A 72,089-nucleotide genomic window follows, 5' to 3' on the forward strand; every position below is an offset into this window, starting at 1 on the left:
GTTCTCTCTCCTTCCTCATCCTTAATGGTTTTCTCACCCTTTCTTTTCTGTTGGTTTTCTATGTTTCTTCTAGGCTGCACACTGGCTATGACAGGCCATCTTAAGTATTGCTTAGGTCCTTTAAGATTAAAGAGGTTGCTGGCCCACTGTTTAAAATAGATTTATACCAATTAAAGCTGTTAATAATTTTGAGAGCACCAATCTTTCTTGTGTGGTCACATGAACTCTGAGGCTATATGTTGTTTGAGGGTGTGATCAATTTTGCCTCAAAACTGAAGTAATCCACCTTCAGTCTCCTCACCCTGTTACTCCCTCAGTGTCTGCTTAGATCTCTCCTCATAGAATGTCCTCAAAAGGCTTCTGATGAGTTTATTTTAGCTTCACCTATAGAGCTGAAAAATAAAGCACCACTATTAGAGTTAAGTGGATGGTGTAATTCCGATACTTCTCTCTCTCAAACACACACACACACACACACACACACATGCACACACACATATATGTGCACCCAACAACAGCAATAATAACAAAAGACGTGGCTATGTAGAAGTCAGCCAATTGCTCCCAAATTTTTTTTTGTTTTAAAGAAAACCATGTTCATAATTCTGTCTCCTGGGACACAAAAAGTAAGATGAAAGAGAGATCTTGCAGGAACTTTATATTTCAGATGTATGAAAGAGTCCCAAAGTAATAAGTAGACACCCATAACTAAGATTAGTATTTTAAATATTGGAGGAATTTTGGAGACTGGCTGTATACACAAAATTTAGAGTTTATGTTGGGTTTCCAGCAGTCAATATTGTCTTACACATAAGAAGCAGTATCCCAAAGTGATTCTGTTATTGTTTGCTTTAATGTGTAAGTGTACAACAAAAAATAACACCCTTCATTTCTTTTCCAAAACACTTGTTTTTGTTAAGTCAGTAATGTACTCAACATGCTTAATGGTTTGCAATAAACATGAAGCTTCCTATCCAATAATCTTCCCCTGTCAATTTATGGGAGGTGTTTTTTTAATTATTATTATACTTTAAGTTCTGGGGCACATGTGCAGAACGTGCATGTTTGTTGCATAGGTATACATGTGCCATGGTGGCACCCATCAACCTGTCAGCTACATTAGGTATTTCTCCTAATGTTATCCCTCGCCTAGTCCCCCACCCCTCATAGGCCCTAGGGTGTGGTGTTCCCCTCCCTGTATCCATGTGTTCTCATTGTTCAACTCCCACTTATGAGTGAGAACATGTGGTGTTTGGTTTTCTGACCTTGTGATACTTTGCTGAGAATGATGGTTTCTAGCTTCATCCATGTCCCTGCAAAGGGCATGAACTCATCCTTTTTTATGGCTGCATAGTATTCCAGGCTTTATATGTGCCACATTTTCTTAATCCAGTCTATCGTTGATGGACATTTGGGTTGGTTCCACGTCTTTGCTACTGTGAACAGTGCTGCACTAAACATACATGTGCATGTATCTTTATCATAGAATGATTTATAATCCTTTGGGTATATGCCCAGTAATGGGATTGCTGGGTCAAATAGTATTTCTAGTTCTAGATCCTTGAGGAATCGCCACACAGTCTTCCACAATGGTTGAACTAATTTACACTCCCACCAACAGTATAAAAGCATTCCTATTTTTCCACTACCTCTCCACCATCTGTTGTTTCCTGACTTTCTAATGATCACCATTCTAACTGGCATGAGATGGTATCTCATTGTGGTTTTGATTTGCATTTCTCTAATGACCAGTGATGATGAGCATTTTTTCATATGTCTGTTGGCTGCATAAATGTCTCCTTTTGAGAAGTGTCTGTTCCTATCCTTTGCCCATTTTTTGATGGGGTCGTTTGCTTTTTTCTTGTAAATTTGTTTAAATTCTTTGTAGATTCTTGATATTAGCCCTTTGTCAGATGGATAGATTGCAAAAATTTTCTCCCATTCTATAGGTTGCCTGTTCAGTCTGATGATAGTTTCTTTTGCTGTGCAGAAGCTCTTTAGTTTAATTAGATCAATAGGAGGTGTTTTGTAGAAACAGGAACGGTTGCCTCTTATCCGTGCCACTTTTGTGTGTGGCTGACAAGCAAATATCAAGACCACTGCATATATCAAGGCCATTGTCCTTGGCCAAGGACAAAGTGTTTGTTCTTGATAAGGTCCCTAACTGGGTGACCTTAAATAATTTCCTTAAATTCTGTGAGTCTCAGTTTTCTTATATCTAAAGTAGGACTAATAATTTCCCCAGAGCATAAATCAGGAGTTTTGGGGAGAACTAAGGGAGATTATATTTAGAGGTACTTTGAAGCTAGAAGTTGCTAAATAAATATTAGGCATGATTATGAAGGATTACTGTTTATTTAATGCAAGAACAATAGAAATAATACTGTTTGCACTGGTTACATTTATTGTGTTGAAAACATCTTTGCCAGGACTTCATGGCAAGTTGTCAACACACATATACATAACACCAAAGTTATTGCAATCTTTCATATTTTCTCCTGCAATTGTGTTTCATGGAATATTATCTTTTCTAGCAGGTATTTCTTCCTCAGTCGTCACTACTGAAATACCTGAACCATAATACAGGAATAATCACTGATGTTTTTACTGACATGCTTTGCACAAGCTTATCAGAATATATACTTATTTAACAGGAAGTAAATATAACAAATCTTACTATTCAGAAAGAACTTGAAATACCTGCCCCGTGACCCTAATATTTCAGGTATTGGCAGGCAATACTCAGTCAATATTCTTTTTAATAATCTAGCTCAGTCAGTGCCTTGAGTCGTTTACCCAAGTTCCTCAGCTGTCAAATTTACTCATCATCCTTCCAGGATTTACAAGAAAGTATATGCCTCTGAGGGTCTTTCTTCAACTTTGTGCTGTGCAGTCTGGCGCATTATGATATAAGCTGTTCACATCTCATAACCTTCTGTGCGAGAGAAAAAGAGAATCACTGCTTCCCTTATGTTCTCTGCATGTTACTGTCTTCCTCTTCACTTTTGTGACTTTTCTTTTGATGATATGGTAGTTGCTTCTGGCCTTCCTTGAGGGTGTATGATCCCAAGAAACATTCCAACCCAACATGGTCCCTATTTACTGTAATCTCAACTTGTATAAACATGCATCATGGTTTTGCTTGATTGTGATCTCGTATCCTGTTGGTATATGTAATTCTACTTGTGGTTACATGCTTATATAAGCTGTAAGGTTGGATCTTAATCCATATAGATTCCTATCAGTTATCAAGGCCATCTTTAGAGCATGAAGCTATCTCCAATCCAGCACAGAACAGATATTTGCCTATGGGTCCTGTTAAAATTAACCTTCCTCTGCCATTCAAATGAAGGCAACACAGTTATCCTTTAATTGGACCAGATGTTCTGAAGTGGCAATAAAAGTTCTAACTAAACAGAGTGATTTAGATGACAAAATAAATTTGAGGCCCTCCACTGTGAACTCAATTAAAAGATGCTATGTTTTTGTTTGAGAAGAGTTTGTCAGCTGCACAAAAAAATGATTGCAATGCTATGACAAATCAAAAGACGCTTTTGCCCAGAATTATATGTGTCCTGCATGGAGGCATATACCTATCTGTGTTATACTGTGGAAAATCTCAAATTGTAAGTCACAAAAATGAAACGATGGACTTAAAAGCTTTATCTGCACTCTGGACTGCTGAAAACAGAGAGAATCTTCCCAATTCTCTGGCAAGATTTGATTACTCACCTCAGTCAACATGTCACATGATGAATACTGTGCATTTTCAAAAGCAAGTAGTTGAGTTTGAAATAAGGGCACTTAAGCCAGGCACTTTGGTCTGAGTCTCACCAAAATAGATGTTGCTGGCTTAGGCTTGGTGAAAGGTTGACAACTGTATTAGTCCATTCTCACACTGCTATGAAGAAATACCTGAGACTGGGTAATTTACAAAGGAAAGTGGTTTAATTTACTCGCAGTTCCACGGAGCTGGGGAGGCCCCAGGAAACTTACAATCAGGGTGAAAGGGAAGCAAACACTTCCTTCTTTACATGGTGGCAGCTAGAAGAAGAATGAGAACTGAGCAAAGGGGAAAGCCCCTTATAAAACCATCAGATCTCATGATAAATTACTCACTATCACGAGAATAGCATGGGGGAACTGCCCCCACTATTCAATTACCCCCCACTGGGTCCCTGTCTCCACACGGGGGGGATTATGGGAACTACAATTCAATATGAGAATTGAGTAGGGACACAGACAAACCATATGATTCCACCCTGGCCTCTCCCACATCTCATGTCCTAACGTTTCAAAACACAATCATGCCTTTCCAACGATTTCCCAAAGTCTCAACTCGTTCTAGCATTAACCCAAAAGTCCAAGTCCAAGGTCTTATCTGAGAGAAGGCAAGCCCCTTCCACCTATGAGCCTGCAAAATCAAAAGCAAGTTAGTTACTTCCTACATACAATGGACCCCCATTGTATGGCATTGGGTAAATACACCAGCTCCAAATGGAAGAATTTGGCCAAAACAAAGGGGCCACAGGCCCCATGCAAGTCCCTCCTAGGACTCTGGGTCTGTGATGGGAGGGGCTGCTGTGAAGGTCTCTGACAAGTCCTTGAAACATTTTCCCCATTTTTGGTGATTAACATTTGGCTCTTTGTTACTTATGCAAATTTCTGAAGCTGGCTTGAATTTTTCCCCAGAAAATGAGGTTTTCTTTTCTATCGCATTGTCAGGCTGCAAATTTTCCAAATTTTGGGGCTCTGCTTTCTCTTGAATGCTTTGCCACTTAGAATTTTTTTTTCTTTTCTTTTTTTTTTTTTTTTTTGCCAAATACCCTAAATCATCTCTCTCAAGTTCAAAGGTCCACAGATCTCTGGGGCAGAGGCAAAATGTCACTAGTTCCCAATAAGTTCCCCATCTCCATCTGAGACCACCTCAACCTGGACTTTATTTTCCATATCACTATTATCATTTTGGTAAAAGCCATTCAATAAGTCTGTAGGAAGTTCCAAACTTTCCCACATTTTCCTGTCTTCTTCTGAGTGCTCCAAATTGTTTCAATCTCTGCCTGTTAATCTAGTTCCAAAGTCACTTCCACATTTCCGATTAACTTTTCATTAGAACCACACTCTTTGCAGTACCAATTTACTGTATTAATCCGTTCTCATGCTGCTATGAAGAAATACCCAAGACTGGGTAATTTATGGAGGAAAGAAGCTTGATTTACTCACAGTTCTGCAGGGCTAGGGAGGCCTCAGGAAATTTGCCATCGTTTTGGAAGGGGAAGCAAACTCATCCTTCTTCACATGGCAGCAGCAAGGAGAAGAAGAATGAGAACGTAGCAAAGGGGGAAGCCCCTTATAAAACCATCAGACTTCATGAGAACGTATTCTCAAAAGAATAGCATGGAGGAAATCGTCCCCATGATTCAATTACCTCCCACCAGGCCCCCCGCTATGCAATGTGGAGATGATGAGAACTATAATTGAGGATGAGATTTGGGTGGGGACACAGCCACACCGTATCATTCTTTTTTAACTTTTTGCCTGAAAGATATAGGCATTGAGGAGGCTGAAAATACCCTGTCATCAGTTCCCCTTGACAATTGACATTATTTCAAATGGTGGCTGATTTAGGCAATTTAAGATTTAGTTTCTGCCATGTTCACCTGGATCTAGGGTCCCTGAGGCATCCATGCCTATTGTATTTGAGTGTTGTCTTTATTTTGCTAATGCAACCAAGAAGACATTACACTTGTTCTTATCATATAGATATTTTAAAAGCAAGTTAGTAAGACAGTCATTATATATGAGAAAATGTAGCTGAATTTTCTATGTATTAGATACAGTTTGAACAGTCATTAGCAACATGCTACAAAGTTACTCTGTCATAATATGTACTTCTACTAATAATATGGCAGGCATGCCATTTCCTTAGTCTATTAAAATATTTTTTGATTCCACTGTGGATACCTGAACATCATCTCCTTATGATTCGTAATATAAGCACTCACAATGTAAGCAACTAACAACACACAAATGGATTTTGTTTGCAAAATTCATTTGCATTCATCACAACTAACATTTGCACAGCATTTTAGAAAGCTATGGTACACATGCTGCATTCTTGTACTCTTACAATTCTTCTCTGAGGGATGGATAGTGGATATTGTATTATCAGAGTCATTGGGTTGGCTAAGGGGTATGCGACGGCCTGCATTATTTCCACTCTGTTCTGCTTCTATGAATTAATTATAGCAGAATCAGTTATAAGTTGTGGTTGAAAACCTCACATTATAAATATTTAAAATATTAAAAATTTCAACAAATTGCATATGTATTGACGTAAAAAACAATTAGTTAAAGCTGTATACCACTTTAGCTACAGTATTATTGACCCTTTCATGGCATTGATTAGTGAAACATGTAATCATATCCCTAAAATAACCACTGAAAATAGTTTGAATCAAAATGTTGACCACTGGCAATGTGGGGAATATCCTGCTGTGAATTGAGATCTCAGCATAAAAAATTCCACCTGCCATCCTGAATAATTTTGTCAGCTCCATTTAGTTTATTTCAGTAACTATTTTCTCTGCTATTCAAGATTTTAGTGGTTAGGTGGGGCTAGGAAAGTAGAAGTTGCAACTTAAACATTTTCCACATATAGGTTATTCTCTGCCCTGTATATTTTTCAATTTTACTTACATCTGTCTTCAATAATCCATTTTTTTTTTTTGAGACAGAGTCTCACTCTGTCGCCAGGCTGGAGTGCAGTGGCACGATCTCGGCTGTCTGCAACCTCTGCCTCCCAGGATCAAGCGATTCTCCTGCCTCAGCCTCCCGAATAGCTAGGACTATAGGTGTGTGCTGCCACGTCTGGCTAATTTTTGTAGTTTCAGTAAAGACAGGGTTTCACCATGTTGGCCAGGGTGGTGTCAAACTCCTGACCTCGTGATCCTGCCGCCTCAGCCTCCCAAAGCTCTGGGATTACAGACGTGAGCCACCATGCCTGGCCCAATTATCAATTTTTTAAACAATGGATATTATTATTTTAAAATCACACAAAACCCAAGTATTAAAACCTACCTTTAAGAATGTTGGAGCTATTTTTTTTTCTTGGGATTTTATTTTATATTACATGTGTTTACAAAGTTTGTAATTCTTTTTTATTCTGGCTTTGTATTGTATTTGAACATTTCTCATGAAAATTACATCTATTCATGACTACATATTAAATACAACCAGTTAGAAAATACAAAAGTATTCCACTAATGAAAACAAAAATAAAAAATACATAAAATTTAATTTAAGATAAACTATGCCATCTTTCATTTAAACAGCATAGAACTTTACAAAGCCTAAATAAATGGGCTGGATTACTGTTAGTCAGAGGGCCAGTAAGAAATCAAAGAAGGACTCAGCTGGGACTTCAAACATATTTTAATCAGAGGACTACTGAGAGTTGTGCACAGGGTTAAGGGAAGCAGTAATGAATGTTGGGATACATAGAGACTAACAGAATGTTGAGATAACATAGAGACTAACAAAAGTGTGGAGCCATTACCACATCAAGATCTGAAAGGGAAAGGGACAAGAGCAGCTTTATGAGAGCCTGGTTAGAGAGATGGAGTTGAGGAGAAGAGATGTGGTCAGGAAGCAGGGGAAACTTAGCCACTTCCAGAAACATGGCACTGTAGCAAGAGGAGCCGTGAGAAAAAAATCTTTTACCATCCCACATGTTTTTTCAGTTCTTTACCTTGGCTGAACCTAACCAGAAGTCAGATGGAAAGGAAGCCTGAACTATAGAGTCTCCTGACAGAAAGCAGTGTAGAAATGGGTAGACCATAAGGGGTGGGGGTAGCACAAACATGGACTAACCAAGACAGGTGTAAAGATCAATTTTTCTAAAGATGTCAACTCTCTACCAATTTAATTTAGAAATTTAACACACTCTCAAAGTACCAATTGGAAAAATGTTTTCAGAGGGAAGAAAAGAACTTGATGAAATTTCTTCTGAAGTTTATTGCTAAAGAATGAAATCATTCAAGAAAATATTGCGGGCAAATAAAACAATAATGAGAGGAAAATTTTTCCTACTAGATAATAAAATACATTATAGAGCGGGCTCGTTAAACAGACTAGAACATCTGTATGCATTTCTTCATTTATTTAATTAATAATAATGAATATTTATTATTTGTCAGGCACAGAGATGAGTGCTGGGTATGAATTTGTGAATTCAATGAACAGGGACCCTGGATTTTTGGTATATTCAGGCTTAGAAACCAGGAAAAGATTAACACAGGAAGAAAAAGGGGAGCAAGCATTTCATAAAGAATAACTATATATGACGGATAAACATATGGGGAAAAAGACAATCAAACAAATGCAAAATAAAGAAAGATGTACCTTTGAAACTGACAGAGATTACAAGAGAAAGGTGAATCCCAGAAATGCAGGGTCCAGGAAAACATCTTGTCTCATAAAATTTTACATGCTGGCTCCAGAACTGTTCTGTATTGTGCAATATAAACTTTATTTTAAAATGAGCATCTCTTTTGTCCTAGCAAATATTCCTCTAATAATGTGTTTATATCAGCCAGGAAAAAATTCAAGTAAGCAGAGCCAGGAAATTAGTTATAAAAGTATTAGAATAGCTGAAAAGACAAACAGGACAGTGAGACAATGGGCCACAGGGCAGAGATGTTGTTGGCACAGCCTAGACCATTGATGGGAACTGGGGTCACAAAGGTAGAGGTTATGCAGGAGCTGGAAACAACACAGGAGCAGCGTTAACTGCCAGAGACCCTCTGAAATGGACAGAGAGAGGGAAAAATGTTCTGCCTACTCTCCTTTTTCTACTCTCCACCTTCCTCTAGTATCCCCCACTAACTGTAACTACCTGGAAGCCCATTGACAAGGGAGCTGGAAAATGCAGTTTTCAGGGATTAGACTTCTCTCCATTCCCCTGATTCCCCTTCCCTGTGCCACGTGTCATGCAGAGCTGAGCAGGGAAAGGGAGAGAAACATACAGGAGGGCAAATACATAAGTGGACTTGCAGTACCCTTATGGAAGGAATTGAAGAGCTTTGCTAAAATGTAGGTAATGTAAGTTTTTCAACTTTCTTCTTAATGATGAGGAAAATATAAAAACGATGCCATAAAGTAACATTTTAGTTTATTTTAAATGGCTATAAAACTATATATAGAATCTGTGATGCTATGGAATAATATTATTTATTTTTAAAAACTATATATGTGTGTGTATGTGTATATGCATTATATATGTATACACACATATACCTATGTATGTTTGGGTGCGTGTATGATAATAGTAATAATAATAACAAGGAACAGTGGAGGACGTGAAAGGGAGATTGGGAATGGAAAGTCACCAGATCATTTACACAGACTGTTGCTAGGTGTTATTTTAGATTATTTCCTTTTCTTTCTCTTTTTAATTTTCTTTTTTATTTTAATTTTCAGTTCCGGGGTACATGTGCAGGATGTGCAGATTTGTTACATAGGTAAATGTGTGTCATGGTGGTTTGCTGCACCTATCAACCCATCACCGAAGTATGAAGCCCAGCATGCCTTAGCTATTTTTCCTGATACCCTCCCTCCCCCTACACCCCCCTGACAGGCCCCAGTGTGTGTTGTTCCCCTCCCTGTGTCCATGTGTTGTCATTGTTCGGCTCCCACTTACGAGTGAGAACATGCGATGTTTGGTTTTCTGTTCCCGAGTTAGTTTGCTGAGGATGACAGCATTTAATTTTCCATGCTTTCCTATAATGTCCAAAAATTATTTTTTATATATATATAATATATACCTATACTATATATATACCTACATATTCTTTGTATTAAAAAATAATATAACTTTTTTCTTCTAAACGTTTTAATTGCTTTACATTTATAGGTATATAAAATTATTTATTTGCTCACTTTCTGTTGGACACTTAAGCTGATTCCAACACTCCCCTACAAAAAGCAATATCTTGTCACAAAGAGAGGTTACGTTTTTATGAAGGCTTGTAGATATATTTCTTTTCTCAGCCCCTTCCCAATTAAAGGAATTCTTGTGAAATTCATGAGATGAGTTTTCTTTCTATATGAGAACACATTCTCTACAGTAATACTTAACTATGACAATACATTTGAATCACCTGGGCAGCTTTTTCAAAGTACCATCACTTAGGATACACAGAAAACCAATTGAATCAGAATCTCTAGGGGTTGCATCTTGGAATTCAGTAAATTTTTTTTTTTTGTGATGGAGTCTCGCTCTGTTGCCCAGGCTGGAGTGCAGTGGTGCAATCTTGGCTCACTGCAAGCTCCGCCTCCCGGGTTCACGCCATTCTCCTGCCTCAGCCTCCAGAGTAGCTGGGACTACAGGCGCCCGACACCACGTCCAGCTAATTTTTTGTATTTTTAGTAGAGACTGGGTTTCACCGTGTTAGCCAGGATGGTCTCGCTCTCCTGACCTCATGATCCGCCCGCCTCGGCCTCCCAAAGTGTTGGGATTACAGGCGTGAGCCACCGCGCGTGGCCGGAATTCAGTAAATTTTAAGTTACCTAGATGACTTCCGCATGCAGTTGAGGTAAAAACTCCTGCTTCAGGTTTGCAAGTAGAACAGAACTGAATGTATTCTAGAATGCGGGGCAATACTCACACTTAAACAGAAATTCACTTTCCCCAAAATAGATGTCACTAGCCAAATTAAATAGAATACACCCACTGATACAATGACAATTAGAAGCGGAACGGGGAGTTGCGTAACTATGTAAATTTATTAGAGTAGGTTTAAGATAAATGTTTTTAAATAATTATGGCAGGCCCAAGATGACCCAATATGTCAGTAAAAGCCTGAACAGTACGAGTTAATTAAATAGTGATTTAATAAGATCCTCCTGCCTTTTATTAAAAAAACTGATATTCCACGGTTTCTGGTCCAAAGAGTTTATTGGAGTAAAAGCTAAGGTGTGTAAAAGCTTATGAAGTAAGGCTTCAGGACCTTACTTCATAAGTAATCAACTTATTTGAAGAACCAGTTGCTGATTAGGTTAGGCAGCAGCCAAATAAAGCCTTGACTCTTTCAGAAGCAAAAGGTATACATTCCTTTTAGAATGTAAAAAATCTTAATTCCTTTGAGGACCACTTTATAATTTCCAAGTCATTTTAAATTCGTTTAACCTGATGCATGTATTTTCCAGGAGCTTTTGATCCAAGTGGGCTCTATTTAATAGTTCTTTGCTTTGCAGAACATCTCAACGCTATAGAAGCGTTAATGCTTAATCTCAACTTTTATAAAATGGAGTGTTTTTTGTGTGGAAATAAGATCATAAATACAAAATGAAAATATTTCTTTCTCCCATCGTCTTAGATTCACATGAAAGAATTCCTCTAGCTGCCACTCAGTTTTCATATGAAAAAGATGTCAATAATCATCCATTCTGAATGTGAGTTCTGTTAGAATTCTGAGGACTTCACTGACATTATTTTTATTCCTACTGTATGGCTCTCACATGCAATAATGGCTTGTTTGTCTATACGCAGCCTCTACTCATGGAACAACTGGCTTTGTCTTATCTATCTAAATCTTATGTATTAGTCCATTCTCACATGGCTATAAGGACATACCTGAGACTGGGTAATTTGTAGAGGAAAGTTGTTTAATTGACTCACAGTTCTGCATGGCTGGGGAAGCCTCAGGAAACTTACAATCATGGTGGAAGTCACCTATTCACAGATTGACAGGAGAGAGAATAAGTGCCAGCAGGGGAAATGCCACGTGCTATTAAACCATTAGATCTCGTGAGAACTCACTCACTATCACAAGAACGGCATAGGGGAGATCACCCCAATGATTCAATTACCTCCCACTGGGTCCCTCCCATGACACGTGGGAGTTATGAGAAATACAATTCAAGATGCAGTTTGGGTGGAGAGTCAGCCAAACCATATCACCTTATCTCTCTAGAGAGTCACTTGTATATAGTAGAAAAAACGGACTTTCAAAGTCCACAACTTTCACTGAACCTCAGCTTCATGTCTTGAATGTGTTAATTTCGGTAAGCTATTTAAAATCTCTGAGCCTCAGCTTCCTCATTTGTGAAATAGACAGGATATTACTAGTTGACTTTTGGGTATTTATGAGCTTTTAAAATAAAAATATGCATGAAAAGCATTATGTGCGATACCTGGAATATACAAGCAACTCCCAAGCTGTTAAATTTCTACCTAATTCTGTTACCCAAATATGGCTGGAGAAATTGATCTGGAGACAGTGACATAGCTCAGGGGGAGGAAGGTATTCTAGTCAGACTGATCTTCGGGACGTCTCTCAAATCATCCCTATTGAAAGGGCAGGCATTCTAAATTCTGAGTTGACCTTGCCACCGTCAGGCTCACATTTTTATGTCACTCTCTAATCTTTTGCCTTGATATATAAGTGACATGTTTTCCTAGTTGGATTTTGAACTTCTTCAAATTAGATGTTATCTTTTGTTGTTTACCATCCTTCAGACTTATTGGAATTTTGCTAGGCATTCAGTAAATTCATACTAAATACTTGCCTATAAAGAAATACAGAATTATGGGGCTGGTAGGGACCTTTAAATCAATTCGTACAATGACTTTATTTTACAAATGAGAAAGGTATGGCTCAGAGATGTTACAAAGTGTGCTCAATGTTGCACAGCTAGAAAATGGCAGAGCCAGTATTTAAACTCGTGACTGCCTTATTCCCTTGACAATGCTGCTTTCATTACCCAATATTTTTTCTTAGCATGATGAATTTAATGTATTTGAAATTGTAGCTTAGCAACGTCTCAGTATTTTGGAGAAAAAAAAATCTTCTCTTGGTCACATCATTTGTCTAGACTAATGGTTTTCACACATTAGCTTGCTTTTAGAATCATCTAGAAGGCTTTTAAAGCACAGAATGTGGAGTCCTACTGCCAGAATTTTTGATGCTGTATGTCTAGGTGTGGTCCCAAGATTGTGCATTTCTAACAAATTCCCAGGTGATGTTGATGCCTCTGATCCAGAGATTTCAGAAACAGCCTTATCCTGAGATCATCTTTCTTTTACTCAAAATAAGATTACTGAACACCTTTTATGTAAGTACATGGTGCTACAGATGATCCAAAAATGTACGAGACCCATTATTTGCCTTTAAAGTGGCCCTGTGACCTCAAACAAAAGGAAGAGGTCACTTCCAGGAAGGGCTGGGAATGAGTGGTGATTTTAGAAATGGTGGGCTTGAAGAGGCCACAGTATAATTTTAGATGTGTTTTAGAAATAACTATATGGACCAGCTTTTGTTCATTCCCAACATGAATCTAATAACTTTGGAAACAGATAAGTAACTTCTGACATGCTAATTATTTTTAATATAAACCTGTGGTTTAATATGATGTGGTATATATTTTTTCAAATTCATTTTTCATCTGAGATATTATTAATTACATTGGTGTTTGAGGTCTGAGGAAATAATAAACAATCTCTGTAAGTGGGAAAAGACATTCTGTATGCTGGAATTTCTGCCAATTCATTTGGCAGAAGTGGAGGTAATTCCAAACATGGTGGACCCATCGACTAATTCATAAAGCAAGTTAATGATTTTAGCGAGGATTTTCTTTTGGCTGTCTTTTGGACATCTATAACAAGGTTCTGTGGATGCCAAGAGGTGGTATATATGATCCTTAGGGGATCCTGATTCCCATAAAACTGTATGAAAAATGTCTGGGTACAAATTTGCATTTTTTTTTTCTGGAATAGGGGCTCTAATAGCTTTCTTTAGATTCTCAAAGGAGTTACCCACTTTCTTAATCTTGTTATGGGAAACCAGAACAAAAAAGCAGAAGAATTATAACCCAAGAACTTCGACTTTACTTTTGTCCTTTTGTCCCACCTATCTTCACCATATGTATGACAGATCTGCTTTCATATTGATTTCATGGAGGGCAGGTAGAGAAACAGAAACATTAGGAGAGAGAAAGTCACGCCCAGAGGCAGCGTAAGTCTTCACTAACTGCATCCTCATCCGGATTAGTTGCTTGCTGATCTCATATGCTCACTTAATCTCTTTTCATCTGACATTAAGGTTTTAGCTTATGTAGATAATTGATAACCAGAGCACCAAGAAACTTCCCTGGCCAAGGCAGATGCAGATCTGTGATTCTGAATGAATCTCCCTGGAGCATATATCCATGTAGTTGTCTCTTCCTCATCCCTTTTGCTTGTTTAAACCTTACAGTCCATCAAGACCCACCTCAAACACTTCTTCCTTCATAAAGTCATCCTCAGTAGCTAAATGCAGAACTCTTCTGTCCTCTTCCTGCTAATATAGTCGTTTTTTTCCAGTTCTATCAATCATTTGTCACTCACATTCAATTTAGCAGTAGTTCATGCAAAGAGAATGTCTTCATATGTGTGTACTGCGATCCAGACACTGTGAAATGAGCAGAGTGGGTACTTAAACATAATTGTTGAACAAATGCAGAACATGGTCTCAGGTTGTCAGCAATATGCTCCCTATTTGGGAAGGAAAAACTCTGCCATCTTTAATCTCTCACCCTCACAGCACCTACCAATACTTCTGAGCACACTGATACCCCATAAATTCATGAGAGTAACACAATTGCAAAAGACCTGGGATGTGAGAGAGAACATCCATACCTTCCAGGAAGGATGACTGAATGAGCAGCTCTCATTTTCTCACTGAGCCAGCAGCTCTCATTTTCCTTATCCTCCGTATCCATTACAAGCTAATAGCTTCTATATAATGAATTCCACCAACAGTTTCAGTGGATTAGAAATATTTGGCTTTTCAGCTTTTGTATTGCGAGGGGTATGGACCATTTTAATCCCCAATGAATGTGTTTCTGACATGATATGTGTTCATATGTCAAAGATGAGATGTTTGCTTACTGAATTCTCATTAATTTAGAAGTATATAGTCACCAGTCACCACTGAGAATGTAGACTTATGCTAAATGACTTAATACTTCAATGTAGAAAATACTTTCACCTGCTTTATCTCAGTTGGTTTTATAAGAGTCCAGTCAGAAATATGTGACTTGCTCAAGGTCACTCAAGGGCTCCATTCCATTTGCCCTTTCTCCAAATACTGACTTTTCCACTAAACAAGACTGCCATTTGAATCTAAATATACCTGCCTATTATGCACCAGACTCAAAAGGAAAATTATTTTCTTCTGGAAATCACCTTTCTTTGGCAGCTATATGATATAACTCTACTACTTTAAAACAGCAGAGTGAAGATAAAGCTCAGACAAAATTAGATTTGACAACCTAATGAAGAACCCTTCTTTGCTATTTGAAAATAGTATCATTCAAGCATTCATCATTCAGCCGCCTTCAGTTTAAACAAATAAGGGATATGTTTACTTGGCATCTAAAGAAGAAAGTTGAGACCACCAAATCACACAGTAGAAGGCAACAAGTAATTCCAGTTTGCTAGTTTTTTTTTTTTTTTTTCTATCTCCCCTTGTTTGGGAAGGTTTCTCTAAGATTCTAGTAGACAGTACCTTGTTTATTCCCTTCAATTGTTGAGAAACAAAAACTTTCCATAAGTCCAATTTCATTACACATTTACTTATTTTAGTAGTTTTCCTTTTACATGGGCTAACAAAAGAGATGATTAATGTAAATTTCTTGCCCTTGATAGTTTAGAGTTCCTCGTCTGAAGCTTGCTTATTGATCCTAAGAATCCCCAGTGCTAATGCCTTTGTCTGAGGTGTACTATTTCTGCAAAGCTTGTCTATGGGAGGCAAACAAACCTTCTGTGAGTCTGTGATTTTTGCACCTGCTCTTCTTTCTTCCAGGAATGTCTTTCCTTTCCATCTGGTAATGTCTAAATATCTCCCATGATTTGTCTTTGAATTCACTTCCTCAGTGAAATTCTCTTTGATTCCTACAAATAGAATGAATCTTTCACTCCATCTCATTCCCACGAGGTTTTATTCAGTCCTTTAATTTAGTACTTGCTGCAGTTCATTCCAGTTCGTTGCTAACTTCTGTGTTCTCCCATCTTGACCACAAGCAACTTAAGATCAGGATCCATTTCTGACCTCTCTTTCTCCAACAGTGTCCAGCATCTCATCGGCCTCTTCCTCATTCCCAACACGCATTTAGTGAGTGCCAAACACTATGTCAAGGACTCTAAAGAGGTTAATCTATGAGGCGGACAATGTTATCCCAATTTATACTCTGAGAAAGCTGATGGTACAGAGAGGTTATGAAATTTGCCTAAGATCTTGCACCTACATAATTGAAAAGTCTGGGTTTTCAATTAAATCACATGTTTTGAGGTAGAATTGACATAACAAAGATTAACCATTTTAAAATGAACACTTTAATAGCATTCAGCATATTTTCAATGTTGTGTCACCATAACCTCTGCCTATTTTCAAAACATTTTCATTACTGCAAAAAGAAACCCTGTACCCATTCAGAAGTCATTCTCTTCCCCTTCCTTCCAGCCCCTGTCAACCACTCATCTACTTTCTGTCTCTATGGATTTGCCTGTTTTGGAAGTTTTATATCAGTGGAATCATAAAAGACATGATCTTTTGTGTCTGAGAAGCTTGTATTTTATTTTAATTCTCTCTACATCTAGGGTCTACTCCCCTTACCTACATTTTCCTCCTTTACATTATAGGTGCCCACTGTATATTTGATGAATGAATGAATGGTTATAGAGAGGACACCAATCAGATTTCTACTTAACCTAGTTATTTATTGTTTGATTTATCTTCATAAGAGATCGCTTTGCAGCTTTTTATTAAGTGTCAGTGTGAGAGACTGCAGCTTTGTCGTAGCTGAACAGAATGAAAAAATGATGAAGAAACACAGGTTTGCGGTTAGCTCTCCAGGGTCCTATGTTATTTTAAATTGGCACCTACAAATGATTTAGTCATTATCACATTTTTAGGACAAATGCAGAGGGGATTAGGTGACCTGACTGAAGCTGACCTGAGATACTGTATGTAAATGAATTGTTATCAATTTGGTTGCCACGACTAGCGGAGCCAGTTCCTGGAGGGGAAATGAACTTAGTTATTCCTCAGTAACTAATATTCTTTAGTATGTGAGCTATTGATTGGACAGAAACTGGTTTGAACGGGTTGGCTTCTAAGAGCTGCCAAGAAGATTTGAGCAGTTCCTCCTTCCTTGAAGGCAATCTGATTTGTTGTTAGCAGTGTTAGAGTGTTTTTTTTTTTTTTTTAACTCACAATGTGGGAGTTGGCTTTTGACACTACTTGAAAAGCAGTCAAACACATGACATTTAGTCTATAATGACTTACCTGTCTGGTTATGACAAAAATATCCAGATAGATAATTCTTACTTTTTTATGTTTTTATAGAAATGTACATTAATTTTTATTGCCTATATATAGCATGTCTCAGAAAGCTTTCTTAATTATATCTCTATTTTTATTGGAAATTAAATCATATCTTTACTGATATGAAAACAGAACATTAATACGTTTAGCTCTTGGACCATCTGCTCTTTGCAGCATTGTTTTAAATCTGGTAATTCGCATTTCGTTTCTTGGTACTAAGAAGGGGAATTTCACATTTACTTACGTTTATTCTTAGGAAAAAGATAAATGAAAATTCTAGGCCACAGTTGTAAATAATTTTCTCCATTTATGTATGGGTTTGAAGAAAGTGAAAATTTTCATTACAGTTTTAGGTATGGTTAGTTGTTTATTTTTGCCAGTATGTACCTCTGTACATATATAGGAAAGCCTTAACTTTTATTTTAAGATAATAGAGAAAATAAAATCACATGTAATTTTAAGAAAATACAGAGACATTCAGTGTACTCATCACAGTTCCCTCCCCCAATGTTTTGAAAACTACATCTTGCAAAACTATAGTGCAATATCTTTCAATATCTTTTAATCGCTATAGTGCAATATCACAACTAGGATGTTGATGTTGATACAGTCAAGATACAGAAGAATTCTATTATCATAAGGACCTCTTGTGTTGTTTTCATAGCCACACCTACCTTGCCCAAAACCTTCATCCCTAGCCCTGGGCGTACAGTTATCTGTTCTCTAATTTCTACAATTTTGACATCTCAAGATTGCTATATAAATGCAATGACACAGTACATAACCTTTTGGAATTGGCTTTTTTTTTTCACTCATCATAATTATCTGGGGATTTATTCAAGTTCTTGTGTGCAGCATTATCTTTTTTTAATTGTATGTATTTAAGATGTGCAACATGATGATTTAATACACATATGCATTGTGAAAACAGTACTATAGTCAAGTAAATTAACGTGTCTCCTCACATAATTACTATTTTTTGAAGTGAGAGCTCCCAAAGCCTATTCTTTTAGCAAAAATCCCAACTCTAATGCTATATTATTAACTATAGCCATCATGCTCTCCATTAGATCTCTAGTCCTCTGTATCCTACATAACTGCAACATTGTGCCTTTTGACCAATATCTCCCCATTTCCCCTACCTCCCTTCCCCTGATAAACACGCTTCTACTCTCTGTTTCTATGTATTTGGCTTTTTAAATTGGAAGCCAAGTTATACTCATTTTTCAGGTAAAATGAAGCAAATAGAAATATTAAGGCCTCACTACCATTGTTTTTCAAAATTTCTTCATTATAAATCAATTCTTGAAAGGGAAAGTTAGGGCATTCATTATGCATGGGTCTAAGCCATGCTTCCAGTCTATTTCTGTGTGGCATTTATTCCAGGAACATAAACTCTTCAAGGACTTAGACCATGCTGTGTTTACCCATCAGTATTGATTTTCTGTTGTGGACTGCACTTACCACATAATCAAGAAACTACAAAAATAATCCAGGGGTTTGGAAAGTGGCAAGTTGTGTTTGCTATCATGGTTGGAACTCAGAAAAAGAATCTGTTAAGGGTCATTTATCATGTGTAGTTTTCCACTAAGAATATACAAATAGATCCAAAGGTCCTAGTATGATGTATGAATTAAATACAAGAGGCAAAAATGTAGACTCCAGTCTTCTAGATCTTTCACATCAACCAAAAGGTTTTTCTGGAATGTTATTAACAGAATGCAATGCAGATCTTTCAAATTCAACAAATTCACTAGTTACTTCTTCTGTGTTTAATAGATATGCCATGCTTTTTTAAAATATTTAAAAACTTTTTATTTTTAATTGTGGTAAAATAACAATTTACTATCTTAACATTTTTAAGCATAGGATTCAGTAGTATTAAGTACAGTAGTATTAAGTACATTCGCATTATTGTGCAACCATCACCACCATCCATCATCAGAAATTTTTCACCTTCCCAAACTGAAGCTCTGTGCCCGTTAAACACTAATTCCTCATTCCCCTGCTCCGAAGTGAAAGCACAAACTCAAACAGATATACCATGCTTTGAGTAGCAATGAGGTCAATTGAAAATTTGGGTTAATTTCTGGAATACTGTGTAAGAGGAAATAGCCATGTAGAGTTAAAATAGGTTTGGTGTGTTTAAAGTCAATATTTCAGGGTGAATTTTTCAGATACATATTGCATCATGGTATAGTGGAACTAATAGGAGATTTGAGATCCAGAAATACTTGGATTTGAATCCCGCATTATAAGATATGCTTACTAACTGTCTTAAATTGGCAGGACACCCCCAAGCCTGAGTTCTACATATATAAGATATTATTAATATTTATCCTGCTTTAGCATTAACTCCGTTTTCTGCTCCTCTTTGAAGCAAAGCTTCTTAAAGAGTTGACTAGAGTTTCTGTCTTCTCTTCCTCACCTTTTAGTGTCTCTCAGCACACTCTAATAAATTTTTATCTAAATAATTTTAATGGGATGTATCTTGTCAAGTTTATCAATGACTTCAAGGTTTCAGCTTGTTAGCTTTAGCCTGTCTAGAGCAGCAATAGGGCCAGGCCAACCAAGGCTCTTCTATTTACTTGAGAAACTGAATAACCTCTTGAGAAAGAACTTTTCCGCTAGACGGAGAACTGAGGTTTTCAAACTTTGTCCAGTGTCAGTTTGGGAGAGGAAAGCAAGAGAAGAGGGAATGATTCTAAGAACATCATAATGTCTGTCACTCAGATTGTCTTCAAGCTTAGCTCCCAAAGACCTGAGCCCTGGAAGGTAAGGCTCATTGTAATATGTGAGAAAAATAAAACTAATTAAAGAATAACAACCTATTCCACTGAAGTCTATGTAGGATGTGAAGAGCAAAAATCTGTGCTGTTTTGGAGTGTAACATCCAAGTACTAGAGTAAAGCACCTATGAAGTGACTTTGAAATATAGCATATTGCAGATACGGGAGCACAAAGCACATGTAACAGTGTGAGTCAGAACCAGGCCAGTCTGCATCTGGAATGCAAATAAGACATCACTTCTAAGTACTCTGTCATTAGTGCTGTAACTTTAAGGTAGTCTTCAGTTACAGGTGAAACTGCAGTCGTGGGAGCAGGAAAGGACAGAGAAAATGGCAGATGCTACATGGACACCAAGAGAATTAATTGACAAGCACACATCGCATACATCCCTTGAAATTTCCTAGACCTCTTTATAAGGAATTTGAGAAGGAGCAAAAATCACATTGGCTTTGCAATTAATTTAAAATGAAATCTACACTCATTCACTGACTTCCAAGTCTTTGCATGATCTAGCCAGTACTTACCTGTCCAACTTCATCTCATACCACTTGCCTTTCTTTATGTTCCTTGACCACATTAAGCTTGTTGAAACCACGTGCTCTTGAACTCTCAGTTTATATGCCTGGAAATGCTCTTCTGGCCATCTCCTTCTCATTCAAGTCTCATCTTTAATGCCACCTCTACGGAGAGGCCTAAACTAAACACTCTATCTAAAGCCTCATCTTTCTTGGTCCCTCATCCTACAGTTAATCTCTATTATATTTCTAGGCATAATTTTCTCCACAAAGCTTTTATTATTTTAAAGAAATTTTTGGCCTGCCTATTGTTTGCTCCCTTCTTCATACATGTAAACTTCAGAAAGACAAGGGCCTTTCTTGGCCTGTTCAAGAAGGCCACCCGGCACCTAGAACAGTGTTTGGCAAAGAGGAGGAGTTCAGTAAATGCTTAAAGAATAATTACTAATAATTAACACTTAATTGTTTTACGATTAGTTGGTATATGTTATAACATAAAATATAGGCCAGGTGCGGTGGCTCAAACCTGTAATCCCAACACTTTGGGAAGCTGAGGAGGGGGGGGATCACCTGAGGTCAGGAGTTCGAGACCAGCCTGGCCAACATGGTGAAACCCCGTCTCTACTAAAAATACAAAAATTAGCTGGGTGTGGTGGTGCATGCCTGTATTCCCAGCTACTTGGGAGGCTGAGGCAGGAAAATCACTTGAACCTGGGAGGTGGAGGTTGCAGTGAGCTGAGATCATGCCACTGTACTACAGCCTGGGTGACATAGTGAGACTCCATTTCAAAAAAAAAAAAAATATATATATATATATGAAATGTTACTTTATATATTTTACACATGTAATTATACATTTGATATGTTATGGGTTACATTTATAATGAGTATCATTGACTAAGAATTAATGCTAAGTGAATGGGCATGAGAGTTTATCTTATATCCGTGATTTCCACTGTGGTGTGGGTGCCTTTGGTCTCACAGTTTATAAAGAACAGTGCTAACTAGCTTCTGCCTAGCTTTCCAGCCAGACTGAACAACAGGCTCCTCTAGTACACATCCTCAAGTCTTTCTCATATACTGTCCCTCTTCATGGAACACTCTCACTTCTCTGTCTCCATGCCCCCTCCGACTGACAAATTTTTAGTCATATTTCACCTTGCTGCTAGATGTCACATTTTGGGAAAATTTGGGTTATACATACAGCGAAAGAGTTCTTGAATGTGCGTCATGCAGATAAAACATTTTGCTCAGATACACAGTCTTTCTCAGTAGGAACTGCATATAGCTCTCCTGCCCGGGTTAACCTCATTTTTTTTTTTTCTTACTATACCTGTGTCCACTTTTCTTGTGAAGGGCATTGTTCTCTTTCTTTCTGACCTGGGTTATCTTACAAAGTCTCATGTGGGTCCCTGTTCTTGAGGTGTCTTTGATTCATTGTCCAGATGTGAGAAAAGAAGGACTTTCCCCAAATACAAAAATGACTGATTTTGATGCTGTTAATAGCATTATTTTATCTCTGATTTCTGTGTTTATCACTTGTGTTTACATCTGCAAACTCTACATATTGCCAATAGGACTGTAAGTGATCGACAGAGGTGGTCCTCTCTCCATTTAATGGAAAGAGAAGAGATTATCTGCCCTCTGGAGGGACCTCTGTCTTCTCTGAAAGTTATGCTTCCAGAGGATCCATGTCGAAATTTGAAACGAATCTTTTCGTGTTTTATTTCCTAGTTTTCTTCCTGCAGTGAAAGATGGGATCAAAGGGACACTCTGCCCCAGGAATTGCAGCTGTGACTTAGGGTTCTGTAGATCTGCCACCTTTTGACTATTTTCTTTCCCAGCGTTATCACTGCACATGAATTGATCCATTATATAATCCTTGGAGCTAAACAAATTGGCATAATACCCTTTGATGGAGCAAGAGCCTGATGTGTAATAAAGAGTTGATTGGCCACAACCTGAATTTTTCCACTAAGCCTAGTGACCCACCAACAGTACTTCCTTGAGGAATATCATTATTTTCGGAGACTCTAAGATCTCTAGATAGTTTTTGGACATTCATTGATAATATTCATGATGATGGTGATAACAATGATGGCAACAATAATAATGCTGATAATTAACATTTATTCCTCACTAAAATGTAAGTGCCAGTAAAGCAAGGATTTTTGAATGCTTGGTTCAGTTATACACCCCAAACGACTAATATAGTGTCTAGTACATATTAAATAATAAGTATATTTTATATTTTATATATTTAATGAGCATAACATGAAGACTTCATGTATTAATAATGAAATGGTTACTATAGTTAAGCAAATTAACGTACAAATGATCTCACATAGTTATTCTGATTTTGTGTGTATGACAAAAGCACTTAAAATCTACTCTTTTAGCAAAAGTAGAGTCCAAAGCAATATTATTATAGTTCTCATGTTGTATATTAGATCTCTAAACTTATTCATCCTATATATCGGCCACATTGTATCCTTCAATCTACATCTCCCCTTTCTCCCCATCTGCCAGCCCTATCCCTGGTAATCACCTTTTTGTCTTTTCCTATCTGGCTTATTTCATTAATCATAATGCCTTCAGGTTCATCTATGTTGTTGCACATGGCAGGGTTTTCTTCTTTTCGAAGCTGAACAATATTGTCCTAAAAAGATAAAGAAAGTGTAAAAGAAACTATCTTAAAAAGAGAAACTGTGGTACTGTACATAGCACAGTGTCTTTACCCATTCATCCTTAGACAGACACTTCAATTGACTTCATAGCTTAGCTATTGTGAAAAATGCTCAGTGAGCAGAGGAGTGCATATATCTTTATGAGGTGGTAATTTCAATTCCTTTGGGTATATGCTCAGAAAAGAGCTTGCTTAGTCATGTGGTAGTCATATTTTTAATTTCTTTCAGACACTCCAAAAAGTTTTGCACAATGGCTGCAACAATCTCTACATTCCTAGAAACAGTGGGCAATGATTTCCTTTTGTTCACATCTTGGTCAACACTTATTATCTCTTGTCTTTTGATAATAGCAATCCTAACAGGTGTCAAGTGATGTCTCATTGTGAGGTTGATAGCAATCCTTCATTTCCCTGATGTTTAGTGATGTTCAGCATCTTTACATATGTCTGTTGGCCATTTTTACATCTTTTTTTTAAGAAATGTCTATTGAGGTCCTTTTACACGTTTTTAATTGGATTTTTTTTTTTTGCTATTGAGTTTGTAAAATATATTTTGGCATTAATCCCTTACCAAATATAGAGTTTGCACATTTTTCTCCAATCTGTAGGCTGCCTTTGCATATTGTTAATTGTTTCCTTTCTTGTGCAGATGCTAATAAGTTTGACATAATCCTATTTTTTTTAACTTTTGCTTCCTTAGCTTGAGTTTTTAGTGTGGTATCCAATCATTGCCAATGCCACTGTCAAGGAGATTTTCCCCTATGTTTTTCCCCTAGGAATTTTATGGTTTCATATTTTCCATTAGGTGTTTTAAAATCCATTTTAAGTTTACTTTTGTTTGTTTTATAAGTGTCCAAATTCATTCTTTTGCATGTGGAAATTTAGCTGTTTCGGCATCATTTATTGAAGATACGATTCTCTATCGTGTCTTCATAGTGCACTTGTCAAAAATTAGTTGACCATATATATTCCAGTTTATTTCTAAGCACTCATGGTCTGTGTGTCTGTTTTTATGCCAATACTGCACTTTTTTGATTGCTATAGCTATGAAATATTATTTAAAATCAGGAAATATAATGACCGTAGCTTTTTAAAAAAATATGCTTTGATTATTTTGGGTCTTTTATGGTTCTCTAACAATTTTAGAAGTATTTTTTTCAATTTTTGTGAAGAATGACATTGGAATTTTGATAGAGATTGCTGAATCTGTATATTGCTTTGGGTAGTATGAATCTTTTAACAATGTTAATTCTTCCAATTCATGAACACAAAATATCTATTCATTTATTTGTGTCATTTTTCAATTTCTTTACTTAATATTTTGTAGTTTTCAGTGTACACATTTTTCACCTTCTTGTTTAAATTTATTCCTAAGTGTTCTTTTAGGTGCTATCATGAATAGAATTGTTTTCTTGATTCAGTTTTTAGATAGATCATTATTGTCAGCACATATTTTTGAATAAATCAATGGGCATGCCCTGTGCTAAATGTCTTAAAAAATTTTCTCTTTTAATCTACAAAAGAACTTCATGAAGTGCTATTTATATCCTCTTTTTACGTATAGGAAAACTAAAGCTTAAAGACGTTAAGTAGCTTTTCCAAGATCTTAGAGCTAATAAGTGACAAAATTAGAATTCAGACTTAGGCAATAGAACGTCACACCTTATACCCTTAACTATTATATTGTACTGTAGTTATTTGGAGATTGTTTGATATATTTTGTATCAATAAAATGCAAATGATATGGGTAATTCATTTAAAAGAACATTATGGATATAGCTTAAAATGCATATGCGTGAATATGTGTTCTGCAAAATATGGAATTCACGTTCACTAGGAAGGGTGAGTAACCTTGAGGAAAAGTGCCAGAGAAGCTGTATAATCTTGTTTCAGGTTAAATTGGCTGCCTCTCAAGAGTATAAAATATCTTTCTCAGGAAATGCAAATTCTTCCAGATGTTTTGTGTGCACATTCCCTATAAACAGTTTGAATTGTGTTTCTAGTGACCAGCTAAAAGGAATATACTGCGTTAGTAATTAGTTTAGAGCACAAAAGTGTAGTAGTGTTTCTTGTTAAATGCCCCTATATTTTATGGTTTCATAATTATTTTTCAATGTGTATGTTCTCCCATACCTCAGACTTTTAGTCATTATTTTTAATCTGTGAATTGTTTAGATGACTGCTTTATATGAAATTTTCACCCTTGGAGGAGGCTCTTTATGGTAGTGATTAAAAGTATAGGTTTAAAGACCAGAATATGAATCTTGTTTCTTCCTGTTACTACTTGACCTTGACAAGTCATTTCACCTACGTGACTTTCAATTTTCTTATGTACAAAATAGAAAGAAAAAACACAATAATACCTATTGTTCAGAGTTGTGACACTAAAATGACACCAATAGTATGAACTACTTGAAATACGGTTTGATATATAGTAAGAGGTCAGTAAACAGTCCCTGTAAACTTTTCTCACCAAATGCCCAAGAAAAATGAGCATTTAAGCTTTAACATGGTGTTTTTTAGGTTCATTTTCTTGGAATTTTGTCTTAAAGGCCAATCAGTAGTATCATAATAAAATGTGTATTAGCTCTTGAGCCAGAAGAACAGGATTCAACTCTTGGCTCTACATTTTAACAACTCTGATTTTGAAGACTTTCAAGCTGGAGCTGATTATCTTAACATTTACATTTTCCTTGCTAAGGCACAAGTAGCATGTTTAAACATATGGTTTAATTTTTTAAGATTTTGAATGTTTATTTATTCCACATGCCTCATGAAAGGGATAAATGTTTTGGGGAACTTGAACCCCACATTTGGTGGTGTGTCTGATGGTGCTCATCCTGGAATCGCTGAGAGTGTTTTCATGTAGGGTACAATTTTCAAGAGAACTATATGAACAGATACTATCATAGGTATCTCTCTTTTTTCTCCTGCAGATATTTAGTTGAGTCTGGAGGAAAATCTATGTAGGCATGGGTGTTTATTAAGAAAGCTATAAACTTAAAAGGATGTCAATTCGATTCTGTGCTCAACTGTTGGTTGCAGTAACTCTGGTAATTAACTGGCATTATCAAAGAGCTACATTCAAAACACAATATAATCTTAAAATTATCGCTGCTCAATATTCACCAGAAAAATCAGCTGAGATAAACAGTCCTCGAGTAGACTTGTTTTGAGGATATATATCCCATCTATTACTCAAAACCTTCTAAAAAGGTGCCATGACTAACTTCAACAATCAAATAATTAATTACCTGGCTCATTTTGTCTGAGAACTGCACAGAACTGTTTTTACTAAGCTTTCCTTGGGGATTTCATTTTATAGGTGGGGAATTAAAAAAAGCAGCTCTTTTAAAATCCTTGTTTCATCTATTGTAAGGATGCTCATTACATTACAAGGTATGATCTGTGGAAAGACCCTTCAGATGAATTCTTATCTGATATCAGTGCCAAGTGCAGTTGTAACACTGAACAAAATTGATCTGGGCACTCTGAACTTTAACACTAGCCAGATTTTCTTTTTTACATTGACTTAGAGCTTAGTTTATCTCTCTCTCTCTCTCTCTCTCTCTCTCTCTCTCTCTCTCTCCATCCATCCATCCATTTAGCTAGGTAGCTGCAAATGCAAGCTTCATGAGGGCAGGGACCTCGCCTAACTCCTTTAAGACAGTACTCTCAGCACTCAGCACCTACAACAGTGTTTGACATGAAATAGGCTCTCAATACATTCTTAATGAATAATTAATAATTTTTGGTCCCCGTATCCTGAGTTTCCAACTCCTCAGCTCCGTTGTTTGGATGTGCTGGTTTGAAGACCCCTCTACAATTAATGGAAAGGAATTTAGTAGAAAAGGCAAAGGTTTTGGAATGAGACATACCTGAATTCAAATTTAGGCTGTGCTACTTGTAAGTCTTTACAAGTAATCTATCCTTTCTGAGATTCAGTTTACACATTTGCAAAGTAAATCTGAGGGTGATATCTACCTCAAAGAATTCCTGTGAGGTTTCAATGAGATGAGATATGCAAAGTCTCTAACCCAGTGCCTTGAACGTACAGAGTTGTTGCTGCTCAGTAGATACTAGTTTGTTTTCCTTTTTTTAAATAATAAATCTGTCTCATTTTATGCTCTTATTTTATCTATCAACAACATACTAGGTAGATTTTTCTCTATAGGCAGGTTCATTTATTTGAGAGTATAGTGAAAGCAATTGTATTGGAGTGTTCATTAAGCAGCGTTTGTTTACATTTAATGTCTGAAAGTAGATTGCAGATGCATGTAAGTATCTCTTGATAGGTAAGAAATTAATTTAAAAAATCTCTGGAGCTCATTAGTATGTTGTCTAAGTAATAACAAAGTTTGTTTACGTCATCTACATTATCCTCAAATTGTCTGTATGTTGAATGGGTCAAGTGAATGGGATGGAGTCAGTGTCACTTTGCTTAAAGATTTTTAGATTCATTTAAAATACTTCCAGAAATTGAAATTGGGTGACTTTCTATTTAAGAAATATCTACTTTCTGCCTAGAGAATACCCTGTCATAATTTTCAAAGGTGTCATGGGTTGAATTGTGCCCCTCCAAAATTCATATGTTGAATGCTTACCCCCAAGTGCCTCTGAATGTGATCTTCTTTGGAGATAGGGTCTCTACAGAGGTAATCATGTTAAAGTGCAGTCAGGATGGTGCACCCTCATCCAATATGACTGTCATCCTTTTAAAAAGTGGGAAGTTAACAGATAGTCATGTACACGTGAGAATACCATGTAAGCATAAAGAGATTATCCACATGCCAATGAGACAGGGATTAGATAGATTCTTTTCTCACAGTCCTCAGAACAAATTAACTCTGTCAACATTTTGGTTTTGGACTTCTAGCTTTCAGAACTGTGACATAATAAACTATTTTTTTGTGGCACTTGGTTATGGTGTCTCCAGAAAACTAATACAATATATTCACCTTCTATTTTCCCTGTGAAATGATTTATATTTTCCACAAATGTACAAGGACTTCTAGATTGATTCAAAGTGACTCATTTTGTTGAAAATCCTCTACCGTTTAGTGGCTTTTGTCACCTATCCCAATGATACTGTCTGTAGTGAATACTGTTGGAATCTTACCCAGATCGTGTTTTCTGGCCAGCGAACCCATTTTTTATCTGCTTTGGGTACTGTCTGATGACAACTCACAGGTGCACCCTTCTCCAGGCTATTGCTCACATCTAACTTGGAGTCTTCATGCCCCAGTGATTAGATAGCATCTGTCCCTAGGACTGACGACAGATTTCAGCAGGGACTAACTGACACAAGGTACAAAAGGCTGCCTCCCTTTCCTCAAGGTGGGACCAACTCCGGTTGAATCTGGTGCTCCAGAGCTTCTCCATGGTACCAGAGGTGGAGCCAGTCTCTAATGGAAATGGCATTTTTCTGAGTTTCCGTCACCCTTTCTCATCCAGTTTTCCTCTCTTCCCTTCTCCTGAGAGCAGCTTTCGCCTCAATAGATAAGTCACTCACATAAGAACACCCACCTCAGGCTTTGCTTCTTGGAAACTAGAGCTCAGGCATAGCATCTACCCAAACGTTTCTGACATTCTGCAAGTGGTCTTTGCAATCTCCTCCAAGTTTCTAGATTGTTAGGTTTTGAGGGCTAGTTTTACTTTCGGAAATACAACATTACTTAGAGTCACTGTGGGGGATAAAATGTGTAAGAAACTTAAATGGCACTGTTGCTCCAGTACCAACAGCAAAAAAATGGCAATAAAGCAATGTTTGATTATTGAAAAAATATTAAACTGGGAAGTGTAGCTTTCTACTTAAATGCCAAACTCCTGATATATGTTGAAAACAAAGTCTTGTTACTTGCTCTGCTCTACCTTCTGTCTCCATTAGTTCATCACTATTAACTTGCCATTTCTAAAAGCATTTTTAAATGCTTATGAAATGATATTAGCATATTACAGTCTTCTTTCTTTTTATGTTACAGGAGAAATACAATATGTAGTAGTAAGATGAGCGACAGCTCAGCAACATACCTGGAAGATCTCTGTCTTTTTTGATAGGAATCAATCTTGTCACTTTGCTTCACGTACTTTCAAAGTTCTTCCAACCTTTAAATTTCAATTATTTCCCAGCTAAGCAATTACCCTCCTTAAGCATTGTTGACAGTTTTCAAATAACTTTGAATGTTTGACAACAGATATAAAATAAATATTATTTGGCATGTTTGTCATATTTTAAGACATTTGAAAATAAAAATGTGCATGTTTTTCTTGTATTTATGTAATCCTTTTAATTGTTGCTAATACATGGAGTTCACTTGAGTACACGTGTGGTAGACTAGTTTCAAGGTGTCTTCCTAGCCAACAAGCCATCATCACCTCTTAGAGTTGCCACTTGGTCTAGGGTGATGGGCCTTCTGCCACCAAGCTTGCATCATGGGGGTCCAACCTTCAGCCATTGTTGATTAGACGGGGAAGAGCCATCTAACACAAACTGGACTAATTGGATTATCCTCTGATTTTCCAATTTGGATAAAGAAATTCTAATTTGCTATGGACTATTAAATGCAAGGATTGTAAACAATTTGACTCATGTAATGATCATCTCTATCATGCAGAGCAAGCCCCAGTGCTTCTTGAGGCTTCATTGTGTTCTGATGTTACTTTCCATGAAACTCCTGTGAATCCTTATACAGCAAAATATAGTTGTTCCTCTTTTCTGTTTCTCTTTCAGGGTACAAGAAAGGTGATTATAAACATTTACATTTGTAGCTGGGGATGAAAGATTTGAACTGTGCCTACCAGAGGGTCCTGATCTGAAAAGGTGAGAAGTGACTAATGTCAAACTTATATAGTGTTTCCCCCACATTTATTTTTTGCTTAACTGCTTTGTGATTTGTGATTTGCAACCTAAAATTCATGCGACGCTTCTTACAAATAAAGTTAAGTCGACAACAACAACAACAACAAAAATTACAGAGTAGAAGGCAATTATAAAATATATTAATAATTTTAAAAAGCACAAAACATTAAGCAATATCATCACATCATACAGCGTACCTTTTGATTAACCAACCTAAGTCTTTTTGCTTAAACACATCTGTTACAGGAGAGATTGATTTGCAAGGAAGCCTATTTCATTTATAAACAGTTGTAATTGATAGAAAGTTATTTGACCCTTTTTTCTATTAAACTATGCTCTGATCTCTACAACAAAATCTTTTTGACCTGTTCTGCCCTTTTGATCTATGCAGAAAAAGGATACCACATTGTTGACTTGATCCATTCAGATTTTAGAAGCCAACTGTCTGTACCCCACAAGTCTCAGGTTTGCATATCCACTATTGCTGCTCATAGCTCAGCATTTCTACACGTTTCACTCTCCTAGACACAGCCATCTGCTTGTACCTGCTTATGCATATAAAGGTCTATGCCTTAATATTCTTCATCAGTTTAGGAATGAAATCTGAAATAAAGTGAATGTCTTATACTTGTTTATGAGTTGATATATAAAATCACAGCTCTGTCTTAGTGCTTATGTTTCTTTGCTGGGGACAAGTTCATACATATCTCAAATGGTTAATGGGAATGTACAAGGTTTTGCTCATTATTCTAACATCCTCCTTAAATCCACACCACAAATGTGTGTCTACATTTTCATGCATATTTTGTCATACACTCAGACAATTACTGCACTCATTTCACACATGAAAATTGATGTCTTAAAATTAGCCAAGCTATTTGCAAATGTAATCCTTTATGTTTACCCTCCTGGCAGTGAGAAATAATATACTGGATAATATCTTCGTAAGAGGAAAATAATATGTAGATGACATTTCAGTTCCCCTTAAATTATTTGCCAAATTATAGGTATTCATTCTGAAAAATGACTGGGATGGTGTAATTGGTGTATCTTGTTTCTCCCCCAAGGGGAAATGAACAAATCAATATGTCAATGTAGTAGACACAATTGTGGAAACAATCATGTTTTTTAAAAAAACAAATGATGCCAATGTTGGTTCTCATACTGATCCATCCAAGGTCTTTTATTTATAGAAACCACAGCAGTTTTAATAAGGCGATGGTATAAAATATTGCTCTTCAGTCAAAGAAAAATTATATTTTCAAGTGACACTTTCTATTTATTTTGTGACACTAAATAAAGTGTCCATTGTTCAGTTTGTTTCTAAACTAAGATATGAAAAGCTTTCAGAAATGAAACAGATTCCATTTATTTGTTGTTGTTGTTGTTATTGTTACAAAACAAATTATTTCTTTTGTTGTTGGAGACCTAGACGGTAATTGCTTTCAGAACAGGGATTGGGCCTGTAATCTTTAGTAAGAGAGAAAGACACAGTAGGCTCAATCCCTGTTCTGAGCTGTACATGGTACAGAGGAGCCACATAAGTGATGTCTGTTGGCAGGTGGATGAACAAATGAGTAAGTACTGGGTTAGTGCCTTCGACTGAAAGAGAAGATAATACCCAGCATATTTTAAGGGTTGGTGTGAAAATAGTCTTGGTGTCTAAGACAGGAAATCTAATGCCTAGAATGTATTATAAAGCAAAAACCCTGGGAGCTGTGACCAGTAAGAAATTATTGGGTCTGTTAGAAAGCCTGCTCAAAGTAAGCCTTTGTTATCCCTAAAAGAATAAGGATCAGTAAGGAGGGAGCAGTACAGAGTAAAAGAATAATGAGGGTCCAAGGCAGGTCGATCATCAGGTCAGGAATTTGAGACCAGCCTGGCCAACATGGTGAAACCCCGTCTCTACTAAAGATAAAAAAATATTAGCCGGGCGTTGTGGCGCGTGCCTGTAATCCCAGCTACTCCAGAGGCTGAGGAAGGAGAATCACTTGAACCCAGGAGGCAGAGTGAGCCGAGATCGTGCCATTGCACTCCAGCCTGGGTGACAGGGTGAGACTCCCTCGCAAAAAACAAACAAACAAACAAACAAACAAACCAACCAACCAACCAATGGGGTGAAGGGGATGCTATAAACATAGCTTGTAGACTTTAAATATTTGTTAAACAATGATGCTTAGTCCACACAAAGTCAAATCATTATTTCGTTAATTAAATTCTGGCAAATGTGCTATAATTTAGTTTAAACAAACTAAAAAGCAATAAAAAAACTAGTCAAATCTAGAAGAAAGTCAAGCATGGGGAAAAGTGTGCAAAGTCTGGGCATGAAAAGTCTCTAATTCTGATACTAGTTCTTATACTGTGTAACTGTTGAACAATTAGTTTTCCCATTCTCAGTCTCCTTTTTGTCATATTTAATCATGTGAATGGGTTTGGTTGATTGCCAAAGACCCTGCCATCTCTGAAATGTCTAGATGCTATATTGTTCATTTGCTAAACATGATTGACTAATACATTGAATTGTTTCTGAATGTAGATATAAGACAGAGAACAGGGCAGTCCAGAATCCAGTGATACACAAAACACGAATATGTGCTTTTGCATATTATGAGAACACTTTCTGAGAGAGCTAAAGTATCTTATTATGACAAAAGTTAAGATGGAGTTCACCCACTTCCTCACTTTCTTTGTGTATAAGTAATTCAATATCATTTTCCAGAAAGCAGTAAAAAGTGGACATGGGTGTGGATTTTTATTTGATATATTGTACAATTGAGAAGTGTAATAGTGACTTGTGATATCTAATATCACAAGATAATAAATGGTTCAAACTTAAATAAACATGAAAACAATAAAACCCACTTTTGCTTATCAAACTATTCTAAATAAATTTAGATTGTTTTTAGTATTCTAACTTAAGTATTCCTTTTCATTTTCTATTAATTTAATTTCCAGTATGATAAATATGGTCTCTAAGAAAGGCGCAATTTAGAATGAAAAATTAACATCTCCACCCTCACTTCCTGTAGGGAGAGAAAAGTATTTTAACTACTCATGCCTGGTTAGTAGCAATTAATTGTTTTTTCCCTACTGACTGAGTTGATTTAAGTCTATGATTGTTGATAATGCTGCCAGTGGATTTCTATTCAAGGAAAAGATTTCCTGGAATAAATTTTGTTTAATATAGTTTCTAAGATTTAAAGAGACTTTTCTGCTTAAGTAGCACAGTGTCCAGTGACGTCTACCAAAGCTTTTTAATTAAATAGTTCAATTAGAAAATAAACAGACATTGTCTTCTGCTTTCAGAAGATATACTTATTAAGGGAACTTTGTAATTATTCTGGAAAACGTGGTGTAAGGAACTTCCAGGTAAAAATGGCAAAATGATACTGCATCATGGAAGCTTACCCCCCAATCAAGAAACATAACTAATAAAAGTAGCCATTGGAAATACTTGAGGAAGAACAGTATCAACTAAACAAACAGTAGCTACAACTTTAATCCGTATGTTTATAAAACTGCTTGCCAAATAAGGAAACAAATATTCAACATTCAGTGTGAAGGGCATGCCTTGTAATTCAGCCCTCATTCTGCACCCCAGCTTTGCTGAGTCAGCAAAATTCTAAAACTTCCCCTGAATATTCCAAAATTCTCAGAGAAAAATAGTGGGAAGGTGTCCTTATTTTTTCTTTTCTTTCTTTCTTTCTTTCTTTTTTTTTTTTTTTTGACTATGATATAGTAGAAACAGCTGCCGGGGAAGAAGACACAAAATAGGGAAAATGAAAAACAGAGTTGAGTGGTAGAAACAAAGATTCTGAGACTGTGCACTGACTTAATTGGAGGTATGACTGGAAGATCAAAAAGACTCAGTATGAGACTAGAGTATACTTCACAACTATTTAGAGTGAATCTTGTACTTCATATTAAATTTTAAAAAATTCAAAAGTTATGACAAGCCCTGAGATTCTATCCAGGAGCATACCGATTTGTTCTCAGTTGTGTTCTTCACTCTCTCCATGTCCTCATGGTACAGAAAAATGAATAAAAAAACAGAAACTCAGCCCTCAAGTTGGGGATTGAAAAGAACAGCAATGTAGGCCCAGGAAAGGAACAAAAGTCCAGGAAAGGAGTACCTGAAGAGAAGAAATAAATATTCAACCCTAATATTATATCAAAGTACAATTCTAGACAGAAGCAATATGAATGAAAAAAGTGAAAAGAAATCACAGGACAACTATATCAACAGACTAGGTGATACAATACCCCCACTCCCACTGCAAAAATAGAAACAAATAAATAAAAAGAGTTGAGCTAATTGGGATATTTGCTCTTGTTTGTTTGTTATTGAATCATTTGAATGTTCTTATATATTTCAGGTATTAGTTTCTTATCAGATGTGTCATTTGCAAATATATTCTCCCATTCCGTAGGTTGTTTGCTCTCTCTCTCTCTCTCTATATATATATATGTATATATATATATAAAACTTCTGCACAGCAGACATATATATATATGTACTGTGTAACTGTATATATATATATATATATATGTATATATCTGCTGTGCAGAAGTTTTTCATTTGATGTAATCCCATTTGTCTGTTTCTGCTCTTGTTTTCTTTTCTGTACTTTTGTAGTTTAATCCAAAAATTCTTTGCCTAGACCGATGTCATGGAACTTTTCCCTTACGATTTTTTTCTAATAGTTTTGTAGTTTCAGGTCTTACATTTAGGTCCTTAATCCAGTTTGAGTTAAGGGTCCAGTTGATATAAGGGTCTAGTTTCATTCCTCTGCATGTGGATATCTAGTTGTTCTAACACAATTTATTGAAGAGGCTGTACATTCACTGTTGTGTCTACTTTGCACCTTTGTCAAAAATCAGTTGACCATAGATGCATAGGTTTATTTTGGGGCTTTCTATTATGTTCCATTGGCCTATGTGTCTGTTTTTATGCTAGTACCATTCTGTTTTGGTTATTATAGTTCTGCAGTATGTTTTGAAGTTAGGTTGTATTCTATTCAATCATAAAAAGAAATGAAATCATGTTATTTGAAGCAACATTAATGAACATGGAGGATGTTACATTAAGTGAATTAGGCCAAGCACAGAAAGAGAACTATTCCATTATCTCATTCATATGTAAGTTTTAAACATTGTTTTCAAAAGAATAGCGAGTAGAATGGTTGTTACCAGAGGATAAGGAAGAGAAGGAGGAGAGTGGATGAGGTAAGGTTGATCAATGAGTACAAGGCTACAGTTACATAGGAGGAATGCATTACTTTGTTCTATTGCATAGCAGTATGACTAAAGTTAATAATAATGTATTTTATATTTCAAAATAGCTAGAATAGAGATTCTTGTATGCTTGCATCACAAATAAATGATAAATTTTTAAGGTGATGGATATAATAATTACCCTGCTTTGATCATTACGAAATACATACATGTATCAAAATATTATGTTTTAATCCATAAATATGTACAATTTCCAATTATAAATTCACAAAACAGAGTGGAGCTAGAATGTGAAAAACAAAGATCTCAATTTAAATGAAACAAAGTAAGAAATACAAGGAAAATTTTCATAAGCACTTCACAGTTTAGAAAAAAATAAGAACCTGTATCTAGTAAAAGAAAGCTCAAATATTAGAAGACCAGAAAAGACATAGTTAAGAATAACATAACTTTGGGAGTCGCAGTGGCTCAGGCTGGTTGTCCTGGCACACAGGGAGGCGAGGCCACGTGTTTGAGGCCAACCTGTTCAACATTGACCAAAAAAAAAAAAAAAAAGAAGAAGAATGTAACTTTTATATAGAAAAGCCTTGAGGTAATCTCAGCGAATGCAGATAAAAAGGAAAAATGATTAGAGTGCTAAGAAGGGAGCCAGAAGATATGAAAGGGAGACACAATATATGGGAATTACACAGAAATATATTTAAGGCAAATTTTTCTGAAAGAAGAAAATCATGTATTCAACAACATTCATTTATCAAATACATATTACTTATCTACAGCAGGTCTGGCTCTGTTGTAGAGGCTGAGGAATTGTAGTAGTGACAAGGAGGTTAGAAGTCCCTGCGCTCATGAAGCTAAACTTCTCCTAAGAAAAAGTACAATAAACGAGTAAACAAAAAAACAATAAAATTTTACATATATAAACTAAAACACACAGTGTGTTGCAGAAACTTTTCAAACAAGATGTTTGAATATTTAATCTAGTTCAGTTATTTAATTTATAAGATAAAAATATAATTTTTCAGGCATCCAGGCTAGAAAAGCAAATCATGTGTAAGAAGAAAACATCTGGTTGTTTCCTATGTTTTGCAACACAAATCTCGAGTCCAGAAGATCATGAAAGTGTATTCCTAAATTTTTGAGGGAGAGAATGTGAGAATCAAGAATATTATACCAGAAAATGTATCATTCACATATCAGGCAAACAGGTAGACATTCTCAAAAATGAAAAAAGCTAAGATAATACAGCATCTTCAGAAGCCCTTCTTTAAAATAATCAAGCAAACTCTGTTTGATGAAGAAATCCATAGCTAATTAAGAGATTAATGAAAATAAAGACCTTAGGAATGAAGAAGCTGGAGTATGGGTTCAGTTAGATTTGGATCCACTGAAACAGAACTAATAGTAAAGAAAAATGTGGAAATTATAATCAGGAAATAAGATGTGCATATTAGAAGTTTTGACACTATGTAAAATTAATGACATCATTCACAAAATTTGGAAAGTGGGGAGCCAGGGAGATAGGATAAAATTTGAAAAAGCTAGCCAGGTGTGGGGGCTCACGCCTGTAATCCCAGCACTTTGGGAGGCTGAGGTGGGCGGGTCACGAGGTCAGGAGTTCGAGAGCAGTCTGACCAACATTGTGAAACTCCATCTCTACTAAAAATACAAAAATTAGCCTAGTGTGTTGGCATGCGCCTGTAATCCCAGCTACTCTGGAGGCTGAGGCAGGAGAATCGCTTGAACCTGGGAGGCGGAGGCTACAATGAGCCGAGATCGCACCACTGCACTCTAGCCTGGGTGACAGAGTGAGACTCAGTCTCAAAAAAAAAAAAAAGTGTTAAAAAGCTAATGCTCTAATCTTTGACAGTGAGCAATTAGTACTGTACAAAAATTAAATATTTAATTAAAACTAATGACTCCTATTTCTTCATGTTGTTATTATCTATTTTATTACTTTTCGAGGGATATTTTAAAAAATACTATCTCTTGTGGTAAAGAAGCATGTATCTGAAGTGAAACATTTCCAAAAGTTTCTTTACCTTTTCATAAATTCAAGTAAAATTGTACTTATGATTTTACTTATAAAATAAAATGCTATTAAATTGTGTGTACACATTTTATTTTATGTGTATACACACATATACATAGTATATAATTTTATGTGTTTCTGTATTTACATTTCTGTCTGCATATAATGCACAGAAATATGTGTGGAATAATACGTTTGCAAATGCTAATGCTAGTTATTTGTGTAGTGGGATTTGGAGAGATCTTTTTTTTTGTGAGGAAATGTAAGAATTTGTGTTTTTTAATCCTAATGGTGTTAGTACATCATTTTCACAGAAATACTAAATGAATTTGTTTTCTTAAAAATATAGCATGAAATAAATGTGAGAATGGTGTTCTCGTAGTCTAGATATAAAAAAAGTGTAGATATCAAACTTGAGCTCAGGAGGTCCAAGTTTGAGTTTGATATCTGCCTCTACTGAGCTGTGTGACCATAGGCAATACATCTGAACTCTATAGAAATTAGTCTTCACATTTATAAAGTGGTTTATTCTAGCTCTAACATTACTGTAACTTCAAAGAATTTGCCAGTAGCTCATTTAGCCTAAATTGATCCCCAAAAAAGATCATGAGAGAAGGGTTTTTGTGTAGGTAGGATGTGATGATCCTAGTGTATGGAAAGAGAGTCCAAGGACAGTGCAATGGAAGGGAGGGGAAACTAATAGAGGCATATGATATTAAGTTGGTTATGGCTGTGGGCAACTGGGGTTTCATCCCGCCAGGAACCTCTGAATGGTTGTATAGAATACAATTCAGAATTTTTCACCCAAAAGCAGAAAAGAAAGCATTTATCCACCAGTTTCAACCCTACATTGGACAAGTGTTACCCTGCTGGTAAGATTGACATTTAAAATATAGGATACACAGTTGAATTTGAATTTCAGATAAAAAACTATTTTTTACAATTTAACAACAAATATTGTATGGGACATACATATACTAAATGTATAAAATTTAAATTTAAATGGGCATCGTGTATTTTTATTTGTAAATTCTAGCAAGTCTATACATGAGATATTAACATGCTCATACTTTTGGTTGTGCATGCATGAGTGCACATATCTTGTCCCATAGCATCAGAGAAACACCACTGCAGAAAGCAAGAGGAACACAGTTCAGTTTCAGGTACAGCTAAGATGAAATGCATTCTGTATGTATGGGTACAAACTGCCTCATTAGCAATGAAAGGTTGGATCAGGAAGAAATTACACAGGGCACAAGGGTATATATGTGGAGATTGGGCAAATTAATCAATGTGGATGTCTTTTATAATCTGAATATAATAAAATAAAATATGAGGTGATATTATTATTATTATTATCATTGGCTTGCTTTAAAATGTGATTGTTTTGGTAGGGATCAGATTATTCAAGTTGTAGGGGGGGGTGTATAAATAAGTATAAGCTATTTATATTAAGACAGAATAAAAACAATTTTGCTTTTGGCTTTTAGATAGGAACTTCTAGCATACTTGCTTACTCAATGTCTTTTTTCACGCATAGTTGGTTTGACTATTTGGTCCAAATTGATTTGCTCTTGATAAAGCATAATATTTTTGTGCTTACCAGGAAGTTACTCTAGAATCATATTTTATTTATTTACTATTATTATTATTTTAAGGTAGAATCTCACTGCTGTCGTCCAGGCTGGAGTGCAGTAGCATGATCTCAGCTCACTACATCCCCAACTTCCCAGGCTTAAACTATCTTTCCATCTTAGCCTCCCAAGTAGCTGGGACCACAGACGCACACCTCCACGCCCGGCTAATTCTTCATATTTTTAGCAGAGACGGGGTTTCCCTGTGTTCCCAGTCTGGGCATCATACTTTTTAATTGGATTGATATGGCTGTGAAGAGACTTTGCAGTGTCCCTAGGATTCAGTAGTCTCTCAGTAAATGGTAAAGTCTCTTCCCTATAATTGTTTTTGTTTTTCCTTTTGGCTGTCCACCTTCCAATTAGCATGCTGTTTTTTTAATTGTGCTTACTTAATATCACTTTATTCAGTCTTGGAGAGAATAAATTATTGTCCTTTCCTTATGAATACACAGCCATTGCTGTGCAGTCAATTTTCAGGATGAACCCTAAATTACCTCTGAACTCACTGCATTCTGCTGCTGCATCCATTATTTTCTCAAAGTATATGACTTACAAATTTCTGTAGAAAAATGCCTTTACTGCCTGGCCTAGGAGGTCATTCTGCCAGGAAAGCTGTCTTTCTCTCAATTTTATTTTTCCTTAGCAAGGTTTGTGCATAGTTTCTTTATGGACTCTCCACTCTGCCAACCCTTGAGTGCTTTGTCTCTTCTACAGAAGCATGGTTTTCTATCCTTATGATCTGAAAACCCTCTCTTGTAGCAATGGCTTGCAAGTGGTAGATTTTGCAAGCCATTAGGCTAAGCCATTAGGCAAGCCATTAAGCTAAATTTTGGAGTATAAGAGGCATTAAGTCGTAAGAACAATTTTTGTTTGTTTGTTTGTTTTATAATCAGAAAAGTAGCCTCAGTAAGTCGAGCTGAATCAACTATAAATGATGTGTATTTAAAATTCAAATCTAATTTCATAGATAACTTAGAAAATATTCACTGTAGAAGCTAAAAATGTCCAATTATTACAGAGCGTCTGTCCTAAGCCAATAGACTTTGCAACATATATATTGCCAATAAAATGTCTTTTATAGACAGTTACATATTTCTGCATTTATTGTTATTTAATTGTCAATGAATTATGCCCCCCAAAGTAATTTGTTTTAGTGAGAGAGCATTGGCCTCCAGTGCAATAATTATGCCATTTTATCATAAGGAATCTATTTGATACAATTTTTAAACTAGAAAGTCCATTATTTATGTCAGCTTATTACCATATCTTATCAGCTTGGTTTCAGTGGTGAAATTAGGGTATATTTTATAACTAGATGGATGTAAGATTGTAAGAGAAGGCCCATGTGTAACCATATTCTACACTGCCTAGCATCCTGCAATTCATTAGTGCCCATTAATGCATGGGTATCCTGGAAATAAATAGACAGCTATTGTAAAATGACACATTTTATAAATCACTGCAGTATAAACTAGATGAGCACTTTAAAATAGCTCAATAGATATTTGAAGTCCAAATCTGTAATGCCAGCATGGCTTTGTGTCCATGGAACACAGCAGGTTGATATATGGCTGTTCTCCTGGTACAGCACAATATTAGTAACAGGCTTTCAGGGACATGCCTTGGCTGAATCCCTTACCTTTGTCCCCTACTTGGCTGCTGATTGGAATTGTTCATTGAAAAGTGGGGAAAAATGACATAATCTGCAGCTGACCCTTAGTTGTCTATTTCCTGACATGGCGATGTTTTATCTTTCACCTCTCACCCATTTCATATATATATATTTTTTACTTTCCTCTCTCCTTGACTCCATTCTAAAGTCTCAACTATCAATATTCTTCGTATGTTTGGAAGTTGGAATTATAGTATACATGCCATCCTTTAGCTTTTTAAAATTTAGCATCACCGCATGAAGATATTCTTAAATATTCACCCAAAGTAAGAATCTGAACTCTTGTCTAGTACTCCATCATATATCTATTCCATTTGTTGTTTTTCCACTTTCTTAAGACACAGTCCTAAAAGCAGTATGTCCAAGTGTATATATGCATGCATTTAGAGCTCTAAATATACTTTGACAAATTGCCTCTCATAAATATTTCACCAGTTTACATCTAAACCAAGGTCTCGGAGGTGTGTACTCTTCTTTAGTTCCACCCAGCAAGACAATGTCTTAAAAAGCCAGAAGTTTCAGAATAAAAACAACTTTCTACACAAGGTTAAGGTAGTGCACAATTTGGTTTAATCCAGAAAACATTCCCAAAGAACATCATCGTTGTAATCATCTTACCCTGGTTTCTAAGTACAGTCCTGTTACTGAACCTGCAAAACTATGTTTAGTATATTTGAAAAAAAAGTACAGCAAGTATTTTATGTCCTATAGGACGTTAGCTATAGGTTGGAAAGACGTTCTCTGGAGTCTTTTCCTTGTTTTATCAGGTTAGCCTGACAGCTACCATGGGGAGCCTCATAGAGCTATCCTAGAAATTGCTATATTACACAAAGTTTGAGCAATATTCATTCTTTGATCTTAGAAATATTGACTAAATACCTACTCCATGATAGGTTACGGGACATAAGAATGGATCACAGTTCTTACATATAGTCCCCCTTAAATAACTCACTGTCCAGTGGAGAGTGTAGTTATGGAAACCGATTTAGATAATACAAGGTAAGTAAATGAACCTGTACCTAAATGCTCTGGGAGTTCTAGAAACAAAGTTGGAGAGATTCATTACTGGCATTTAATACCCATTTTTCCTTTGTGCCTAAACTCCCTTTACATGGAAAATTTAAAAAACATACATGTTACTATAACCAGCTCCTTATCTGTATTTTAAAAATCCGGTTTGTTGTCTTTCTCTTTCAAGCCTATTAAATTGTGAGGGAGGCAATCATGACTAATTTGTACTTTCCTAAAACCACTGACAACACAGGCAAAAGAGCCCCACCCTAGCCAGTGTCAAAGTACCCATTTATTGTTAAGAGTTGCATTAATACTATGCATATTCTACCTTGATAAATAATTTATGATAGAATGTAATGTTCATTTTAAAAGTAAGTAAATTCTTTCACTGGCATTGAATTAGTGAGGTTGAACTACATCAGATCAATACATCAACAAAATCAGTCAATCATGCGGGCCAACGAGAAATCTTTGTACTTATGTCTGGAAATATTTATGAAAACAAATATTTTCAAAGCTTTAAGAGACTATATATATATATATATATATATATATATAGTCTCTTAAAGCTTTGAACTATATATATAGTCTCTTAAAGATATATATATATATATATCTCTAAATAACTTAGTAACTCAGTTGACCTTTTAATCATTAATTTTTAAAATATGTATTGAGCACCTATTATGTACCAGATAGTGTTTCAGTCACTAGGGAGCCCATATTGAACAAGATGAACAAGGAACGTGTTCAACTGGAGTTTAAATTCCAGTTAGGTGACATCTATGACCAGCAAACTGAGGGACTGAATATGCAAACAAATAATGGCAAGACCATATGTGAAAACAGAACTGTGACTCACAACCTGAGGCATCTTGCTTAGAAAACCAACCCCTTAACTCCAATAAGCAGCCCAGGAAGCCAGATAGCTCTAAGTCAGACTTGTAGGAAGTCAGACTTCTGTCTTTAGTAATAATCCAGAAAGCAAAACTACAACTTTTGGAACAATTGGCCCCAAAAGGCCAGGACTTGACTAATAACTAACAGTTTCCCTATTTTGTTCTTGCCACCAACTTAGGACCAATCAGAGAAAGCCAAATAGGCACTCATAAACAATCACATAGGGCCTCCTTCTTCTATTCTAATTAACCTGCCTCCAGCTTTCTCATGCCAACAACCTCCAATCAGGCATACCTGTAGTATCCCCCCTTCTTCCACTATGAAGCTTCCCCACTCTTCTGCCTGCCTTTGAGTCTCTGCCAAAACACAAGTGATGGTGGCTAACATCATTGCTGCAGCAAGATTTGAATAAATAGCCTTTACTTTTATCATTTAGTTGGTCTTTGTTTCCAAAAAACAAATAAATGAGCAAGATAATTTCCAATAATGACAACTGCACTGAAGAAAACGCATATAAATGATGTCACAGAAGGTGATAGAGCGGGGATGGGGATAACTTAAAGTAGGTGGTCAGGGAGTGATTCCTTGTGGTGGGGTTTAAGCTGATCTGCATAACAGCAGTGAAGGAGCTTTCTAAAAGTCTGTCTCAGAGACTTCCTGGCAGAGGTACCAGCCAGTTGAAAGGCCACGAAACAGGAACAAGTTGGCATGTTTAAGGAACCAAAAAGTGGGTCAATGTTCCATAACATGGTGAATGAGGAGAGCAGTTGGAGATAAGGACAGAGAAGTACATAGGAACCAGTTCAAAGAGGGCCTTGTTGGCCCCTTCATGAATTTTGATTTTATTGTAAGAAATTCAGAAAGCCACTCAAGGATTTTATGTATGAGAAGAAAACGATTTAATTTTAATTTTTAAACATCTTTCAAGGTGTGTGTGAAGACAACAGTGGAATCAGGGAGACTGCTTGAGAAGCTTAGAAATAATACAGAAGAGAGATGACTGGTGGCCCAGACCAGTGTTGTAGCAGCAGAGATGGAGAAAAATGGTTAGACTTAGAAAATATTTTGGAGGAAGAAATGACATACTTACCAACAAATTGGATGTGCAGTTTGGGAGAGAGAAATGAGTCAAGAATGAGTCTTAGCATTTTTTTGCCTTTTTTGTTTTTTTGGCTTGATCCACTTGTTGGATGGTAGTATCATTTACAGAGATACTAAGCACTAGGTATGAAGTAGGTTTCAGGAATGAGCAGGGAGTGGCAGGATCAGAATTTCTAATTTGTTCATATTAAGTTTAAGATACCTTTAGAAATCCAAGTAAAGAGCTCAATAAAATAGTTTGGAACTCAATAAATGTCTCAGGGCTGAAAATCATTGGTTCTGCCACCTACTGGCTGTGTGATTTTGGGCAAGTTATTTCACCTGAGTTTCTTTTTCTTCTTTGGTAAAATGGAAGTAATGAGAGTTTATGGGGAGATTGTAGGTGTATCTGTTGGGCTTCATATTACTTTCTTCAATTTAGTTTAGGAGTTACTGGAAACATTTTCTGGATTTCCTCAATAGTTTAAGTGTAATACCTAGTATTTAGTTGTTGCAGGAAGTCAGGGACCCTGAACGGAGGGACCTGCTGAAGCCATGACAGAAGAACATAAATTGTGAAGATTTCATGGACATTTATCACTTCTCCAATCAATACTCTTATAATTTCCTATACCTGTCTTTACTTCAATCTCTTAATCCCGTCATCTTCGTAAGCTGAGGATGTATGTCGCTTCAGGAGGTGATGATTGCATTAACTGTGCAAATTGTTCGTAAAGCATGGGTGTTTGAACAATATGAAATCTGGGCACCTTGAAAAAAGAACAGGATAACAGTGATGTTCAGGGAACAAGGGAGATAACCATTAGGTCTGACTGCCTGGGAGACAGGCAGGACAAAGCCATATTTCTCTTATTACTGAAAATGGATAAGAGAAATATTGCTGAATTCTTTCCCCAGTAAGGAATATTAATAATTAACAGCCCTGGGAAAAGAATGCATTTCCCAGGGGGGCCTCTAAAATGGCCACTCTGGGGGTGTCTGCCTTATGCAGTTGCAGATAAGGGATGAAACACACCCTGGCCTCCTGCAGCGCCCCCAGGCTTGCTAGGATTAGGAAATTCCAGCCTGGTGAATTCTAGTCAGACCGGTTCTCTGCTCTTGAACTCTGTTAAAATGTTTATCAATGACAATGCATGCACAGCGGGACATGAAACTTCATTAGTAATTCTAGTTTCTCCCTGACCTTGTGATCTCGCCCTGACCTTGTGATCTCGCCCTGACCTTCTGCCTTGTGATCTTTTGTTGCCCTTGAAGCATGTGATCTCTGTGACCCACACCCTATTTGTACACTTCCTCCCCTTTGAAAATTGCTAAGAAAAACTTGCTGGTTTTACGACTCAGGGTGCATCACGGAACCTGCCAACATGTGATGTCTCCCTCGGACACCCAGCTTTAAAATTTCTTTCTTTTGTACTCTTTCCCTTTATTTCTCAGACCAGCTGACACTTAGGGAAAATAGAAAAGAAGCTGTGTTGAAATATCAGGGGCTGGTTTCCCCCGATATTTAGTGACGTGAGTTTTCATCATTTTTCTGTCTTTCCAACAGCTGTTAGAAAAACTGCATTGTGGGCTATTGAACAGTCACAATTTTAAACTTGAAGTCTTTAATATTTTTTTTAAAAAAAATTATAAAAAATATAAACCTCTCTCTAACTGAAGGGTTACACTAGATAAACTGACTAATTAAGTAACAAAATTGATGTAGGATTTCTTGTTGACCCTTACATTTCATACAGAGATGAGCATCATTTTGACCCTTTAATCCCAGAGCTATGAATGCTGGGAGCACAGAAGACTTCCAAGGTCCAGAGACATGCAAGGGTACAATGCTTATGAAATTTTAGGGGCCATGTTATTTAGATAATCACTGTATCTCCTTCTCAGGAAATATCAAAATGATTGATTGCCTTAGGGACTAGTGCAAGGGACACAAGGATTTGTGCAGACAAGACTTGCCCAAAAGGAGATGCTTTGCTACAATCATTTCCTTTTTAAATTTTTAATTGTTAACTTTTGTGGGTACATAGTAGGTGTGTATATATGGGGTATATGAAAAGTGTAGATACAGGCATGCAATGTGTTATAATCACACCATGGAGGATGGGGTATCTGTCTTCTCAGGTAACTGTTCTTTGTCTTACAAGCAATCCAGTTATATACTTTAATCTATTGTAAAATGTACAATTAAATTATTATTGACTATAATCATCCTGTAGTGCTATCAAATAGTAGGTTTCATTTATTCTTTGTATTTCTTTTGTATCCATTAACCATCCCCACCTCCCTCATCCCCCAGCTGATTTTCTTGGCTTCTGGTAACCATCCTGCTACTCTCTATGTCCATGACTTCAGTTGTCTTGATTTTCAGATTCCATGAACAAATGAGAACATGCAATGTTTGTCTTTCTGTGACTGGTTTATTTCACTTAACATAATGATCTCCAGTTTCATCCATGTTGTTGCAAATTACAAGATCTCATTCTTTTTTATGACTGAATACTACTCTATTTTATATATATACCACATTTTCTTTATCAATTCATCTTTTGATGGACAATTAGGTTGTTTCCAAATCTTAGTTATTGTGAACAGTGCTGTGACAAACACAGGAGGGCAGATATCTTTTTGATATACTGATTTCCTTTCTTTTGGGTATATAACCAGAAGCAGGATTGCTGGATCATATGGTAGCACTATTTTTATTTTTCTGAGGAACCTTTAAACTGTTCTCCATAGTAGTTGTACTAATTTACATCCTCACAAACAGTGCATGAGTGTTCCCTTTTTTCCACATTTATTTTATTCCAGCATTTATTACTGCCAGTCTTTTAAATAGAAGCCATTTTAACTGGGGTGAGATGATACCTCTTTGTAGTTTTGATTTGCATTTCTCTGATGATCAGTGATGTTAAGCTTCTTTTTATATACCTGTTTGCCATTTGTATCTCTTTTTTGGAGAGACATCTACTCCAATCTTTTGTCCATCTTTTGATAGGATTATTACATTTATTATAGAGTTGCTTGAGCTCCTTGTATATTCTGGTTACTAATACCTTGTCAGATAGGTAGTCTGCAAATATTTTCTCCCATTCTGTGGGTTGTCTCTTTATTTTGCTGATTGTTTTCTTTGCTGTGCAGAAGTTTTTTAACTTGACGTGAACTCATTTATCCATTTTACTTTGGTTGCCTATGTTTGTGTGGTATCACTCAAGAAGTTTTTGCACAGGCCAATGTCCTGGAGAGTTTTGCTGGTGTTTTCTTGTAGTAGTTTCATAATTTGAGGTCTTAGATTTAAGTCTTTAACCCATTTTATTTCATTTTCATATGTGGTAAGAGATAGGGGTCTAGTTTTATTCTTCTGCATATGGAAATCTAGTTTACCCAGCACCATTTATTGAAGAGGCTCTTTTTCTCAGTGTATGTTATTGTCACCTTTATCAAAAATGAGTTCACTGTAGGTGTGTGGATTTGTTTCTGAGCTCTCTATTCTCTTACATTGGTCTATGTTTTTAATGCCAGTACTGTCAGGCCTCTGAGCCCAAGCCAAGCCATCGCATCCCCTGTGACTTGCACGTATATGCCGAGATGGCCTGAAGTAACTGAAGAATCACAAAAGAAGTGAAAATGCTCTGCCCCGCCTTAACTGATGACATTCCACCACAAAAGAAATGTAACTGGCTGGTCCTTGCCTTAAGTGATGACATTACCTTGTGAAGTCCTTTTCCTGGCTCATCCTGGCTCAAAAAGCTCCCCCACTGAGTATCTTGTGACCCCCCACTCCTGCCCGCCAGAGAACAAACCCCCTTTGACTGTAATTTTCCTTTACCTGCCCAAATCCTATAAAACGGCCCCACCCCATCTCCCTTCGCTGACTTCTCTTTTCAGACTCAGCCCGCCTGCACCCAGGTGAAATAAACAGCCATGTTGCTCACACAAAGCCTGTTTAGTAGTCTCTTCACACAGACACCCATGAAAAGTACCATATCTGTTTTTATGCCAGCACCATGCTGTTTTGGTTACTATAGCGCTATAGTATAATTTTAAGTCAGGTTATGTGATTCCTCCAGTTTTGTTCTTTATGCTCAGGACAGCTTTGGGTATTCTGAGTCTTTTGTGATCCACATAAATTTAAGGATTTTTTAAAAATTTCTGTGAAGAATGTCATTGGAATTTAGATAAAAATTGTATTAAATCTGTAGATTTCTTTGGGTAGCATAAACATTTTAGCAGTATTGATTCTCCCAATCCACGAACGTGGAATATCTTCTCATTTTGTGTGTGTGTCCTCTTCTATTTCTTTTGTCAGCAGTATATAGTTTTCATTATAGAGATCTTTCACTTATTTTATTAATTCTTAGGTATTTAATTTCATTTGTGGCTATTATGACTGAGATTAACTTTTTTATTTTCAGATTGTTACTGTTGGCATATAGAAGTGCTACTGGCTTTTTATGTTGATTTTGTATCCTGCAACTTGATGGAATTTATTAGTTCTAATAGGTTTTGGTGGAATCTTTACGTTTTTCCAAATATAAGATCATATCATCTGCAAACAAGGATAATTTGACTCATTTCTTTCCAATTTGGATGCCCTGTATTTCTTTCTGTCATCTGATTTCTCGAGCTAGGATGTACAGTACTAAGTTGAATAACAGTGATGAATGTGCGCATCCCTGTTGTGTTCCAGATCTTAGAGAAAAGGCTTTCAGTTTTTCCCCATTCAGTATGATACTAGCTGTGGGTCTGTCATATATGGTTTTTATTATGTTCAAGTATGTTCCTTTTATACCTAGTTTTTGAGGGCTTTTATTATGAAAGAATATTGAATTTTAGCAAATGCTTTTTCAGCATCGATTGAAATGATCACGTGGTTTTTGTCCATTCTTCTATTGATATGATGTATCACATTGAATGATTTGCATATGTGGAACCACACTTGCATCTCAGGGATAAATGCTACTTGGTCATGATGCATGATCTTTTTAATATGTTGTTGAATTCAGATTGCTAGTATTGTGTTGAGGATTTTTGCATCAACATTCATTGGAGATATTGACCTGCAGTTTGCTTTCTTTCTTTCTTTTTTTTTTTTTGGTGTATCTTTATTTGGTTTTGGTATCAGGGTAATACTGGCCTCATAGAATGAGTTTGCAAGTATTCACCTATCCTGTATTTTATGGCATAGTTTGAGTAAAATTGGTGCTAGCTTTTTAAATGTTTGGTGGAATTTAGCAGTGAAGCCATTTGATCCTGGGCTTGTCTTTACTGGGAGAACTTTCATTATGGCTTCCATCTTGTTACTTATTATTGGTCTGTTCAGGTTTTGGATTGCTTTCTCATTAAATCTTGGTAGGTTTTATGTCTCTAGGAATTCCTCACTTTCTTCTGGATTTTACAATTTATTGGCATATAGTTGGTCGTACTAGCCACTAATAATCATTTGAATTTCTGTGGTATTAGTTGTAATGTCTCCTTTTGAATTTCTGATTTTATTTATTTTGATCTTCTCTTTTTATTCTTAGTATGGCTAAAGGTTTCTCAATCTTGTTTAACTTTTCTAGAAACAATCTTTTTGTTTCACTGATATTTTGTATTGTTTTCTTCATCTCAATTTTATTTATTTCTGCTCAAATCTTTATTTTTTATTTTCTTCTGCTAATTTGGGGTTCAATTTGCTTTTGCTTCTGTAGTTCTTTAACATGCATCATTAGTTACTTTTTTTACGTGTTTTTTTTAATGTAGTCACTTATAGCTGTAAATTTTCCTCTTAATACTGCTTTTACTATATCCCATAGATTTTCCAGGTATTTAAAAGGACTTAGTGTTGTGATCTAAGCCATATCTTCGTTAGGAGGCAGCACAAACCCAGTAATGCGGTGGTTTTCGTAGAATCATAAAGGTACTACCTTGGTGGGCTTGGATAAGATCTGGAAGAATTATATGGATTAGTAGGTAGGCATTCCTGTTCCTGGCTGCCTGAAGCTAGGGGTGGAGTGACACAAGCACCCCTGTGGCTGTCATCACTGGGACTGCACTGCATCAGACATAAGCCCAGCTTCCTCTTAGCGTATGTTCACTCAACACCATGGGGCTCTACAATTAGGAGGTGGCAACGCCAGCCAGGCCTGTCTCCTTCCATTCAGTGTGGCCAGCTCCTCAAGGCCCTGGGCAGGTCCAGAGATGTTGTCCCAGAGCCAGGGACTACAGCCAAAAACCTTAGCAGTCTACCTGATGTTTTATTGTACTATGGCTGAACTGGCACTCAAATCACAAGTTTCAGTCCTTCTCACTCTTTCATCCTGTTAACAAAAGCAAAGAAACTTCACCCTGTGGCTACCACCACCACATGCCCTTGGGGAATACTGCCAGACTACCACCAATGTTCTCTTTAGGCCGAAGGATTCTTAAGTCAACTTATGATGCACGCCGCGTGGCTTGGGACTCATCTTTCAGGGCAACTAGCCTCCCCCTCTGGCCTATGGCAGGTCCAGAAATGCCATCCAAGTCCAAATCCTAGAATATAGGACTCCAAGAGCCCACTTGGTGCTCTAACCCCCTGTTGCCAAGCTGGTATCCAGGGTACAAGACAAAGTCCCTTTTACTTTTCCCTTTACTTTTCTCAAGCAGAAGAAGCCTTGCCTCATAGCCACCACAGCTGGGAATGTGTTAATTCTCACTTGAAGCCAGCAAGTCTCAGAATCTCACCCAACACTCAATGTAGTACCTGGATATCACTGCTGGTTATTCAGGGGCCGAAGGCTCTTTACCTACCCAGTGATGAATGCTGCCAGGACTGGGTTCTTCCCTTCAAGGCAGAGGGTTCCTTTCTGGCTCAGAATGTGTCTAGAAATGTTGTCCAGGTGCTAGGGCCTAGAAAGGAGGCCTCATGGCTCTTACCATTGCCCCATCCTGCTGTGGCTGAGCTAGTATCCAGGATGGAAGAAAAAATCCTCCCCACTTTTCCCTCTTCTCTCCTCAAGTGGAAGGAAGGGGTCTCTTTCAGAGCCATGAGTTATGCAGACTGGAGTTAGGGGAGGAGGTAATGGCAGCACTCCTTTAGCTGCCTTACCTGGTACCTAAGAAGATTAAGTGCCCCCTACCCAGTACACTGGCTCTGGGCCCAGTTTATCTTTACTACTCCCCTACAAGTTGTAATTCTTGAGACCTAGAATGCTTTTCAAGTTTATTTAAGACCCGACAGCATTTTAACCCATGGTGGCAAGGCCTTTGGGAACTCATGTTTGGACTACTGGGATCAGTGATTTGCTTGTACCTAGGGCTCATTTAAATGTACCTTCCATGGGTAGATGCCAGCTGAGTTTGGTTTAGTTTTCCTTTGTACTCTAACAGGGCAGAACTGAGTTGAGTGCCTCACAATTGCTGTGCACTCCCTTCCGTAGCACACAGAAATGCTCTCCACACCTCACTGCAGCTTCTTGGGTATGGGGAAGGGGTGGCATTGGTGATTCAAGACTAGTTTTCCTACCTCTTCTATACCTCTTTCAGTGATATGAAGTTAAAACCACATACTGTTAGTGCTCACCTGATTTTTGTTTTTTTATGAAGGTGCTTTTTAGGTGTAGGTAGTCTATAAATTGGTGTCTTTGTCAGGCGGATGTCAGTGGAAACCTTCCACCATCTTGCTCTACCTACTACTCGTTTCCTTTCAAATATAATAAAATTCCTATTAAAATATTTCCATTAATATTAATAGAGAATAATATAAATTATTTGATAACAATATATAGTGCACTGATTATTACCATACTTCAGGCACTATGCTAAGCAATTTACATGGATTTTCTCATGTAATCCAACTTTTTGAGATAGATGCTATTAGACTGTTCATTTTACCTGAAGAAATTCTTTGAAATGTTCAGGAACTAGTCCAATTCACTGAGCAGGTTAGTGTTGGAGCCATGATTTAAATACCTCTACTGCATGGCAATCGGTAATACACAAGTGCCAACCTTTCCTACTCACATGCAAAGCTACAGATTATTGTCACAGCCTTTATTAATGCTGTGGTGAGTTAATTTTAAGTCTTGACCACATTAATAAATAATATGAGGAGAAAAATAGTCCGGGGAAAGGAATAGGGCAAGAGGAACCAGTCAGTAGAAAAACTGGCATTGTGCGATTTCCTGGATTTCAAGGATAAAGCAAAGGAATTAGCAGTCATCGATATTATAAGGATTCAGGATTCATATTGGAGTTTTCTGACTCTAAGTGCAATTATTTTTAATAACTGTTAGGCTTCTGTATTAGTCAATTCTCTCACTGCTCTAAAGAAATACCTCAGACTGGGTATTTTATAAGAAAAGAGGTTTAGTTGCCTCCTGGTTCTCAAGCATGGCAGCATCTGCTTCTGGGGAGGCCTCAGGGCCTTTTACTCATGGACGAAGGCAAAGTGGGAGCAGTCATGTTACATGGAGTGAGCAGAAGCATGGTGGGTGGAGGCACCACACATTTTTAAACAGCCAGATCTCATGGAGAACTTACTTAACATCAGAAGAACAGCACCAAGAAGATGGTGTTAAACAATTTATGAGAAACCACCCCCAATCACCTTCCACCAGGCCCCACCTCCAACAATGGAGATTACAATTTTAGATAAGATTTGGGTGGGGACATAGATCCAAACCATATCAGCTTTTAAAATTCATTAGAGAGGTTATTTGGTCTTTGTTGGCTGGCGTGGGAACACACCCTTCATTTGAAACATTCTTTCTATGGTAACTTATATTTGGCATTCCAAAACACCTATTCATAAACAAACTTTTAGAAAACAACAAAATGATGCTTGTATGATGAAGAAGCATTTCTCTCAAACAAACATATTTATGCACACTTTATGCACACAAACATTCAAAGGGTTTGATCTTCCAGCTTTGAAGTTGGTAGTCAGAACTCTTGAAAATTATTACTTTTTAAAAAATTTTTCTTTCTTTCTTTCTTTCTTTCTCTTTCTTTCTTTCTTTCTTTCTTTCTTTCTTTCTTTCTTTCTTTCTTTCTTTCCTTCCTTCCTTCCTTCCTTCTTTCCTTCCTTCCTTCCTTCCTTCCTTCCTTCCTTCCTTCCCTCCCTCCCTCCCTCCCTCCCTCTCTCTCTTTCTTTCTTTCTTTCTATCTATAGGTTTTTGGGGAAGAGGTGGTGTTTGGTTACACGAACAAGTTGTTTAGTGGTGATTTCTGAAACCTGGGCACACCCATGGCCTGAGCAGTGTACACTACACCCAATGTGTAGCCTGTTATCCCTAAGTTACATTCAGTTTATTTTCAAAACATAAATTAAATTTAAGAAATAAGAATCATGAAATCAAGAGGAATATTGAATAAGGTTAGCAGTTGAACTATAGATTTTTGTCTCTGCAGAGCTGTTGTCTGTTCTTCATCCCAGTGAAGTCATTATAATGCTTATTGCTTTAAGCATTTTGATCAAGATCCTCACATGTTGGAAACAGCTCAAGATTCTGTTTGTAATTCTTTGTTTAAATAAATGTCATTCTGTTCACACAGTTGCTTTGATGATTTTATAAAGGTTTTTTGTATATTTCCAGCTGAGCCCTTTTCCCTGAAAAGCTGGAGGCCTTACTGAATGTCTTCACAATATTTTACCTCTGCCCTGACAAGCTGTCAGTTGTTGTGTTGATGTCTGTATTTTATCCCTTTTTTTCTTCCAAGAAATATTGGCAAACTTTCATTTCCAGTTATGAAACATTTTAAGACAAGGGTGAAACACAGGTCACTTTGGACTTTAAGGTGGACAAATAAAGTTGTTTAGAAAATAGTAGGTAACTGTATTTTGATTTTGTATCAATGAGCTTAAAGTAAATGAAAAGTATAGAAATAAGTCTCCAGTAAGGAAGTGATCAATCTCATCAGGGTGATGGTTGCATTTGTGGCTTTCAAGTCTCAGCAATGTGATCAACTCTTTTAGAAAGGCTTCCTTGAGTCCTGAAAAACCTGTATGCCTTCTTCATGTTTCCATGATCCTCTGGCCCCACACCAGTTTTAGCCTCTATGATGACTCTTCGTGTTTTATTATTGTAGTTTATTTTTTTCTTAATTTTTTAAATTTTAACTAGTTGACCATCTGTAGATAAATTTCACTACAGATCTGTTTTTTTTCATCCTTTTCTTCTCTGTGTAGTAGAAAAGATTTCAAATATATTAAAAATTGTAATAATAGCCAACACTTACATAGTACTTACTATGTGTTGAGTACTGTTAAAAGTTCTTTATATGTATTAACTTGTCTGACCCTCAGAACAACCTTATGAGGTACATGATACTACAAATGAGAAAAATGAGGATCAGAGAGTGAACAAAATGCCAAAGAACACATAATAATTAATGGTGCAACTGAGATTTTGATTCTCCTGGAGGCTAGTTCCACATTCTACAGTTGGAACCAATACATATGCTATATTTCCTGTCTAAAAAGTACAAATATAAAAGTCAATTTTAATACATATATAACATATTTAAGACATCTGTATTTTTATATTTAACATGTAACCATATCTGCTCCAGATTTACTTTCATAAAACAACAAAATATTACCAATGAAGTTGACATCTCCTCTATGTAGCTCTCTATTGTCTCTTGTTAGAAGTAAATACTATTCAGAAGTTGATGTGTATGTCTTCCACAGATGATTTTACAATTTACCAGATATTTATGTGCTCATAAGCAACTTACAGTATTTTTTTGTTCAAGATTTACATAAATGGGGTGAGGTGGCCGATACGGTTGACTAGAAGCAGCTAGTGTGTATGACTCTCATAATAATGAATGGAAGTGGCAAGTTAATACATCATCTTCAAATGAAACTTTCAGAAACTCACCTGAGACTAACCAAGAAAAACAACTTGACCCACAGAGAACAGAGAAAGGCAAGGCAGGATGATGGTCCACCCAGGAGCGACATGAAACCAGAGGAACTTTCCCCACCCAGGGAAGTGGTGAGTGAATGTGCATCCCTGGGAACCCATGCTTCTCCCACAAATCTTTGCAACCCTTGGGTTAGGAGATACCCTCATGAACCCACTCCACCAGGGACTTCTGTCTGGCACACAGAACTACATGGAGTTTTGGCGCAGCAGCGACTCAGGCACACGAGGAGACCCAGGAGCTTTAGATACCTGAGCATTCTAGGCTTCCTGACAAAAGTACCTGCAACTCCAGCAGAACGGGTGGTTAGACTCCCATATATACACCCGGGAAACAGGGTAAATCCAGAGAGCTGAGCAGTGACAGTCTGCAGGCCCCACTTCCGTGGCACCTCACAGGATAAGACCCACAGGCTTGGAATTCCAGCTAGCCAATAGTGGCAGCATTGCACCTCCCTTAGATGGAACTCTCGGGGGAGGGGTGAGCCACAGTCTTTGCTGTTTGGATGACTTAGCCATCACAGCCTTTGTGCTTTGGAGAGTCCAAGCTGACCAGGGATGGAAGCAGTAGCCCAGAACAGTACAGCTGCTCTGTGAAAGCAAGACTGGACTGCTTTTTTAATCAGGTCCTTGATCTTGTTCCTCCTCACTGGGCAGGACTGCCCAACCAGGGCCTCCATCCAGGCATGCAAAGCCATGGTCTAGGCCCAGGACTCAAGGGAGAGAGAAATACACACTTTCAGAGCATTGAGAGGGAACACAGCTGTAACTGGGAGAAAACATAGGGGAGCCACACAAATGAGCAAAAGTCTACCGACGTACCAATATACCTGAGTACCACCTACTAAATAACACTGCAAAGCTTCAACACCAAAAATACCTCACTAACATACCTCCCCTCTGAAACCAGACAAGAAGTCAGCTTCAAATAAAGATCCTGAACAAAGCCTCGACCTGCTGAAAACATCCAGAAAAGAAACCTATTGATTGTATTTAATCTACACTACAGTTAAACACCACACACAGAGATAAGAAAGAACAAATGCAAGAACTCTGTTAATTCAAATGGCCAGAGTGTCATATGTCCTCAGAATGATCGTACCAGTTCTCTAACAAAAGTTCTTAACTAGGCTGAACTAATTGAAATGACAGAAATAGAATTCAGAATATGGATAGAAACAAAGAACATGGATATTCAGATGGATGGCAAAACCCAATTCAAGGAAAATAAGAAGCAAAATAAAGTGATACAGAAGATGAAGAATGGGATAGTCAGTATAAAAAAGAACCTAATGGATCTTACAGAGCTGAATAACACAAGAATTTCAAAACGCAATCACAAATATTGGTACCAATACTATTGAAACTATTCCAAAAGATATAAAAAGAGGGAATCCTACCCAAATTATTCTGTGAAGCTAGTATTACCCTAAAATCAAAACCAGGAATAGACATAACAAAAAGAAAACTGCAGACCAATATCCCTGATGAATATAGATGCACATATGCTCAACAAAATACTAGCTAAGCAAATCCAACAGTGTATCAAAAAGATAATAAAGCATGATCAAGTGAGTTTCATATCAGAGGTGCAGGGTTGGTTTAACATATACAAGTCAATAAATGTGATATACCACATAAACAGAAGTAAAAATAAAAAACATATAATCATTTCAATAGATTCAGAAAAAGAATTTGACAAAATCCAGCATCCCTTTATAACTGAAACTTTCAGGACAATCTGCATAGAAGTGACATACCCTCTGGTAATAAAAGCCATCTATACCATATGCACAGCCAATATTATACTGAATGGGGGTAAGTTGAAAGCATTTCCTCTGAAAACTGAACTGAAGACAAGGATGCCCACTTCCACCACTTCTATTCAACATAGTACTGGAAGTCCTAGCCAGAGCAATCTGATAAGAAAAAGAAATAAAGGCATCCAAATCAGTAAAGAGGAAGTCAAATAGTCGCTGTTTGCTGATGCTATGATCGTATACCTAGAAAATCCTAAAGACTCATCCAAAAAGCTCCTAGATCTGATAAATGAATTTAGTAAAATTTCAGGATACAAAAATCAATATACACAAATCAGTAGCACTGCTATACACCAACAGCAACCAAGCTGAGAATCAAATAAAAAACTCAACCCCTTTTACACCAGCTGCAGAAATAAAATAAAATACTTAGGAATATACCAAACCAAGGATGCAAAAGAACTCTACAAGTAAAACTACAAAACACTGCCAAAAGTAATCATAGATGACACAAACAAATGGAAACACCTCCCATGCTCATGGATGGGTAGAATCAATATTGTAAAAATGGCCATATTGCCAAAAGCAATCAAATAAATCCAGTTCAATTCCCATCAAAATATCACCATCATTCTTCATGGAACTAGAAAAAGCAATTCATATGGAATTAAAAAAGCCTCAGCATAGCCATAGCAAGAGTAAGCAAAAAGAACAAATATGGAGGCGTCACATTACCAGACTTCAATCTATACTTACAAAGCTATAGTTACCAAAACAGCATAGTACTAGTATAAAAATAGGTATGTAGACCAACAGAACAGAATAGAGAACCCAGAGATAAAGCCAAATACTTACAGCCACCTGATCTTTGACAAAGCAAACAAAAACATAAAGTGCGAAAAGGATACACAATTCAACAAATGTTGCTGGCAAGCCACATGTAGCAGATTGAAACTGAATCCTCATCTCTCACCTTATACAAAAATCAAGATGGATGAAATACTTAAATCAAAGAACTGAAACCATAAAAATTCTAGAAGGTAACATCCAAAAAAACTCTTCTAGACATTGGATTATGCAGAGTTTATGACCAGGAAACCCAAAACAAATGCAACAAAAACAAAGATAAATATAAATAGATGGGACTTAATTAAACTAAAAAGCTTCTGCACGGCAACAGAAATAATCAACGGTGTAAATATACAACCCACAGAGTGGGAGAAAATCTTTGCAAACTATACAACTGACAAAGGACTAATATCTAGAATCTACAAGAAACTCAAATCAGCAAGAAAAAAATAATCTCATTAAGAAATGGGCTAAGCAAATGAATAGGCAATTCTCAAAAGAAAATATGCAAATGGCCAACAAACATAAAAATTCTCAATTTCCGTAATTATCAGGGAAATAATGCAAATCAAAACCACAATGCAATACCACCTTACTCCTACAAGGGTGGCCATAATAATAATAATAATAAAAAAATGGATGTTGGTGTGAATGTGGTGAAAAGGAAACACTTTTATACTGCTAGGGGGAATGTACAGTAGTACAACCACTATGGAAAACAGTTTGGAGATTCATTAAAGAACTAAATGTGGAGCTACCATTTGATCCAACAATCCTACTACTGGATATCTACCCAGAGCAAAAGAAGTCATTATATGAAAAAGACACTTGCACATGCATGTTTATAGCAGCACAATTCATGAAAGTAAAAATATGGAACCAGCCTAAATTCCCATCAACCAATGAGTGGATAAAGAAAATGTGGTATGTACATGTACCATGAAATGCTACTTAGCCATAAAAAAAAGAATGAAATAATGACATTCACAGCAACTTGGATTGAGTTGGAAACCATTATTCTAAGTGAAGTAACTCAGGAATGGAAAAACAAACACCATGAATTATCACTTCTAAGTGGGAGTTAAGGTAGGATGCAAAGGCCTAAGAATGATATAAAGGACTGTGGGGACTTTAGGGGAGTGGTGAGAGAGAAGTGAGGGATAAAAGCCTACACACTGGGTTCAGTGTACCCTGCTCACATGCAACAAAATCTCAAAATCACCACTAAAGAACTTATCCATGTAACCAAACACCACCTTTTCCCCCCAGAACTACTGAAATAATCATAATTAGAAGAAAAGAAAAACAATTGCAAAAAAAAAAAATCTGCACAAACACATAAAAACTTCCTGCCTTAACTTTGTCCACCTACTTTATAACTTTTTCTATTTCAGTTTCTATTTACATTGTTTCTATTCGTATTTATATTTACATTCATATTTATATTTTATTGTCTATGTCGTGAAAAGTTTTTGCAGGTATTGTTTTAGATTCGTTTATCACTTAGTCTTTTTATTTAGGATAAGAGTAGTTTACACCTTCCATTTACATTTTTATAATATTTTTTGTTTTTCTGTGTATACTATTACCAGTGTGTCTTCTACCTTCAGGTGTTTACTGATTGCTCATTAACATCCTTTCCTTTCTGATTGAAGTATTTCCTTTAGCATTTCTTGTAGGAAAGGTCTGGTGTTGAAGAAATCTCTCATTTTTTTTTAAATTTCTCTAAGAATGTCTTTATCCTTTTTGTTTGAAAGATATTTCACCAGATATGCTATTCTAGGGTAAAAATGTTTTTCTTTCAGCACTTCAAATATGTCATGCCACTCTCTCCTGGCCTATGAAGTTTCTACTGAAAAGTCGGTTGCCAGATGTATTGGAGCTCTATTGTATGATATTGGTTTCTTTTCTCTTTCTGCTTTTAGAATCCTTTCTTTATCTTTAAATTTTGGTATTTTGATTATTAAATGCCTTGAGACAGTCTTCTTTGGGTTAAATCTGCTTGGTGTTCTATAACTTTCTTGTACTTGGATATTGATACCTTTCTCTAGGTCTGGGAAGTTCTTTGTTATTATCCCTTTGAATAAAATGTCTATTCCTATTTCTTTCTCTACCTCCTTATTAGGGCCAGTAACTTTTAGATTTGTCCTTTTGGGGATATTTTCTAGATCCTGTAGGTGTGCTTCATTGTTTTTGTTTGTTCGTTTTCTCTGTGTAGATTTAAATAGCCTGTCTTCAAGATCACTAATTCTCTTTTCTGCTTCATCAATTATGGTATTAAGACTCCAATGCATTCTTTAGTATGCCAGTTGCATTTTTCAGCTCAAGAATTTCTGCTTGATTCTTTTAAATTATTTTGATCTCTTTGTTAAATCTATCTAATAGAATTCTAAATTCCTTCTGTATGTCATCTTAAATTTCTTTGAATTTCTTCCATGCGCTATTTTAAATTCTCATCTGAAAGGTCACATATATCTGTTTCTCCAGGATTGTTCCCTGGTGCCTTATTTAGTTTATTTGGTGAGGTCATGTTTTCTGGAATGACGTTTTTGCTAGTAGATATTCCTTAGTGCATGGGCATTGAAGAGTTAGTTATTTACTGTAGTCTTCACTGTCTGGGCTTGTTTGTACTGAGCTATTTATTGTAATATTCACTGTTTGGACTTCTTTGCATCTGTTCTTCAGAAGGCTTTTCAGATATTTGGAAAGTCTTGGGCATTGTGACCTAAGCTGTTTCTGCTTTAGGGGGCATCCCAATGCCAGTAAGCACTGTTATTCTTTCTGGTCTTTGATAAGATCTGGGAGAATTCTCTGAGTTAGCAGCAAGAGACTTTCATTCTTTCCCCTTTCTCCCAAATAAATGAGCCAACTAAAGCTGGGGTAGAGTGGCCCAAGCACCCCTGTGGCTACCACCATTATGATTGTGCTGGGTCAGACCTGAATCCAGCATAGCATTGGGTCTTGCCCAAGGCCTAGTGTAATCAATCCCTGGCTACTACCTTTGTTTGCTCAAAGTCCTGGGGTCTACGATAAGCACATGCCAAAACCAGCCAGGCCTGTGCCCTTCCCTTTGGGTTGGAAAGTTTCCTCTCTGGGCAGGTACAGAGATGCTGTCCCAGAGCCAGGGACTAGAGTCAAACATCTGCCTGAGAAGTCTACTTGGTGTTCTTTTGTATTGTGACTGGGCTGGCACTCAAACCACAAGTCCTTCCCAGTCTTTCCTCCCCTTTCCAACGGCAGAGGAACCTCATCTCATGACCCCTGCCACCACAGATCACAGGGAATACTTCCAGAATACTGTGGATATTCTTTTAAGGCCCAAGGGCTCTTCAGTTGGGGTGTGGTGAATGCTGGCCTGACCTGGAACTCACCCTTCAGAGCTATGAGCTACCTTCTGGCCCAGGGTAGGTCCAGAAATGCCATCTGATATGGTTTGGCTGTGTCCTCACCCAAATTTCATCGTGAATTGTAGCTTCCACAATTCCCACATGTTGTGGGAGGGACCTGGTGGGAGATAATTGAATCACAGGGACAGTTTTCCCCATTTTGTTCTTGTGGTAGTGAATAAGTCTCATCACATCTGATGATTTTATAAGGGGTTTCCCCCTTCACTTGGCTCTCATTCTCTTTTGTCTGCCACCATATAAGATGTGCCTTTCACCTTCTGCCATGATTGTGAAGCACCCCCCAACCATGTGGAACTATGAGTTCATTACATCTATTTTTCTTTATAAATTACCCAGCCTCAGGTATGTCTTCATTAGCAGTGTGGAAACAGACTAATATAGTAAATTGGTACAAGGTAGTGGGGTGCTGCCATAAAGATACCTGAAAATGTGGAATCAACTTTGGAAGTGGATAACAGGCAAAGGTTTGAACAGTTTGGAGGGCTCAGAAGAAGACAGGACAATGTGAGAAAGTTTGGAACTTCCTAGAGGCTTGTTGAATGGCTTTGACCAAAATGCTGATAATTATATGGACAATGAAATCCAGACTGATGTAGTCTCAGATAAAGATGAGGAACTTGTTGGGAACTGGAGTAAAGATGACTCTTGCTATGTTTTAGCAAAGAGACTGGCAGCATTTTACCCCTGCCCTGGAGATTTGGGGAACTTTGAACTTGAGGGAGGTAATTTAGGGTATCTGGTGGAAGAAATCTCTAAGCAGCAAAACATTCAAGGGTTGACTTGCATGCTGTTAAATACATTCCATTTTAAAAGGGAAACAGAACATAAAAGTTCAGAAAATTTGCAGCCTGACCATGTAATAGAAAAAAAAAATTCTTGTGAGGAGAAATTCAAGCTAGCTGCAGAAGTTTGCATAAGTAATGAGGAGCCAAATGTTTATTGCCAAGACAATGGGGAAAATGTCTCCAGGGCATTTCAGAGACCTTTGTGGCAGCCCCTCCCATCACAGACCCAGAGGCCTAATAGGAAAAAAATGGTTTACTGTGCTAGGCCCAGGGCCTTGCTGCTTTGTGCAGTCTCTGTGCTTGGTCCCTTGTGTTCCAGCCATGGCTAAAAGGGGCCAATGTACAACTCAGGTCATTGCTTCAGAGGGTGCAAGCTCCAAGCCTTGGTGGCTTACCCATAGTGTTGGGCCTATGGGTGTACAGAAGTTAAGAAATAAGGTTTGGAGGCTTCTGCCTAGATTTCAGAGTATGTTTGGAAATGCCTGGATGTCCAGGCCACAGGTGTGCTGCAGGGGTGGAGCCTTCATGGAGAACCTCTGCTAGGGCAGTGTAGAAGGGAAATGTGGGGTTGAAACCCCAACACAGAGTTCCCACTGGGGCACTGCCTAGTGAAGCTGTAAGAAAAGGGCCACCATCCTCCATACTCCATAATGGTAGATCCAACGGCAGCTTGCACTGTCCACCTGGAAAAGCCATAGACACTCAATGCCAGCCCATGAAAGCAGCTAAGAGGAGGGCTCTACCCTGCAAAGCCACAGAAGTGGAGCTGCCCAATGCCAGGGGTGTCCACCTCTTGTATCAGCATGACCTGGAGGTGATACATGGTGTCAAAGGAAATCATTTTGGAACCTTAAGATTTGACTGCCCTGCTGAATTTTAGACTTGCATGGGGCCTGTATTCCCTTACTTTTGGCCAATTTCACCCATTTGGAATGGCTGTATTTACTCAATGCCTGCACCTCCATTGTATCTAGGAAGAAATTAACTTGCTTTTGATTTTACAGGCTTATAGGTGCAAGGGTCTTGCCTTGTCTCAGATGAGAGGTCTGACTGCCTGTAGGGTTGGGCAAAAAGAGCCATATTTTTCTTCTTGCAGAGAGCCTATAAACAGATGTGCAAGTAGGAGAGATATCGCTAAATTCTTTTCCTAGCAAGGAATATTAATATTAATACCCTGGGAAAGGAATGCATTCCTGGGGGGAGGTCTATAAACGGCCGCTCTGGGGGTGTCTGTCTTATGCAGTTGAGATAAGGACTGAGATATGCCCTGGTCTCCTGCAATACCCTCAGGCTTGCTAGGGTGGGGAAAAAACTCCACCCTGGTAAATTTGTGGTCAGACTGGTTCTCTGCTCTCAAACCCTGTTTTCTGTTGTCACGATGTTTATCAAGACAATACGTGCACTGCTGAACATAGACCCTTATCAGTAGTTCTGCTTTTGCCCTTTGCCTTGTGGTCTTTGTTGGACCCTTATCAGTAGTTCTCCTTTTTGCCCTTTGAAGCATGTGATCTACTCCCTGTTCTTACACCCCCTCCCCTTTTGAAACCCTTAATAAAAAACATGCTGGTTTGAGGCTCAGGTGGGCATCACGGTCCTACTGATATGTGATGTCACCCCCAGTGGCCCAGCTGTAAAATTCCTCTCTTTGTACTCTTTTTCTTTATTTCTCAGCCGGCTGACACTTATGGAAAATAGAAAGAACCTACATTGAAATATTGGGGGTGGGTTCCCCCGATAGTCTGGCTGTGTCCCCACCCAAATCTCATCTTGAATTGTAGCTCCCATAATTCCCAGGTGTTGTGGGAGGGACTTGGTGAGAGATAATTGAATAATGGGGGCGGTCTCCTCCATACTGGTCTCATGGTAGTGAATAAATCTCATGAGATCTGATGATTTTCTAAAGGGTTTCCCCTTTGACTTGACTCTCATTCTCTCCTGTCTGCTGTCATGTAAGATGTGCCTTTTGTCTTCCACCATGATTGTGAAACCTCTCCTGTCACGTGGAACTGAGTCTATTTAACCTCTTTTTCTTTATAAATTACCCAGTCTTGGGTATATCTTTATTAGCAGCCTGAGAACAGACTAATAAATCATTCAAATGTCCTGTCCTCAAATTACAGAACCCAAGGGCCCACTTGTGCTCTAACCTCCTGACATGGTTTGGCTGTGTCCCCACCCAAATCTCATCTTGAATTCCCACATGTTCTGGGAGGGAGCCAGTGGGAGGTAATTGAATCATGGAGGCAAATTTTTCCTGTGCTTTTCTGGTGATGGTGAATAAGTCTCATGAGATTTGATGGTTTTATAAAGAGGAGTTCCCATGCACAAGCTCTCTCTCTCTCTTTGTCTGCCTCCATCCGTGTAAGACATGACATGCTCCTCCTTGCCTTCTGTCATGATTGTGAGGCCTCTCTAACCATGTGGAACTGTAAGTCCATTAAACATCTCTTTTTTTTTTTTTTGTAAATTGCCCAGTCTCTGGTATGTCTTCATCAGCAGTGTAAAAATGGACTAATACACCTCCTTTGGTCATACTGGTACTTAAGGTGAAAGACAAAGTCCCCTTTACTTTTCTGTCTGCTTTTCTTTTACCCCATAACCACCAGAGCTGGTAATGTGCTGTGTCTTTTCTGAAGCCAGCATGTCTCAGAGGCTCACCCAAGTCCCTCGACATAGTACCTGGGTATTGCTACCTTTTATTTGGGGCCTAAAGGCTCTCCAGTTAGCAAGTGATGAATGCTGACAGGACTGGTTCTTCCCTCCAAGGCAGCGCGTTTCCTTCTGGCCCAGAGTGTGTCTAGAAATGTCATCCAGGAGCTAGGTCCTGGAATGGGGTCTTCATGACTCTGACCAGTGCCTTATCCTGCTGTGGCTTAGCTGGTATCCAAGATGGAAGACAAAGTCCTCCCCACTCTTCCCTCTCCTCTCCTTAAGTGGAAGGGATGAGCCTTTTTTTGTAGCCAGGAGGTGTGCAGTTTGGGTTTGATGAGGGGTAGTACCAGCATTCCCTTAGCCGCCTCAGCTGGTGTCTCAGTAGGTCACATGCTCCTCCAGTCCACTATCTCTGGGCCTGGTTCACTGCTAAGACTCCTCTAGAGTTGCAGTTCTTATTGCCTAGACTGCCTTGCATGTTTACTTGGACACACAGAGCACTGTAGCCTTCGGTGGCAAGGTTTATGGGAACTCAAGTTCAGAATGCTGGGATTAGCATTTCCCCTCTGGCTAGGGCTGGTTTATATGCTCTCTCAGTGGGCAGGTATTAGCTGACTTTGGTCCACTTTTACTTTCTACTCTAACAGGGCAGCGCTGAGCTCAATGCCTCACAATTGTTGTGCTATCCCTGCCCCAGTGCCCAACATGTGCTCTGCACTACACTGCCATTCCTGGGGGTAGGGAGGAGTGGCATTGGATATTCATGACTGTTTTTCCTACCTTCTCAGTGCTGCTTTCTCTGACACAAAGTTAACACCAGGTACGATGAGAGCTCATCTTATTTTTAGTTTTTATAAAGGTGGTTATTTTTGTGTGTAGATAATTGTTCAATTGCTGTTCTTGTTGGGAGGATGATTGGTGGTGCCTTCTAATCTGCCACCTTGCTCTGCCTCTTTCCTAGGCAAGGACTTTAAGTCAACTATCTTAAATATGTTCAAGTAGCTAAAGGAAACCAGGAAAACAACGCATGAGCAAAATGAGAATACCAATAATTAGATATTATTTTTAAAAAAGCAACCAAATTGGCATTCTAGTGCCAAAATCTATAATAACTGAAATGAAAAATTCGCTAGAGAAGTGCAACAGCATATTTGAGCATGTATAATAAACAATCAGTGCACTAGAAGATTGAGCATTTGAAATTACCACATTTGAAAGGCAGAAATAAAAGAATGAAGAAAAATTAACAAAACCTAAAGAACTTGTGTAACACTATCAAGTAAACCATAATACCCATTATTGTAGTCCTGAAAGAAGAGAAAAGGAGGCAGAAAGAAATGTTGAAAACATAATGGCAACTTCTTAAATTGGTGAATTACCTGCATCTACACATCCAAAATCCCCAATGAACCACAATTATGATAAAAATACAAAAGTTTTATACAGAAATACATTATAATAAAACTGTCAAAACCCAAGGACAAAGATAAAATCTTGAAAGTCGCCAGAGAGAGGAACCTTGTCATGTGGATCATCAATAAGATTGAGAGCAAATGTCTCAGCAGAAACCATGGTGGCCATAAGGTAGTAGGATAACTTGTTGAAAATACCTGAAGAAAATTAACAAATAAAAATAATAATAACAACAATTAAAAATACCTTTCAAATGAACATTTTATAGCAGGCAACACCCTCCTTTAAAAATAATAAAGTTATGACATTGCCAGGTAATCAAAAGCTGAGAGAATCTGGTACCAGTAGACCTGCCATACAAGAAATGGTAAAGATAATCCTTCAGGTTGAAGTAAAAGGGCAGTAGGCAATAACTTGATGTTGTACAAACAAATAAAGATATCTGAAAAAAAGTAACTACATAGGTAAATATAAAAACTATTATTATTAAATTTCTGGTTGGTTATCCCATTTTTTATTGTCTGCATGATTTCAAAGACAGATGCATAAAAATAAGTACAAATCTATGTGATAGGACATAAAACATATAAAGATGTAGTCTGTGACAGTAACAACACAATAGAGGAAGTGTGGAGCTATCCAGCAGCGTATTTGTTGCATGCTATTCCATTTCTGCCTCCTCAAGTCAGTGAAACTGCCAGGCTCCTTTTGGGATAATCTTTCCAGTTCCATGGCCTGGCACATGCCTCCAGGCCAAAACGTGGGATGTTAGCAGGGCTTACGTTCATTTTCCTTTCCTAATGTATCACAGATTTTTACTACATTTTATCCAATACCTGAAAATAATGGCTTTATGTATTTCATCCCATTTTATAATTGTTAATAGTGCATCGCTATTCTACTGCAGTGTGTATAGCAACAGTTTTTTTTCTTTTTTAACATATATACATATATATGTGTGTGTGTATTTATATGTATATATGTATACATATTTGAAATGCACCAGAAAATTTAGTAATAGCTTAGAAAATATGAGGTCTTTTGACCCTTTGCTTTTTAAATTTATCTATTTTTAATATACGATTAATATAGCTATCTCACATAATGTTCAATTTGAAATAAGTAGCCAGTGCTGCATTTTTGAAATTTCTAGAAGACATTTAGCAAAATGACTTTTAAAATTATTTTAAATCATTTTTGATAATTCAAATTCTATTTTATTTTGATGAACAATTGACTACAATTCTATTCCCAAGTCTAAAACTGTCCCTCAAGTTTTGAATTTTTGCTACTTTTTGCTTCACTTTAAGAAACAACTTCCACAAACCTTCTTGAGGTTGTGGCATCTGTAAACATGAAAGACCTAATTAAAATTCAATTGTAACTTTTGCCAGTTTGCATTTTTCTTATCTTTTATGCAATTTGAATCATACTGTGCATACATATATTAAAAATCCATATTATGAGAAAACACACATTTGTTGTGGAGATTACTTTTTCAAAAGGCAGTGTCTAGCAGCTGCAGGCACTCACGCTTTTTACGCCATTCACACAGTAATTTTGCTCTCATCAGAAATACAAAGCTTGACTGGGAAAAAATTAGACTGGTTATTCTATAAGCCTATCAGGAATTATGCTTGTAAAGGAATGTTGCCCTTAAAAGCAGGTGCTAATTGTAAAGTTAATTATTTTTACATTTTTTAAAGATTTTTCTTAAAAGACAATTATATACCTAATAAAAGTCAATCCATATTATTGTTTCACCCAATGTATTTGAACCGAGTTCTTACTCGGTGCCACGTACTATGCTAAACACTGGGGGTGTTATGGAACGTAGATCACAATCAATTCTTGCTTTCACAGGGTTTAGTTCAGAGAGTAGTAGGGATAATCAGATGGATAAATAATAAAGAAGTCAACCTGATAAGTGATTCAATATAAGAAGCTCTGGAAGCCAGTGAGCACAGAGGGGAAAAATACCAATGCTAATTTGGGGAATCAGGTAAGACTTCCTAGAGAAGGGGACCGCTGATCTGAGATCAGAAGCATGAGATGTTAGAAATCAAATAATATTACATACAGAAAGTGAAAATGTTTCAGCCAAAGAAGGTAGCATATTCAATGTACTGGAAGTGTAGAGAAGCAAAATATGTTTGGGGGAAATGCAAATTAAAAGAGGCATGAATACTGTGATTGAAAAATGATGGGGAATCAAGCTGAAAAATGTCAAGGCCCAAATCATGAATGATTCTTTATAGTACATGAAGGAGTTTAGGCTTTTTATATAGGCAGTGAGGAACATTGTGTGATTTTCAGAAGGGAAGTGATTTGTTCTGAACTATATCATAATTCAAAAATGATGACAGGTGAATAGAACAATGCATTAAGAGTAGAGATAATGGAACAGGGGCAAGAGGCGTTAAATTGAAATAATTGATTTTTAAAAATTCCTACTGGGTGTGGAAAGTAAGAAAGAGGGAGTATCTATAATGACATCCGGGTTATTCACTTGGATTACCAGATACATAGTCTTGTCATTCACCAATTTTTAACACAGGAAGAGAGCCAGTTTCATGTGAAAGAGATTATGGCTTGAACTTAGCCATTTTAAGATATTTATGGGATATCCAAATGGAGCTGTGCCTTATGTTTTCAGGAGTCTTGAGGTTAGTACAGGAGCTGGACTGTGCATGGATGTTTGAAGTAGGTCACAATGTGTTTGTTAATCAAAGTCATTGGAAGTGTGGTATTATTTTGGGAATATGTAGAATACAAGTTAAGAGGACAAGAACTGAACCCTAAAACAATTACAACATGTAAAGTATATTCAGTGGAAAGCAGGAGTTCATTTTTAAAAGAAATGAAGATTTTTAAAAAGGTCTCATTTATTTATTGCCTTGGTCTCATTCATTTGCCTTCTTTACTTCCCATAGACAGCCAATATCATGATTTGTCCACGTATTCTTTTATTGCACTGTATTTTCTAGTTTTTCCAATTTACAAAAATTGTTTCAAATGTATTGTTCTGAAACTTTCCTTTTTGCACATGGTGGTTTCACCATTTATTTTTGTTAACACATACAGACATAGTTTATTTACTTTTATTGTACAAATACATGACAATTTAACTAACCACTTTTTATCATGGTTTCCAGTTTTTCACTCCCAAGAATTAAGCCTAAATGTCTTTGTGCCATTTCTTTTTATATATATGCAAGGCTTTGGTTTCTGGGGAATACAATTAGAAATAGATTTCTTGAGTCATGAGGTATATGTATTTTAAATGTTACTTGCTATTGGATTTTTTTCTAAATACTCTATGCCAATTTATTTACATTCATACCAGTTACCATTTTCTAAATACCTTTAAAAAGTTGTTTAGAAGACATTTATGCAGCCAAAAAACACATGAAAAAATGCTCATCATCACTGGCCGTCAGAGAAATGCAAATCAAAACCACAATGAGATACCACCTCACACCAGTTAGAATGGCAATCATTAAAAAGTCAGGAAACAACAGGTGCTGGAGAGGATGTGGAGAAATAGGAACACTCTTACACTGTTGGTGGGACTGTAAACTAGTTCAACCACTGTGGAAGTCGGTGTGGCGATTCCTCAGGGATCTAGAACTAGAAATACCATTTGACCCAGCCATCCCATTACTGGGTATATACCCAAAGGATTATAAATCATGCTGCTATAAAGACACATGCACATGTATGTTTATTGTGGCACTATTCACAATGGCTAAGACTTGGAACCAACCCAAATGTCCAACAATGATAGACTGGATTAAGAAAATGTGGCACATATACACCATGGAATACTATGCAGCCATAAAAAATGATGAGTCCATGTCCTTTGTAGGGACATGGGTGAAGCTGGAAACCATCATTCTCAGCAAACTCGCAAGGACAAAAAACCAAACACCGCATGTTTCTCACTCTTAGGTGGGAATTGAACAAAGAGAACACATGGACACAGGAAGGGGAACATCACCCACTGGGGACTGTTGTGGGGTGGTGGGAAGGGGGAGGGGGAAGGGATAGCATTAGGAGATATACCTAATGCTAAATGACGAGTTAATGGGTGCAGCACACCAACATGGCACATGTATACATATGTAACAAACCCGCACATTGTGCACATGTACCCTGAAACTTAAAGTATAATAATAATAATTAAAAAAGTTGTTTAGGTCCAACTTTAATATTGGCCAATCTAATGAGAGTAAAATTTCTCATTTTAATTTTTAGTTAACATTTACTTAATTGTTATAAGATTGATGATCTTTTATACATTTAATGATATTTATTTACTCTCTGTTTAACTGTTTCTGTCATCAATTCATCCTGTTTGTCCTTTAGATATTTTAAATACTGATTGTTTTGTTATACATTTATTGCAAATACTTTCTCCCAGCCTGTGGTAATGTTTAACTTTTTTATGGTGTATTTCTTTGGGGTTGGGGGTAGACTTGTTATAAGAGCTTATTTTGTATTCCAAGGTCAAGTATATATGTTATATATTTTTATTTAATTGCTTAAAATCTTTTTGTCTTATGTAGTTCTGGGATCACTCTATAATTTATTATTCACATGTAAAGTGATAAAATTTTATTTTTCTCATGTAGATAATCTATTGTCTTAACACCAAATTCACAAATTTGTCTGGGTGTGATTCTGGGCTCTCTATTCTGCTCTATTTATTTACGTAACTATCTTTGTATCAGTTCTACAGTGTCTTAATTATTGTAGTTGGATGGTAATTCTGTATATATGGTGTAGAAAACCTCTCCTCTTTGTTGCTCCCCATCTCAGAAATTTGTGAGATGGCCTTTATATTATAAATGACATTATGGTTTTCTGAAGAAATGCAATATGGTTCATACCTAAAACTCACAAGATACTGCAAAACTATTTCAGAAGTTAAAACAAGCTTTTCAACAGTTAAATAGTATTTTACAGAACAGCAAGCTTTGTTCACATGAAGTTGATCATGGCAGTCAATACCAGCAGTACGCTTACTATGTGTCAGGTCATTCGATGAGAGCCTTGAACATACTATCTCTTTTAAACTTCACAATAACACTATTTGACACTAATCTCCCATTTTACAGATTTTTTTTTTTTTTGAGACAGAGTCTTGCTCTGTCGCCCAGGCTAGAGTGCAGTGGCGCGATCTTGGCTCACTGCCAGCTCCGCCTCCCAGGTTCACGCCATTCTCCTGCCTCAGCCTCCCAAGTAGCTGGGACTACAGGTGCCCGCCACCACGCCCTGCTAATTCTTTGTATTTTTAGTAGAGACGGGGTTTCACCGTGGTAGCCAGGGTGGTCTCGATCTCCTGACCTCATGATCTGCCCTCCTTGGCCTCCCAAAGTGCTGGGATTATAGGCGTGAGCCACCGAGCCTGGCCTTTACAGATTTTTTTGAGTCAACTCTAGTCACCTGTAGCCAGTGGTGGAACTGCTTATCTACTACATTCAAAGCCTGTAAAGTTATTGAGCACATGTTACTCTGTTGAGCCAATGGTGTGCTGCCTGGCTTCCAGAATTTCAGCACTATTACTCTAGAAGTCTTTATAGTCACTTTTTGAAAACCTTACTCTTTTGGCCTTCCTGGGGCTGGCCGCTTTGACTCAAAGCATGTAATTTGTCGCAGAAAACCAGAATTACAAAACTACTGCGAGAAGTCTAGCACAGTAAAACAAGGGCAGAGTCACTCAAGAAGACTACTTTCAAGAATTCTGATTTACTCATTTTGGTGGAGACAAAGTAGGTTATTGCACTGTAGGCAAACCACATGCATCTCTAATGTTGATCAAATGTCATTACTAGATGCATGTAAACATGACACATAGTATACCATACTTTCCCTTCCTATGCAACGGTTTTGACCAAAAGCTTTTAGAGCATGCCCCATATTTTCTGTGGAATTTCTGTCTTATTGTATTTTTCTCTGAAAAGATAGCCAGAATAATTTGTGAAATTAGTCTGACTTTATTTTGATGTCTAAGAAATAAATACACATACATTATTCATCTCAAAATAGTATATTTCAAGATCTGCTTATTTGTTAATGCATCTGAGAAATAGTGCTCTAACAAAGCTATTAGAACAATGGTTTTATCAGTCTATTTTTTTTAATAGAAACAAAAGTGGCCAAGAGACAGAAAAAGAGAGGTGGAGAGAGGTTGCAATGTTTTTTAAGAAACATCAACAATAGATCACTTTAGATTCATGGACCCAATTCCCAGAGACCTATAACTAGATAAAGTTAGAATTATCATCTACTTCAGACTTCTGCATGGTCTTCTCAGGAGCTGAAATGGTATGTGAAAAATTGGTTCGAGAGAAATATAGCTGCAAACCATCTTACTCAGAATATACCTATCAAAGTAGCTTTATTTTGTAGAAAGAAGTGAGGTGTATAATAAGACTTATATCAAGAAAGAATTGACTGTAGGAATTTTAAAAATAGATTTTTGAGTCAAGCAGTGCTTCTAGCAGTGTGATCCCTTGACCACC

Source organism: Pan troglodytes, chromosome X (assembly GCF_028858775.2).
Source record: "Pan troglodytes isolate AG18354 chromosome X, NHGRI_mPanTro3-v2.0_pri, whole genome shotgun sequence".
Classification (NCBI taxonomy): domain Eukaryota; kingdom Metazoa; phylum Chordata; class Mammalia; order Primates; family Hominidae; genus Pan; species Pan troglodytes.